The 62121-nt window shown below is 38.9% G+C and overlaps 3 protein-coding genes across 3 annotated transcripts in view; 2 read left to right on the plus strand and 1 right to left on the minus strand.

Annotated features, from left to right (window-relative positions):
* LOC111230847 (neuropeptide FF receptor 1-like) overlaps positions 1 to 9853 on the plus strand; it is a 12063-nt gene extending 2210 nt beyond the window's left edge. Inside the window, exons 2-3 of the mRNA XM_022757710.1 lie at positions 8669 to 8768; positions 8848 to 9853. Of these exons, the coding sequence (XP_022613431.1) occupies positions 8669 to 8768; positions 8848 to 9853 (1106 nt within the window). The remainder of the gene's footprint in view (positions 1 to 8668; positions 8769 to 8847) is intronic.
* Positions 9854 to 23563: 13710 nt separating this feature from the next.
* LOC111226447 (hexokinase-2-like) lies at positions 23564 to 47681 on the minus strand. Its single transcript, XM_022751611.1, has 18 exons — positions 47405 to 47681; positions 43928 to 44090; positions 41886 to 42034; positions 41587 to 41706; positions 40782 to 40877; positions 40459 to 40558; positions 39383 to 39566; positions 35424 to 35585; positions 35016 to 35249; positions 33805 to 34109; positions 33552 to 33700; positions 32910 to 33029; positions 31003 to 31098; positions 30207 to 30306; positions 29907 to 30090; positions 26318 to 26473; positions 24967 to 25203; positions 23564 to 24167 (listed from the first exon to the last, which is right to left on the minus strand). Exons 1-18 carry the CDS (start codon positions 47465 to 47467, stop codon positions 24023 to 24025), a joined length of 2763 nt encoding a protein of 920 aa, XP_022607332.1. The 5' UTR covers positions 47468 to 47681; the 3' UTR covers positions 23564 to 24022.
* A 6618-nt stretch (positions 47682 to 54299) lies between these two features.
* Positions 54300 to 58516, plus strand: figla (folliculogenesis specific bHLH transcription factor). The gene is made up of 5 exons (XM_022758209.1): positions 54300 to 54488; positions 55344 to 55490; positions 55594 to 55683; positions 57248 to 57400; positions 58496 to 58516. The coding sequence occupies exons 1-5, from the start codon at positions 54303 to 54305 to the stop codon at positions 58514 to 58516; spliced, it is 597 nt and encodes a 198-aa protein (XP_022613930.1). The 5' UTR covers positions 54300 to 54302.
* Positions 58517 to 62121: the final 3605 nt, after the last annotated feature.

Below are 62121 nucleotides of genomic sequence, written 5' to 3' on the forward strand. Positions count from 1 at the left end.
ATGATATAATGTCAAGTAATAATTTTCTAATCTTCCCAGGACTTTAGGCCACACTGGAAACACAGACAACAATGGGCCACAGGAACCTTATAGTTCCTGAAGGAAAGTACCCTAAAGAACTTTTAGTTTCAGGTACTTTTTGGTCAAAACACAGCTTTAGGCAGAACTCCTAACCTGCTCCGGCGCAGCTTAACTTCTGAGTCATCATTCCTACAGGATCCCGACAGGAACAAAAGGGTTCACAATTACATGATAAATAACAACAAGCAGTAGACGTATATAAATCAGTGGAATCATTTTGCTGTTCCAGACCAGAATGTGTCCACTAACATTTTCAAACAGAGCTTCTAACAAACAGAGGAGAGTTTACCATAGCTTTATTTTAATTCCTAATTTTTCTGTTGCTTGATAATGGTCTGACAAACCGTAGTTCACTTACCAACGTTCTAAAATAACTCTTAAGTCTTGCTCAGGAGTAATTAATTAAGTCACCTGGAAAACTGGGGTTAACAACGTTAACACTCATGCTTCGAAATGCGTATACTTATCACATCAAATACAATCCACGCAATCCAGGGACACAAGGCACCTGCACATAAGTGACGGATTGATCACAGTGGAGTTTTTAATACTTATGGTCTCGAATGAGGCAAGTAAGGCAAAGAGGAAGAAGCTTGTTCACCTGGATGCTTTTATAGGTGGCAAGCCAAGCCTCTTAAGGTCAGTCACATGACTTTGTTGACATAAGGTCTTGAGGATAGGTAGTAGGATGGCATCATTCAAGGTAAAAGACCATGGTGACGGTCTGATTGAGGTCGTTTGTTCATCATCAGACTGAAGAGTGAAAATACACAGTGAGAAACTTAATTATAATTCATATATCCATAGCCTGACTTTAATATTAACTATATTTAGAAATATATTTTTTTTTATTCCAGTCATGTGATCACTGACGAGTGCTTTTAAATTGAACAAGTAATGTCGCTTGTAGTGAACTGACTTCTGTCACTTGCAAGTTGCATGTCGCAACATAGTCACCACTTTGATCCTGTCAGCGTGTTGAAAATTGGGGGGGTGTTGATCTAGCACTTAAACACATGATTAGTCATTCCTCAACGACTGTCATGTTACCATTTAAAAAGGTAAAAGGCTTAAAAGGTTGTGAATTGATGTGACTGCCAGAGGTTTAGCGTAAGTGATAATAGATTATACTTTGTCATTATGGAGGTGTCATGCATGCAGTTGACCATAGACTATACATACCTGTAATAGGCCCCTGGAAAGGTGCTGCTATTTCAGCACCATGGATAGCATCACAACAGATATACATTCAGTAATCGCCTTGCAACAAATTATCACTTGTGTGTATGTCCAAAACATGTCAAAACAACATATAGGGCCAAGCAGTTAAGTCAGAAGGAGGCAGATGTCATTGGGAATGGCTTTATTGCTCACATTGGGCTGTTTATAAAGCCACTGAATAAACCCTGATCAATATTCATATTTTCTTATTGCTTTATTGCTGTGTATCTGTTTGTTCTATCTATATGTTTAATATTTAGACACATTGTGTAGTCTCACAATTAGGCTTCATTTGCATATTTTTCATAAAATACAAACATATCAGTTTAATATTAACCAATGGAAACAGTGAAGCATGTTAATAATGTCAGTGAGGTTTTTATGAGGTCTAGATGAGCCCTCATGCTCTCTGCTCCTATCATGCCTTGCACTTAAACAATGAGCCAATTCATAAGTCCAGAGCTTCTTCTAGTCTGTGTCTTATGAAAGGCTCCATTGGTATTGCAAAAGTCCTCATGAAATCATTTTTGAACAAATGACCACATCAGATTTACTATTAGTAACAGCTATCAGATTCTATATCTGGACAAAGGAGGCACAGTTTAGTTGCATTAGTCCCTCAATTAAAAGACATGACAAGTCATTGCCTTCAGTATCGTCATTCTTTGCTTCAAGTTCAGAAACTTGGGTTAAGAGATAATTAAGCCTCTTTCCCGCTACATTTTTTCCTGTTTTTGAACCCATGTAGGTTTTATTAATTAAGCCAGCTTTATAGAACTGTTTCACTCTTAATTGTTCTCATTAATCAGTTAATTAGTGCAGAGTGCAAGGTGTGGGGCTATATTTGCATTTATTTATGTGCTGTAACATTCAGCCTTCAACCCTTGAACTGTATTTAATGATGTGTAGCACTGTGGTCATTTTTACTACTGCTAAACTATGTAAAAACCGATGTACAAAAGTTTTGACAAAACCCCTGCTGAGCAGGATGAAAGATCACAGTATAGACAATATCTGTTCTGTGCAGGGATAATACTCCAAGGTGTTACTGTAATGTGGTTGTTGATGATTGATGAGGCCAGATGCAGAAGTAAAGGCAGGTGCTGGTCCATCACTGGGGAGGACTGGACTGGAATTCCGGTCCTGATACAGAAAAACATGTGAGAGGACAATTAGTTTAGATCATACAAGTTCTTTATATTCAAACATGTTAGGTCTGTTGTGTGTGTATAATAAATAGTAAGAATATGCTAAACTAAATACAGTATTAGGCAGTGGATCCTGAACCCGCTGGTTCTGGATCAAACAGTCTCTTTGTCATACTTGTAAAAAAAGTTACTGACGCATCTAGCTGGACAACAGCTGCAGGAACAGGCGAAATTCTACTAAATCACTTAAACATCTGTCAACATCAAAAATCATACATTTATGCCACTTGAAGTGTTTGTCAGTACAGGTTGTCATTTGCACTTATGATACTTTTTGCTACAGACCAATATTAGATATTGCTCACCAGTCTAACAGAGAAGTTGCAGCTCTGCATCAAAGCGTGTCTCTTTACTCGCCCTGAGCTGTCTCCAGCGGTGGAAAACCACACCAGGATTTATGTGGAGTTTTCATGTTTTCTTCTTTTCTTTGCCGTTGAACATAATTTCTTGTCAGAGCAGTCCTTAGGGATGGGGATAAAGATTGCTTTCTAGGTGCTTCAGCCATCTCTGTGTTTCTGTGATACAAGTCAGGGGCTTTTTTTTTTTTTTTTTTTTTTTTAATAAGTTGGAGCTGTAGTGTAACTTCAAGCTCTGGAGGAAGCTGTTCTTCTTTGTGGGATGGAGGGCAGACTAGATCCTACACTCACACAGCATCTAGTGTCATAAAGTGGTATTACAACACGGCCCGGGACGCAGCTGGTTGGTTAGCATGCTCACTTGGTCATGACATCATCACTGTGGCTCCCTCACATACTATTGACAGTGTTGATTAATTTTTTGAACATTTTAAACAAAAATTCTGGCCAGGTCTGGCAGGCTGCAGTCTCAGAAACCGCCATCACTCTTCCATGGCTGGCATCAACTAATGCTGGACCTGGAGACAAACCCAGTGACTGAGGGGAGAGCCTGGTAGCTGTGGACAATGGCCTACAGGATGAATGCAATCCTGAGGCCCTGGTGCCTAACCTCACCTCTGCAATGGGAGCTGTGGATCTGTGTGTTGTCACTCCAGTCCTGGCCCAGCCGGATGCAGAGTGGGCCAAATCACCAATCGTTACCTCCACACCAAACCAGCCCAGCCTTCAGATGAAACTATCCTGGTTAGTAGTCCGTGGCCGCCGTAACCATCCCGGTGCAGAAACGTCCCGACCTTGTGTTGAACTCTCAAACAACTACGCGGCTGTCTCTGACGAGGCCCCATCCCACTTGTCTGACGGCGCTTTGATCCCCCTCTCACCAGACTTGGCAGCACCTCCACCACCTGCAGACATCACTCAGGTGATCACCCAGCCAACTACAAGGAAATGGAGCAAGCGGTCCCTGACAAAGTCCTCTTCCTCATCTCGTCGCAGGCTGTTGGAGGGGCTGTGATCCGGAGAAGCTCTGGGAGTCTTTTTCCATCCGGAGACACCAGGGAATCCCACTGCAAAGATGGATCCCGCTCCTTCGATACTACAGTCGCCACCTGCACCTATTTTCAATAGATATACACATTCATAATTATAATAATTTTTACCACCTCTGGTCTTTTCATTAGAACCTTTACATGTAATGTCTTAACCTTTGTGTTTTTTTTTATCATGTTCAGGATCTGATATACAGTAGAACACAACCTGACTATTCATATTCCTGTATGAGTGAAAAACGTCGCCTCCACATTAAACGGCCTTTTTTTGTTCTGAGCTGTAGGCATTATCAGTGTAACACTTTTACTTGTGGCTGTCCTGGCCAGGTGTTATAACCATGTATTCATTTTAATTCTATTTTTTCCTTCATTGTACAACTTACAGTAGCCACTGTAGGCCTGCCTTAAATTTAGTAAAGTGGTTTAAATATGCTTTACAGCTGGACATCACAGACAGCAAGACAATATAACTTGCTTGTTTCGTGGAATATATTTCTGGAGTGTCGTGTAGTAGTTTTTATAATATCCATACAGACAGGATGTCAGAGTGAATCTGGTGATGGTTGATTAACCTCAGTCGCAAGCACAGGAGCTGTAGATAACAGGTTCCTCACTAGGTCAGATAACTGTTGACAATTTGGAGACGGTAATAAGCAGTCAAAGCAGGAAATGCTACAACTGCCACAGGGAATAGGGAATGTTCGTATTACCAGAATGGAAAAAACTTCCCCTTGCCCCACACAGCCTTACCCAAATAGGTTACTGTAGCTTTTGCAACCTCACATGTGGACAGGTTGATAGTCAAGCGGGTCCAAACCAGTCTGTCAAATAGAGCCTGTTAAGGTGTTATTCCCATGTGTCATTACAAATCTCCACACCATCCAAATAAACAGCACAACCCTCCAACCCACACACAACTTTTCTCATTAACCTCTGAAATGTGGCTGGGGCATTTCACAGCCCAGATGGCATTACTGTGTAAGATTACAGGCCTGATGATATCTCTGGCTCTTTTATAAAGGGGAACCTGCCAGTAATCCTTAAGAAGATCAAACTTGCTGTCATATTTGGCTGCCCCCACCTGATCAACATAATCTTCCACCCTTGGCAGAGGAAAGGACTCTGGCTTTGTCACTGGATTAACCCTTTGGATATCAGTGCAGGGCCTATGTGTGGAGTCAGCTTTACTAACCAAGAGACAGGGAGAGGCCCAACTAGATAAAGAAGGTCCAGCAAAACCATTTTGTAACATGCATGAAGCTTCTGAGTCTAGTATTGTTCACGTTTCTGGAGAAATCCGGTTGAACCACTGAGTGATGGGCTTAGTATCTCCCACATCAACATCATTTTCTATTACATTATTGCAAGTATAAAGTCTGAGAACAGACGTGATTGCACTTTGCTAGAGTTTCTGAATTCTTCAGCCATGGTTGCAACCCCCCTTCAGACCTTTCCTCCTCTTCCTCAAGTGCTGGATGACATACAATTATTTGTTATCAGAGCTGGACAATTTTCTGGGATTTGTCCCAAAGATAGACTTATTCCACGGACAGCACTGCAGCCTCACAAGGACATGTGACTTTGTGTTGATTGATATAAAGTCACACCAACTCCTAATGAAGCACTCCCCATCCCAACAACCTGGAAATTGGTCTTGAGGCTGAGAGACCATCAGCCCTTTACAGGTGTATTTCACCTACTAATATCACTGAAACATACACGAAACAACAACTGTTCTCCTTTCTTTCACTGCTGCTCATTGTCAAATGTAACTGAAACTGATCAATGATTTTTATATATTTTGTGGCTCCGTGGCTCACAACAACGTACCTTCAGTTACACCCTTTTAAAAGTAGATCGGGTCAAGATAGAATAATATTAATTCCTGATTTTGCATCATTTTTCATCTTGATGATTATCAGATATTGCATTTAACCTGTATTAGTTAGTAGTTGATAAATCTCTGTATTTAGACTCAGTCGTTGTCCTGTTGTGTTCCTTTGAAGTAGAAATTTGAGATCCACTGAATCAAGAAATCATCCATCCATCCATTATCTATACCGCTTATCCTTATAGGGTCACAGGGGGGCTGGAGTCAATCCCAGCTGACATTGCACAGGGGCGGTTTACAACTTGGACAGGTCGCCAGTCTATCACAGGGCTGACATATAGAGACAAACATGCACACATTCACACCTATGGGCACTTAGACGCATAGGGCTTTTTAGACTCACCAATTAACCTATTGTGTAATTCTTTGGACTGTCAAGTCAAGTCCGTTTTTATTTGTATAGCGACAATTCACAACATAAGTTATCTCAAGGCACTTTCCACATAGAGCAGGTCTAGACCTTCTCTCTTAAATGTTATTTAAAGAGACTCAACAGTTCACACCAAGAGCAGCACCAGGTGACAGTAAGAGGAAGAGCGGCTTATTAATTCATGTTAGTCAATATTTAGTGTTTCTGCCCACCACATCCAATATTCACTCTCTTTTTAGCTAGTTTAACACTGTTCTGCCACTGATACTGAACCACTGATAACACAAATACATTGATCAGAGTAGCTTTAATTTAAATTTTAGTGCCATCTTCATTAATGATTTAAGTTTACTCATTTGTTGTGTTTTGTTTCATTTATGAATGATTTTTTTTTTTAAACAAGATCATTCTGTTTATATTTTTATTTTTTGTAATAAAAATCTAATTAAAATAATCTATTATACAATTATTACTGATTCCATAATGATTTGAGGCATTTTTGTATTTTTTTTTGTATTAATTTCTTTATTGCCTTTGCAAACTCAATTGCCCACCTATGGGTACCATATTATAGTTACACAATACACAATACATCAATTTAAACATGAAAGCAAATTATAGTGTGGAAGAAATGACTGAGTCAATCGTGGGTTGTTTTTTTCTTTTCTTATTTGGGAAGGTAATTTCTGGGGAATTTTTTCTTATTTTGCTTATTTAATGGTCTGCCTCCTTGAGAAATTGATCTTGGTGATGATTACACTGTAAAAGAAACTTGCACTTGTTGGGCTGTATTATGCAGTAGTGATGTACGGGGTCAACCCATAGCCCATGGATTGGGCGGGTACAGGTAAGCTTACTACAAAATACCATGTGTTCAGGCAGGTTGTGTCAAAAAGTGACAAAGAAGCGTTCCAAGTTATAAACAATTTAGAGAAACATTGTGTGCAATAGGCTGCACTCGACCCACTCATCACACACACACCTGTGCAAATATATTGGCAGTCGCCAGTTGTTGGTCTGACGGTGGCTGATTGGAAAATTAACATGTTGCCCAATCCTATCACTATGGCATTATAGAAATGTTAAGTGAAGTAAGTCTGCTTCATACTTAGTGACCTCATTTGGTTTTAAGAACAAAAATGTAAATGTGGAACTATACCATTAAAGATTACGTTAGCTTTTACAGGGAGAAAGGGTGGTCAGTGTGGTTTAATTTCCTGTCTTTTCAATGTATCGTTTGGGAGAATAAGCTTCACCCACAATTGAACCTCCAAGTGAATTTTTTAAACGTGTAATATTCTGGTAGCATCTGCCCAAAGGTGCTGCAGCCTGCTGATTACCACCAGTCATATGACTGATGGGTGTTGCTGTAGGCTGAGCAGATATTCATTCAATGAATCTTTTGGTTTCTATAGAAACAGATGTCACAGAGAGACACATTGGGATGGAGCCACCTACAGCAGGTGTGCAGTGGGATGAGTGATTTCTGACTTACTCAAAGCAACTACCATCTCTGTGGTGAACTAAATACAGTGACAAGAGAAAGTATGTGAACCCTTTGAATGACCTGGTTTTCTGAATTAATTATTCATATAATGTAAACCAATCTTCATCTAAGTCACAAGTATAGACAGAGACAATGTGCCTAAACTAATAACACACTAACAATTATAATCCTCTGTGTCTTTATTGAGCTCATCCATTAAACATTCACAGTGCTGGTGAAAAAAGTTTGACCCAGAAATGTACCAAACAGAACCAGACCACTCTATTACTTGAAAGCTGGGACTCCAACCCATGCCAACAGAGAAATGCCAGACGCCAAGCCAAACCAGATTCATCTATTATTTGAAAGGTGGTTCCGGACCCATACAGAAACGATAAATGTCATTATCCCAACCCGAACACTATATATTCTTCCCAAACAATTCAACCTGAGTTTCAGCAGTCCATAAAACATTTTTCCAGCAGCAACGAGTGTCAAAGTGCTCTTTGCTCTGTTCCAGCACTTTTATGCCAAATGTAGAAAATAAATGGGTAGGTTAATGATCCTGTGTGTTAGAAGCTTCATTTTCTGCAGTGACAGGGAGCATCAAACAATAATCATGTGGAAAGGAAGGAAGAAAAGTGTGAGGGGACAATGTCCTAATGGTCACACCTCGCTTATATGAGAGGGTAATGTGTGTAGACAAAACCTAGATTCATTAAACTTAACAAATCCAGCTCTGAAACCTACATCAATCTGCATTTCACCCAAATCTGTCTACATCCATTTCAAAACTAAAAGCCCAAGTATACGAATATCTGTGGACGGCCTAAAGCTTCTTCCTGCTTCATTGTAATCACTCTGTAATAAGTAATGAATGAGTCAACTTTGAATTACTCTTAGGGATTTATAAAAATCCTCAGAGAGGGACATTAATTTCACTGCATTAGCACTGAGCTTATGGCTTGAGTACTACTGGACTGAGTGTTTGTCATTTCTTCAACAGGTTGGCCCTTTTCCAATACTGTGTGCAAGATGAGCGGCTTTGTGCAGGGCGTGTCAGTGTCTGCATCAGTCTTCACCCTGGTGGCCATTTCTGTGGAAAGGTTAGTAAATGCTGTGATACTTAATATCAGTTAGAACTGGTGCTGTGGTTAGTGGCAATGCTCTTCTTATTTACCACAGGTTTCGCTGTATAGTGTACCCTCTACAGCCCAAGCCAACTGTACTCGTTGCCAAGGCAGCCATCGTCTTTATCTGGGTGCTAGCAGTGGTGATCATGTGTCCTGCTGCAGTGGCACTGACTGTGGAGCAATTTCCTTCCCACTACATGGTATACAATGATGACTTCAACCACACAGTCCCCCTGTACACCTGCTACGAAAACTTTGACAACCCTCAGATGAGAAAGGTCTACACAACAGTTCTGTTTGCTCACATCTACCTGGTGCCCCTTACTGTCATCACCATCATGTACGGAAGCATCGGAGTCAAACTTTGTTCCTATGTGGTTGCAAACAGAGAGCCACAGCTGGCGAATGCAGTCCAGCTGGGAGGTAGAAGGGGGGGTCTGCCAATGATATCACAGAAAAAGATCAAGGTGATAAAGATGCTCATCGTGGTGGCTTTGCTTTTCATGCTGTCTTGGTTGCCACTCTGGACCCTAATGATGATGACGGATTATGCAGGCTTGGACAGCGACCAGCTGGACCTTCTGACCAGCTACATCTTCCCCTTTGCTCACTGGCTGGCTTTCTCCAACTCCAGTGTCAACCCCATCATTTATGGCTACTACAATGAAAACTTTAAGAGGGGCTTCCAGGCGGTTTGCAAATCCAGGCCCCTCTGTTGCCTCATGCAGTGTAAGCTGTTGAGAAGGATTTCCAGGTGGGGCAGGAAAGGACGGTCTGTGCAAGAGCCTTGTGGGGGTACTGACTTTAGAGATGCCACTAGCCATCACAACCGCCTTGTCTTGGGGCTCAGAAATCGGGTCCATAACGACAACAAGCTGGCTGACACAGTGGAGGTGAACAGGAATGCGAGGGTGGGGTGTGCGATGGTCCCCTCGGAGAGAAGTCTTTTAGATAGAGGGTTGGAAATGGCAGCTGTACCTAAGAAAGGCAGTAATGGTGAAGAGTCAGAAAGGGCTAGTTCATTGGCAGTTTCAGTGTATCAGGCATGGGATAACTAAGTCATATTGCTACCCAGAAATGAACCAAGCAAAGCCATAATATGTTGCATTGTGGTCCCAATGAAGAGACAACTATCAATGATCTGATGTTATAAGTGTAACGTGGTCACTGTTTGGAATGACGGTTACACATTGCAACCTTAGTTCCAGGCAGTGTCTCAACTTTATGGCAAACAATTAAAATTGCTATTGCCCATGCTCAGCAAATCAGGGAGAGCAAGCTGGCTCCACTGGAGCTGCAACCTTGAGCTTATGGTAGTCCAGGCCATTGTTCCCATAGGCTATCATAACATTGTACCTGCTGTTACCACTGTAGACACAGCAGAAAATAAGCGCTCCATTGGGATTCACATTCAAAGAGAGCAAGGAAACAAATTCAAATGAACAATTACCTGTATTTTTTTACACTTTAGTTTAATCAGCAGATCAGTTTTACATATTAATTGAATCAATCAAGATTTGATTGGTTACTGGGAAAAAAAATTAAACCCCACAGGAACTGGCTACACTCAGTCACTCAGTCAGTCAGAGTCAAACACAGCTGGTCCCTGCAGTTATTGCATAGTAATGTAACTGAGTGTCTTGGGTTCGCCTAACTGGGCACATTTGGTAATAAAATAGTAAACCTGACATGGAGACGAAGTACGATGAACAGCAGCAACAATTTCTTTATTTTTCCCAACATGTCACAAGCAGAGTCCAACAACAACTCCTGGGTCACAGCAGTCTTTTGGCAACTCGTACTTACTCTTACTTTACCTCAAACATCGAAACACATAATAACGCAGCACATTCTGGTCGGAAGTACATAACTGTATGTCAGGCAAGACAGCCAAAGTGCAGGATGACTGTGAGAGGCAAGAAGGTGAGATGCAAACTCTGCAGGCAAACTTTCACCCATTTGTCAATCCCAAACATATCCGCTTCTCATTTGAAACATTTAAGTAGCCAAACTTTAGCTACTTAGCATGGCTGCTCGCTCTAATGTTCTCCTTGTTGGTTGTTGCAACATATTCACAATCATCACTGCTTTTACTGGTGTCTTTAACAAGCAGCTGGTGTCATTCGTGCGCTTGTAAAATTCATATTTTAAAAGCTTATTATTACAGTTCTGTATGTAGCACAATGTAAACAATCTCATTTATGAGCAGGAGGAAAGTGTTGCACACTCTGGCTCAATATGTATTCTGTTATTCAAATGGATGATGTTTCAGCCCTTGGGCCTGAGGCCTGTTGTGCCAGTATGAATAAAAGAAAAAATACATATGGAGCCAGAGTGTGTGATGCTTTCTTCCTGCTCTGAAGTATATATCAAGTGATCAGCACCTCAACACAACCTTTGGTGTGCATTACTTTTCCATTATGAAGAGTGTTACTTATAAAACTTTTTCTCAGCCCTGGACTCAAAAACATATATTTTAATAATGAAATTAATATTATAAATCTACAACAACTAGTTGACTGGCTTGAACTAGTGACTACCAGTCGACTACATATTAGTGTGTTTAAGTCAAGAGCTTCAGGGAGCAATTTCAGATTGAGAGAACCACAAACCTTCAACATAGCAGCAAACATCTCATCTCACTGTGCTGCAGAACAGAGAGGTTCAGGAGATCCTTTGTTCCCACTGCCATCAGGCTGTACAACAACTCAGCCAAAGGAAGTGGATCAATCCAGTTATTATTGTTTATATATTATCAACTGTTATAATTATTATAATTATTATTATTATTATTATTATTATTATTATTATTATTATTATTATTATTATTATTATCAACAATGAGCTAATGGACACATGAATAAAGTATCTATCTATCTATAATAAGATCCTGATATCTCAGGCAGTATTTAATGGAAGCTTGATGAGCCAAGGAGAAACAGATGAGATTTGGACAGTTCCCTCTAAGTTATGCTTTTCCCTGCATCTAATCTATAAGACCTTGTTTTCCCTAGCTATGGAGGTTAGTAATGGCTCCATAAGGACACTGTTAGGGATTATAGAAGCTAAACCATTGTGGTCTTTATGACCTGTCCCTCTTTGTCCAAAATAACAAAAGACAATTTTTGTCTTGGCAGAAAATGAACTCATTACAATTTTGACAGTCAGTTATCAAGTGAAAATGCACATACATGGAGTTTTTTTAAGCTTGATAATTTTGTGATAATTTTATGATTTACTTTATTTTGATCATCATTATATTAAAAAAAACTATCTTATTACATATAATCAAGTAAAGCAGTAATGTTTGCAATTGCCAGAAATCACATGAACACAATAAACACAATAGAACCATTCTCTAATAAACATGCATAAAAAACCTCATCATTAATCCCATGAAATGGGCCATTGAGCTTTGTGGAAAACTTGTATAATCAGGATTTATCATCTCATGCTGCATTAATGATTGCAACCGTGTCAATGATTGACAGTATCAGGTATTCTGCCTCTCTCTCCATTGACCTCTGAAGTAGCCTAATACCATTTCATTGATATGTTAATTGTGGTAACTGCTTTTGTAAAGCAACAACAGTTATAGTGCTTCTATAGCAAAACCATATGATGGATACTGTAATATAAGACATCCAGCAGTCACTGACAAACTGTGCCTTCAAACATTAACAAAAAATCTACCTCCACCACATCGCAAACGGACAAACGTCAGTGTAAACACTCCTTACTAAACACATCATGACATAATCCACACAAAAGCTACAGGACGACTACCTCAATCTCCAGCAGTCTACACAAAATAAATAAATAACCTTCACCTGGATAAATGTTGCTAATACTACCATAAAAGCTTTAAACATTCAAGTTGTACAAAATGCAAAGTAAAAATTTCATTTAACAATCCCATACCAATGTGCTACAATCCCAGAAAGTTTCTTCTCCTCGTATTAAAACATTTACAAATAATGTAATCAGTAATATGTTACTGTCTCTGAGGCCAGCTATTAGGGATTAAGGAATTAATAACCCTTTAACTCTGACAAACCTGAATTCAATTAAGTGCACAGTGTTATCTTCAGAAGTAAGCTAATTAGTTGGGTGTTTGTATGGTCTTCTATTCTATTAGAAAATGACAAATAATCAGATAATAAATAAAGCAACAAAAAAAAAAAAAAGTTAAGCATAGGTTTATGGAGAATCCACATTTGATAACAGTATATTAATACAGAATTTAGCACTTTTATTAATATTCTTACTAAAACAGGCATTTCAAGATTATTACACTCCAGAAACCGACTGGTTGTGGTAGACACTAGGCTGAAACACTGACATACTGTATAACAGGCTGGGTCAGCCTGAAAAGGAGCAGCCATGACGAGTCGGCTGATAGAGAAGGGGGTGATGCGACATTTGGGGACAAGGGCACACATTTTCAGACACTGTCTCCAGACATTTATTGTGTTGCACTCAGCTGTTCACATGAAAAGTGAAGATGTAGCTGTGTAAAGCACAAAGAAGAGAGTTTGGGAGAGATTTATAATCCTGGATAACTGGTATCACAGTTGCTCTGGCAACCCAACCCATCCAAGCGTGTGTTCACACAACAGAAATAGATTACCAATGTAATGAATCTGTAGGAAAGAGGTGAGGAATTTACCATTTAGAGAGTTGGACGGATACAATAAAATCACTAAGCTAGAACAGAATAAATAGAATTAGAAATGATACAATTATTATAATATCCAAAAGTAAGACAAGCAACTTGAAAGACATCTCATCTCATGATGACCAAAGGAGCAATACTGTTCAATGATGGATTATAAGTATAGAAAGTATAAATGCTATCTACACTGTAACGTCAATATTAAAGGGTCTGCGCAATTAATGCAAAATTAGTGCATTGTAATTTCCCAGCCTCCAGTAAACCACCCATTATGTTCTATGCACCTGTTTTTGTTTCCCTAAAACCTGGACATCAGTACATTTGAAAGGTGCAGGCAGCTTGAAATTCATTAAAAATGATTGAGTTGGAATCACAGGTAAACAACCTCCTGTATGTAACCTGACGTAGCTAACCCTGCAGCAGCACATCAGCTCATCACATACATCCAGTCAGGTATGCAGTGGTACTCTCTTTGTGCCTTGTCTTAGAACAATGAAGTTTGTCTGTTTAGACAGGAGTAAAGATCATAAAAGAAACTATACATGTGAGGCATGCTAACCTCAGTTTTTACTGCTAACTCCACGGTAGAGTGATTTATCATTGTTGATTGCAGTTGAAGGTTTTCCCAAAATTTTAACATTATTATTTTCCAGAATTATAATAGCACTGTTTTCATGGGAAAACCTGGGATTTCTCAACGTTAAGGAAATTTCTTTTCAAAGGGAGATTATATTGATTTTACACATGAAGTCAAGTTTATGCAAGAGTCGCACCACTTTGAAAAAATGACATCATCATTACCTCGAAGACATCATCGTCATTACTGTCGTGCTATACTAAAATCACTGGTGCACCCCTTAATACATACAACTGTGCATAAACAAAAACTTATTTTTTCTTTTTCAGTTTTCTTCAGATTTTATTTGTTGTTGTCTTGAGATATTGTGTTATTTTATAGATTAGATATTTGTTTATGACAGTGATACTCAAGATACTCACAGAGCTGATAAGAGTGTAATTAGGACAAAGCTATTTTATAAGTAAATAATGTGCAATGTTTGCATTCCTATCATACCTCCACTACTACATAAAAGATAATATGATTTATACATCCACACATATGTGAGTTTTGTACAGATTTATCTACAGGAGCCACAGCTAAAGATAAACTGGATATAACAAAAGAAGGGTTTATTTTACATATATGATACAGCAGTGGTGATTCTTTTTATTGCCAAGCAGTTACTGGTGTGGTGTGACTTGAATGTGTTCCCAAGTTGTGCCGTTGTCACAGTGCAGCACTGTTATTGTATTTTAAATTTGGGCTTTGAAGAGGCCTGGAACATCACTAGTTTGTATTTATTGTACTGTTCAGAAAGTCAGCTTATTGTTTATAGCGCAGTGGTAACAGACAGCTAACTGCTTTCTTGTGCTCTTTCCATGTATGTTCATTTGAATTGGAAATGTGAAGCATGCCAGCTGAGGTGTCATGACAATGGACATCTGTAGTGGTTCGTAATTTCGTTGTAACAGCTGCTGAAATCGTTTTGGGGGGGGGGGACAGGCAATGTGTTGTCTGATGACGCCTCAGAAGTACCGAAGCCGATGTTGGTGGCAACTGTATGACTGTGGCTTGCATTGCAAAATTGACTAACTGTATATTGTTGCTATTTATGCTTTCCTCATGCTGTGTAACTGACTGTGATACTTGTTCTATTTATGTACCAGAGTTTGACTGATATGTTCTTTTCAAAGCCAGTTCTGTTATTGATATTTTTGTATTGAAGCTCATTTTTTTGTTCAAATATTTATCTTTGATTTTGATGACTTTGTGATACGATGAGAAATTGATCGTGAGAAAGAAAACTGTTCTTTGTTCAGCTGCAACCTCAAACAAACCAGCAGCATTCAGTTTCCCTGTTAAAACTTCAAAGTAATTAACGATGATGAGTCGTCTTGTCTTTTGACAAATGTCTTCCCAGTATTTTTATACTGTGACTGCTACAGTTCCTGAGTGCTCCCAGAGTTAACGTCAATCAGCTTGTAGCAGCAGCTAATGAGAATCCCTGCAGAGGAAGATGTTTGTGAAAAGTGCTGCCTGGATGATCTACAACATAAAATAGTAACTCTAACAATCAGCACATAGAAATCTATGCTGTGGTGTGCTGGAGGGAGGACAGTGTAATGCTTTACACCATCATGTTACATTTCATTACATTTATACATTTGGCAGACGCTTTGGTATAACTTTACAGTAAGACTACCCTTATAAAGGATTTAAAAATGGTTTATGATTAGGTTATTAATTCAGTTCTTAACACTTTATAAATCATTAATAAACAGTTATAAACAAGTTAGAACAGTTTTCATACATTGATTCAGGCTCACTATTTGGCAAGATCAAATGAATGCTTACTACTCATTAGTGTGAGGGGCAACACTTATTGTATTTCCTATTGTATTTCATTGAAATTACACTCCATCATTGTAAAGGCACGCAGGTTATAACTCTGTGACTCTCCAGTCTTGCCAGGAAAAAACAGGGGGTCATTGGGTTCATGTTCAGCCATGTCAGCGCCAATGGTAGAACTAGCAGCACCACCACCTAATGAAAAGTCAGTCATTTTGAAGCAGGTGGATCATTCTTTCTGTGATGGTCTTCATCCTCTGCGGACAAATGATGAATGGTTGTGCATCAGGTGTGAAAGACAGGTGCGGGTGATGCTGCCACATTTGGTGTGACACAAATAGCAGCTAACCACTAGCAGCTAAACTGACAGGTATAAACTGTGTGCTATCTTGTCAGTTCTGTATTTTGGATTTTTCATATTAATGCATGAATAATTCACGTTTTAGTCTGTGTGCAGCAACTGTATGTGTGGCTCATGTTTAATGTGCCCATTATCTGTATTGTTTTGTTTGCCTGTTCTCCCTGTCTTGTGAGATGGTTATTAAACAAATGATTCACTCAAAGGCCTTTCTGTTCATGTGTACTACTTTCATACTGAGGCAGTTCAGATAACTGAAAGTTATTTCTGCCAAACTCCTACATTTTGTTTCTCCCAAAGATTCATCAAAAGTTCACTCTGAAATGTACTCTGGACATGTTTTCAGTTAATATACAGCTGGAAACAGAGGCTTCGGAAGCTTTCTGATGGTACAAATATTGGCTTTGTAGCACCTCACTGTGAGCTGGGTTGAGAGACTTGGACTGCGCTCCACACCAGGTTGACATGCTTTACATTTCTGAGCTTTAAAAGTATAGTTAAGCCTGTGTCTAAAATGTCCCAAAATCGGAGATTCTCATGACTTTGCTAAGTACACAACTGAAACACATCAAACGCAGTTACAATATAACGTCGGTTCTCTGGGTGAAGAAACCAACTCTCACTGCATCAGTAATTACAGATGCATCAGATTATGAGAATATAATTAAGACATCTGGTAACCTTGCTGCAGTAAAACACATGCACCAATTAATACTGATCTGTGTGTGTCTCAGAGTACCACCAAGATCAAACATTAAATCATTATCAGACTATCACAGCAGGGCTATTGCTACACTGGTCCAAAAACAAATGGCCACGCCTCATACAGATGTCTTTCGAAGATTTTTTTTCCTCTCTCCTGTTGGAGGACAACATCAGAAGACATTGTTAAAACTACAAGAAAATTAAAACTTAAATCTCTCCGTCATTTTAAAGTCTCTTAAGTGTCCGTTAATAAGCAGGCCTAGACATCCAGCACAACAGAAATCAAAATCTGTGATTTAATGATACAATGGCAGCAGTCGCAGCTGAAGCAGACTCACCTAAGATCTAACCAACCATGCAGATAACTATTAACTACTGGCAGTAGTTAGAGCAGTGCAGAAACAACTGATGGCATCAGTGGATTGTAACAACAACTTTCTGGAGAGCAGGTAAAAGGAGGACGAACTGGAGCATCAGTGAGATAGAGGAGGAGCAGACTGGGAACTATTAAGGGAAGTGATATCTTCATGGTGAACAAGAAACCAAGGCAAGACCGGACCCATTCAAGTCAGAGTAGGAGGAAAAACAGGGAACTTGATGAGGAATAAAATAATGCTGAGATATTATGATTCTCACAAGAAGATCTTCAACAGTGAGGACCTCACAAATCAGAGATAAAAACTTTTACTTTTAAAGTTTGTCAAGGAGAAAGGTCAACACAACTTCATGAGAGATGGTAAAGTTGTCTGCAAAAAGAACGGCCGGAGTAATTAAGTTTAATTCAGTACATCACTCCCTCTCGTGTGATATTGCTTAATTTAAAGATATTTTGTATTTACATTTAAGTAAAAAAATTTGTTACATAAATTTAATGTTACTTTTTACCTGTGCTGATCAACATTCAACAATAAAAGGCTCATTCATTTTGTGATTTAGTTTTATGTAAAAATAAATAAATCTATGGATTATTCAATTAAAACTTTTTTGAAATACTATAATATTCAGCAAATCTTTGTTTTCAATCTATTAAATACTGTAAAAATCTATGTTTTGTAATATATATATATATATATATATATATATATACACATATACATATACATATATTTTTACCTCCAGTGTGAATTTAACATTGAAGTTCACCTGCACTTTTTCAACCAACAGCAGCATCTGAGAGTTCTGACGCAAAACAACTTAATAGTTAAGGTGTAGACCACATGTATTTCCCTAATAACTTATTTGACTTTTGCTCCCTGTTGGCTGATTCCTCAGTGTGCTTGGCTACATGCAAGTCCATCATTGGAAATACACCTTGATTAGCAGTATAAAGAATGCCAAGTGTGGGGACATTGAATAACATGCTACATTCATTTAGTGCTAGAGAAGCATCTCACAAATTTATAAGACCTCAGCTTAATTAATTTTCTTTGTGTGGCATGTGCTGAGAACTGAAGGCTCATTAGGTAGTTAGGTGTAAGGTATAGCCAAGTGAAGTACCCCTAATTAGGCTGCATATTCAAACTTTAAACTTAATCTAAATGCAGTCTAATTTCACAAGAAGCAATCTGCTGTTACCTGGAGGGAAATATTCAGCTCTTGGCTGAACCAAATAAATCCGATTCATATGTTTCCTCTGCTTTATCAAGCAGGTGAAACATTATATTATCATTAGTGGGGAGATTACACCATTGGATACAAAAGCAATATCTATGCTTTTTGATGTAATGACTATACAAGCAGATGTTGTTAACAACTGTAACAAAACAACACATTCTCAAAACTTACCCTTCAGTTCAGCAATTAGTGAAAGTTTCCTCTTAACGGAGCTACACGCAAGTTTTGCTACTAACACGTTAGCATCAGCAGCTGTTTACTTACCAATTAAGAAGAAATTATGTGAGTTCAGCATCAAACTTCATTCCTTTACTCACCAAGAGCTGTCTGCAGCGGTAGAAAGCAACGCCAATGATCACTTGTTTTTCTATTATTTCCATCACTGTTTTTCTTCTACTGACGTTAGCATGCTAACCAGTTAGCCCTTGTCTGGCCTAAGGTGACCAGATTTCTGAAATGAAAAACGAAGGATATTTCCAGTCAACATATCATTAAAAGAGCCAATGTTTTTATCTACGAAATAAAAAAGGGGGTCAGTCCTGGTTTCATGTATTTTGACCATGGTAACTGTTGGATGACCGATAAAATGACAACTCCTAACCTTTGAAGCAGTCATAAGGTCCGATTGTCTATATATTCCTCAGTTATATATATTCCTTTAGTCTGTAAGGATCCACAGATCAAAAGAATCAAAAGCATTTTTCATAGAAGTATTCCAGGTTGTGAATATTGTCATGTGAAGTCCATTACAGTCTGTCTTCACTTCTCCATCCATCCATCCATTATCTATACCGCTTATCTGTGCAGGGTCACGGGCTTGAGCCAATCCCATCTGACATTGGGCAATGGCAGGGTACACCCTGGACAGGTTGCCAGTCCATCACAGGGCTGACATATAGAGACCACTTGCGCACACATTCACACATATGGACACTTAAGAGTCACCAATTAACCTAATGTGCATGTATTTGGACTGTGGGAGGAAGCTGGAGTACTCAGAGAGAACCAACGCGAGCACAGGGAGAACAAAGTGATGAAAGTGATTGAAATTAAGTTACAGACCTTATCAGACCTTTGCAGATCCACATTCCTTAGCACAATACAAATTATAATGAATAAAAATAGGAAAAAAATATAAATTAACAAACAAGACTAGAACTAATCCTGGTTTTCTGGTATGCACTCCCTTAAATCACCCAGCCGCAGGAAAACCACTAATCCTTGCTTATCGCTTTTTGACTATTGTGGTTTAATTAACTTCCTCCTCCAGACAAGCAATTGAGACTCATTGTGTATTCTCTAGCTCGTCAAATCCACCCCCATTGAATTCAATGTTTAATGTTGGCACAGTTTTTTTTTTATTGACTCAGAATAGCGTAGTTGCAGGTATAAAATCATATAAGAGACTAAGGTTTTAGATCTGTGCTGACACTAAATAATCAAATCAAATTTATTTATAAAGCACATTTAAAACAACCAGAGTTAACCAATGTGCTGTACAATAAAACATAAATAAAATAGCATAACATGGTAGCAGCTAAAAGGAAACAAAAGCAAGGAGATAAGATTTGAGATGACTTAACAAACCATCCTATAGGCAGAGACAGACAGCGAAACAGTTTAAAATATAAAAGACAGAAGCTAAAAGTGAAAAAATAAAACCTTAAGGACACTCAAAAGCCTGAGGAAGCTGGGTTTTTAATTTAGCCTTAAAAATGTCCACAGACAGGGAACATTTAATCAAAAGAGGTAAATTGTTCCAAAGCCTTGGGGCGGTTACAGCAAACAGCACAATCACCCTTTTCCCTCAGGCTCAACCAAGAGACAGGCAGGTCTGAGGATCTTAGAGATCTGGGGATGGAAATGGAGCAGAGGAGCTCAGAGACTGACTTGGGTGTCAGACCATGTAAAGCCTTAAAAACAAATAAAGGAACCTTAAACTCAATTCGATACTTGACTGGTAGAACAGATGTGATGCTGTCTCTCTTCTTGGTTCCAGTTAACAGTCGGCATTCTGCACCATCTGTAGACGAGACAGGAGGACTGACTAATGCCTAAATAAAGAGCATTGCAATAATCCAGTTTAGAGGAAATAAAGGCGTTTATAACAACCTTCAGATCATTAAAGGTGAGGAATGGATTGAGTTTGGCGATGTTTCTTAGCTGGAAATAGAAACCTTTCACAACAGTGTTAATTTGTCAAATGTTAAGATTTTGGGCCTGAGCATGGAGGTATCTTCATTGAAGACAGACAAGGAGACAGCTAACTGAGTTATTAACATCATCATTGCCAGCGGAGCAATGATAGGAGATATTAATGAAGTGACAGCTACTGCGCCCGTATAAATCCCAACATTTTGCCATAGTAGTAGAAATCAGGGATCACTAAGCAACATTTAACCCTAACAAAAGCTACTTCACCCCTTCAGGAAACCAAGGTCGCTCCCCAGGTTGCTCTGAACATTGTTAGAATATGTCTCTTAAATGAAGAGTTTGTATAAATCCGCCTGTTACTTCAGCACCGTGGTTTTATCAATACACAGAAGACAGTAGGTTAACAAGTTTCTGCTGACATGCCTATATATAAAGTGGAAAAAAATCTGTCAAATTATCATGTATCTTTAACAAATATACTCATAATCCATTAAACTACTAATGGTATAATTGAATATAAACAAAATGACTGTCAAATATGACAAAAACATAATTACCTGCAAACTCTTTCACGTATCAAAGGGTATGGAAAACTAGTCTTTCTCTTGTAGTAGACAGTTGGGCTGCAACAGTAGGAAGTTTCGACATAGAATATAAGACATCGCATCATGCTGTAGCCGTCCCTTCGACTGTTGCTACTTAAAGTCCCTTTTATATTTTTTGAAGACGGAACCTAAAGGAAGCAAGTGCAAGGCAAATGAAATGGGCCCTAAAATGGAGCTTTAATGTACTCCACAGGTGTTGGTGTCAGATGAGAAGGTTTCCAGATGTGACTGAAAAAGATCTATCTGTTAGATATGAGGCAAAGCACTGCAGAGCTCTACCCTGGATACCAACCTGGTACTCCAGAAGGTTCAGGATGATAGTATGGTCCACTGTATGAAGGTGGAGTTAAGATCTAGTAGGATTAGTATGGCAAGTTTTCCAGACTTAGGAGACAGCAGTAGGTCATTGGAAACTTTAAGTAACATTGACTCCGTGCTGTGACATGCCCTAAAACCTGACTCAAATTTCTCCATAAGATTGTTATTTTCTGAGAGTTGAAATACCATTCTCTGAACCAAAGCGTCAGTTATTGAATCAATCACTTTTTTGGTAAAACCATGAGCATTTTTTACCAGTTAGACACAAGTTGCAGATCTCATTTCACCTTTTTGCAAAACTCTAAACACACTTTCAGTCACAGAAACACACTGTGCACTGTGATGCATAATGGTAACCACACATGACAAAAGGTAAACACAATTAAAGCACAGGTGTCATAGCTTACATACAACAACTCAAAACTGTTCATACGTTCTGCTAATGATGTGATGAAACCAGTATAAAGTTTGAAATTAACAAAGGAGGAAGATAATCTGAAAGGTAAAAGGAGGAAGAGTGTGTGTTAGAGGAGAAAGAGTACTACATTCATGGCATGACAGTGAGGTTAGCAGTAATCAGGAGGTTCAGAGAACAGGCATATATATACACACATATATATATACACATACATACACATACATATGTATCCTTTTTGCTTTTGAAGTTTTAGTGCCGATCCAGAAAGTCAATACTTTATTGCTTACAGTACTTACAGTGGGCAGTACTTTAACTGTTACTGGGTTATGAATATTTTTTTTAGAAAACATAAAAAGCCTTTACTCGATTACAAAGAGTAAACATTTATGGAGCTACATGCTCTGAGTGTGTAACAAACACTCAGTGGTGTTTTTATTTTGATTGGCTTGTGTATGATGTGAAAACAGTGTTTGACTTTGAGCACAGATAAAACTGTTCATAGTTTAGGTACAGAGGTGGACTGCTCAGATCAAATCACAGCCCATCCCAGCCATTTCCATGAGGCAGCTTTTATACGGCCGAGTATGGGACCAGGCAGGCTTGTGATAGGCGGCTTGGCCCAACGCCGCAGGAGGGGAGGGACCAGCCGAAAATGAAGACCACCCAGGCACAGGCAGAGAGAAGCGATGCAGAGGCGTGGACAATGAGGAAATCCACTTCCGGAGCAGCAGATGATAGGTTGCCCGATAAGCCTTAATTCAAACGGGGAAGACTGCACCATACAATGTAACACACAACAACAACAAGAGCTGTACCCAGAGCCTATAACATGGTGATTATGTCAATGAAGTATTTTCCCTTGCTGCTTTAACAGGCTGCTGATAATTAGCAAGACAGCTTCTCAGTATGTCGAATGACACTTGAAGCCTGTCTTTTTTTCCATTTTCTCTCTGCTTTCCTACATAGTTGCCTGAGGGCATGTGTGTCATTGATGAGGCTTGAGTTTTGGTTTTCTAATTTTGAGCAGAGTCCAAGATGGCTACACAAGTTCAGTTGAACTGGGTGATTAACTCTCTCTGTGTTCGCGGCAGAGAGATGGGCCTTAGTAAGCATCCATCAAATTGATAGTTGTAGAAGCATTTATTGTGCAGGCGTAGGAAGCAGGTGATTGTGGTATAGGAGCAGGATGAAACCTGGTGGAAAACCTGACGTACACACAGTCAGAAATCCTCATCCGCTTCAAAGGCAGAGAGGGAACAGTCAGACCGAATATAAAACCTAAATCTTATGTGTGGCCATGGTGATGAGCTGGAACAGAAACAACCTGTACAAAGTTAAAAGAGTCCATAATAGTAAGGAATTGAGCAGCTATGACACTTCTTGTGAATCATGACAAGATCTCAATCTAAACCTGTCATCAAGTGAGGAGCCTTGGTTCCAGTTACGTCAGTCTAGTTGTTTTTTTTTTTCTTTCTGATGACAGATGCTCTGCTCCCAATGAAAAGACAATGTAACACAAAATTAATTTTATTCTGGTTTACTTACAGGTGGAACACAATCATGATAGAACAAAGTATTCTGATTGCAAAAGTCATGCAGATGTGCTCAGGTCATTTCTAAATTAAGTTAGGATTTTTCTTTAGCACAAGGTGCTTCCTAGTTGTTGTACAAATTGGAAAGATGGCAGAAAAAAGAGCAGTGAAAAAAGTCACACAGCTGGTAACAGTCATATTGCACAGAAGGTACAACTTCTCTAACAAACAGCTGAACTTTAATTAGCTCATCTATGCTCATCTATTCCGAACCAAAAATACATTCGCACATGTGCATGTGAACCACACACACAAGATAACACAATTTAAATGTTTCAGTACTACAAAAAAACTCAGTCTGAGTGTATGTAACTATGGTTACCCAGTACAGAACATCAGTTGCAGTAGCTCTGGTTACACCAGAATCACCTTGGGTATTCAGTGCTGCCCTCCGCTCTTGATCCTACAGGCCACAGCTGTGATCAGCGCTGCTCCCTTCCCACTTCCATCCTCTGACTTGTGAAACGTCACCGGACACTGCGGTGCCAAATCCTGCAGTGTTTCTTGCATGATGCTGGAGAAACTTTAGGAGGAAAGAGAATAAAAAAAAAAAAGGTCCAGTGATGATCAAGTTACATGAAAATCTCACCTTCTACTCTGATGTCAGAGTACATATAGGATGTAGCTGTGGTAAGTCCACATTTAACCCTCTGAAGTCCTTCTGTGACCACTGTTTAATTTACAGTTACATAACTTTATATATCATGTTGAGACCTTCAAAGATAATTCAACACAAAAGTCTGAATTGTTAATATTTTTCATGATTTACATGAATTTTAAATTTTAACTAAAAAGTCACAAATATTAGTTGAAATAAAATCCCTTTACATGTAAATAGACTGAATTATAGTTTAATTTCTTGCGTATTTCTGCTAAATTGGTGTCTACAAATAGTAATACAATAGTTTTTACAACTTTGAGCTTTTCTATAATAATATTTCGATTGATTATGACTAAAGACATGAGCGTTTTCACAGGTGCCTGTGTTATATTTCATATATCTTGGGTTCCTAGCAGTTTATAATTTCTCAGACTTACAGCAGAGTTTGTGCTGAAAAAAGATACAACGCATGTGGGCTAGGGACTGTTTAAAATGTGCCACACAAAGACAGAAATTAATGCATAAAAAAATCATCATAATGGATGCCAGAGGGTTAAGAAAACATTGGCTTTCTTTATTGTCCTGCAAGTGATCCAGTCATTATTGTGATGACATGCAACTGAAGCCATTTCCCACAAGGCAGGTATTGTACACTTTAGCAATGCCACATCAATGGATGACAGGTGAGCAAATACAGCAAAAGATCATAATTGCTACTTACTGAGGGTGTGTCTTATACAAGGTGCCATCCACTCCCACGGTGATGGAGAGCTGATTCAAGTTGCGGTTCTGTCGGATCTTGTCGACTACAGCGGCTAAACCGGCACCACAGAGCTGAGCTGCACGGCGGGCGACAACACTACACACCTCCTTCACCAGCACGCTGTCATCGCACGTGGAGCTGGTGAGGCCCAGGTGCTGTAGAATTGAGCGGATCTGTCGCATGGCCAGACGATCTCTGTGGGGTCAGGGAGAATTGTCCATTTCACTTTTGCTATTTTAATGGCGGAAAAAACAGTCGCATGGTACTATGTACTCTTAACTAATCAGGGGAATGTTTTCGGCGTAACATACAATGAACCAATCAGAGTGACATCTCCTACTTCTTTTAAAAGCCAGATGTGCTTTGTTTTGTTCCAAGTTCATTACATATTGTGACTGACCAGTGAGCCCAGGCCCAGCACACACACACAGCAGCTCTATGTGTCCTGAGGGGCAAGGAAGCAAATCAACATGCTGCTAGACATCTGTTTTTGTTACATGATGAGACATATGAACAAATCTTTGGTTCATTATGAAACTGTGGTGACAAATTTAGGTGATGAATGGGAAACATTGGTGGATTTACCAAGTAGTAATAAAGAACGCATCTCTGCAGAGTCTCATGCATCCATGACACATGGCAATGTTGTGCAACACACAACATGTCACAAAGAAGCTCCGACCCTCTGTGGACTGGACTATTCCACTGACTTATACAAACATCTGAAGCACATTTTCAGCTCACTCTGCTTGTGTGTAACAGGCAAGTTGTGCACCCGCCTGTGTTGTGCATATTACTCTTTTGACAATGCACCTTAAAAAAACAGTGAAATACTGTGCTACTGACTTAAAACCAGTTTTTTGTTGGTCAGTCACTTTCTGCTGCCTCAAGATAGAAAAGCACCAATAATGTGCCCGACTACACCATTTTGTAAGACCAACACGCCCAAGGCCACTCAGATAAGTGCAAGTGTATTTGCTATTTAAACAACGTGGGCATTGGATGGGAAAATGACGACTGCATCGGTCTGAAACTAGCAAAGACACTTGTGTTGTGCTTTGCTCTGGGTGTAATGTAGGGCCAAAGTGGCTGATATTTACATGTAACAGCCTGTCACTGTGTAGACGTGACAAATGTGATCTCATCTGGTAGCTCTGACACATCACTGACGTCCTGCTGTGTTTTTGTGGCCTTGTGAATGAACTATCATTATGTCTCATGTTTGTTTCTTTTCTTACTGCACAGTTAATGGTGAACGGGGGTGGGCTGAGGAGAGACACTGAAGCTAAAAACAGTCTGTATCACTCACTTCTCAATCTGTGACAGGAACTTTGTTTCGAAGATGCCGTGGGTCTTGAGTCGCTCTGACAGTTTCCCTCTGAACAGCAGGCCCTTAGAAGTAAAATCCATCAACACATTCCTTACTATCTCCCCCAGGTACATGCCGCTGATCATCTTCTCATACCTGCCAGAAAAATAAAATTGTCATTAGAAATCTAATTAATCAGACGGATAATGCTCATAATGTTCTTGAATGAAAGCCAAAAAGCAAAACAAAGGTTTAATAGTAGAGCAGTTGTTACAGGGAAAGGTTTAACTGAGCCTTTCTCAAAGTGTGGTCCGCCAGTGGTCCACAAGTGACCCCTACTGGTCTGTGAGTGAATTAGCTAAAATATCATGTTTTAAATTTAGTGTTTCTCAAACTTAAATTTAGTGTTTCTCAAACTCTCTAGTAGGCTCTGTGAGTGACCACAGAGCCTACTAGAGAGTACTGTATATGTGTCAGCTCATATGTAAATTCCAGTTCAAACATTATTAGGCCTTTACGAATCGGCTGTTTTACAGTGTAGCTGGACTTCACTGTAACAACTGTTTTGCGAGTTTCGCAAGTTGCCAGTCAGTCGTAAAGTGGACAAGATCAACGACCGGAGGATTAAGACCCTGTCAATTATCAGAAAATCAAATGAAACCTCTGACACAACGGACACAACAGTCAAGTGTTTAAGTGCTGAGTTTCAGTAGTAATTTAGTCACCACTGTCTGAGACTGAGACTCGTGGTGCGTTTGATGACATCCGGCCATTGTTCATATACGTGTGTCCATATATATATATAATGCTCAATGGTATATGCTCCTCTCATCAACGTACTCATTCCAGACAATATGGTTCTTAATTTCATCAGTCAAGGCACAGGCAGCAAACGAAAGACAAGATAAACTATCTCCACAGCTGCTAATGCATACACACAAGTATCAGTGGCACTGATACTGTCACATTATTCCACTGATCAATAGACGGTGGTAAGAAACGCAGCAAAGGATTCAAACTTGTAAGAAAAGTCAGCTTATAAATGTTTTGTGAGGAAGAGAGTGCATTCATGACATTTGTTACACCTTAAAGATACAATCAATGGATTTTTGTGAATAACACAGAATATAAATATAACTTTGTTTGTTTAGAAGAAAAGTTCACAGGGTACATTTAAGTAGATACTTCAGTCACTGTGTAAAATGCTTCCAGTCCTCCCACCATCACATTTGATAGAGGTGACTACTCAGTCCTGTCGCTAGTGTGCTGCCTTTGACTTTATTGATCATTCCCCACTCCTGCACTGTCTAGAAACCTGGGTTGGTCGTCAGGGAACTGCTCTAAATCTACTACATTCATACTTATCCAATATATCTTTCTCTGTTGCCCATTTTAACTGTGGAGTTCCTTAATGTTCTGTCCGTGGCCCTCTGTGGTTTTCACTATACATGCTTCCTCTCAGCCAGATGATTCAGAACCATGGTATCTTCCACCACTCTTACGCAGATGATACAGTTATATGCCCCGTTACAAACCAACAACCCCAGCAGCCTTGATAATCTGTTTGCCTGCCTTTCATTCTGTTATGGATTTTATGCATGTTTGACATGTTGTGTTTTACTTTCCCACTATACAAACAATTTATATTTTCATGTAAACTTACTTTAGGTTTAGGATGTTTTTGTTTTTAGTTGCCATTTTAATTCCCCTTTTTCTTTGTAATAAGCACTTTTTAACTTTGTCAAGAAAAGTGATACATACATTAAGTTTATTATTATTATTTAATCAAAAGTATTTACATTTTACATTTTAATATCAGTCTTGTTACACAGTGGTCTGTGGATGTTGCAGATGATTTACAGTTTTTGTTTAGGAAGATATTTGAGGCCTAATGATCCTGTTTCTCCTCCAGTAATTATCCTCAAATCAAACATTCTGCAAGAACATGTCTCCTGTGGTGAATAACCTTCTACGGTCTGTTTTCATGATCTTTAACTTATTGTTTTTATTCCTTTTTTTTCCAATTTTAATGACTTCTTATCATTTTATTTTAATGTTTTTAATTATCCTATGCCTCTGTAAGCCTGATTGGTGTTGTATAAACAAACTAAAGCAAAGCTGACATTTTAAAACAGTCTGAATGCCATTCCTGTTGCTGTGCACTGGTGCATTTTTTGCCTTTGTAGCTACTTGGTGATTTCCTGGCTCCACGTGAACCTGCTTGAACCACCATCACTAATGTAGAGCACTTGATGTAATGATGAAACTGAGCACAGTACTGATATAACATTACTCATATTAAGAAGTAAGTGGGCACAACAAAAGTGATAAAAACACATCAGGTGCCTGGTCTTCAACACTGAAATTGGGGGCTTGAGGACATCCACATTATTAGTAGAGCTGGATATTGCCCCTGATTTCCTGAATTGATTCAATTCTGATTCACAAGGTGGTGATTTGATGTGATTCCTGATTCAACTGAATTTGATTCAGTTAAAAAATATTTCTGTTAATGTACCAAATTCGCCAGGATATAAATGAGATGCTCAGAATTTGGACACATCTCAAGATGTAATAGGTAGGTAAGTAATGCACCAGTGACAGTGTGTATCAACAGGTACACATGGCTTGCACATCTTACATATGGACTTGCTTTTGTCCATCTCTTCACTCTCTTCATAGTTATTTAATCTGAAATGCAGCCACACATCTGCCTTTAGACCTGTGTCTTCAGTGGAGCTGCGTCTGCCATGTTTTTGACTCTCACATGACAAGATCTTGTTGCGTTTGAAGGCTGGTCACGCAAGACTAACGGGGTTACAGCTTCACACACCCATGGGGGACTGTAAAAGGCTTATATTAAAATATCAATCTCGGGATTTTAGGAATTAATATCAGAATATTCAATTGAAAATTTGAATCGGAGAATTGATTTTTTTCAGCCCACTTTGAAAATGCAGTAGAGCCTGCGCCATGCCCCTGCCCTGCTGCTTTCAAATATTTCCAGGAATTTAATCTGAGTCACTGACTGAGCATGATACTGGTAAAATTGACCTAATAATCTCACTCGGCACAGACTTTGTATTACTGCCATTGTTGGCTTAATCACATTAAGTTTTTTTACATCTTAAATATATTCACTATCTCACTGAGGGCTTATGCTGTGCTTTGACGGTGCAAGGTTGAGATATGAGGAAAGGTAAAAGAAGGAAGAGCAAAAAAAAAAGAAAAAAATTGTAAGACTAAGACTAAGTCTGTATTGTCAACATTTGATGAGCTTTAAAATTTGAAAATGGTCACTGAGCAGTATAACTTTAAAGAGGAACTCCATACCAATTATTTTTTAGCACTGTACATCACAGATTCTTGTTGGGATATGATGTTTATGCAGGTGAATTTCCCACAAAACTTTAAGGTAAACACAAGAAACTTGTGCTACTAGTTTCTTGTGTTTACCTATGTGTCTGTTTGGGTTTGAAAGTTGAGCATCAGCTGAACGCTGTGGTTCCTCCCTAACTGTGACAAAATATGTTTCAGGGCTATGGCAATCTACTGACAGAATCTATTTACTGAATTGCACGTCCATTACCTCTGTTTCCCGGGGTTGTTAGAACAATCATCGACAGTGCGATCAAACTGGGTGCAGAAGTCATCAAGTTCACCATTGTCACCAAATGCTCCCCACTCCATGTTGACACACATACAACCGTCATTACCCTCCACCAGCTCGATGTTGTGCATTTCCTCCATGTAGCAGGCATTGGTCCCTGTGCCTGTAAAGACGAATGGACAGGTATCACAACTACTGTCATGAAAGGAAACCAGTCAATTTTTAAGAGCTTGATGTGAAAACACACCACAGAGGAAGGTGGGGGGTAGAAAGACTTACCTACGATGAGTCCCACCTCACAATTGGGGTCCTCATAGCCGCAGGTCATCATGGTTCCCACTGTGTCATTAACCACAGCCACAAAGTTCAAGTCAAATTCCTGGAGGCAGCGACAATAAACTCATTTAAATCTCTGAATTCCATTAAAAAAACACATTAATCAATATTAAGGTTGTGACAAGTGAGAGTGAAGACGAACTGAATAAAAAAAAATCAAAATGATGATGATATGATCATATGATGGTTGGGGCTTGTAACAAACAAACATGTTCTTTAATGTCTGGAAAATATGATTTGTAGCATGGGGTGTCTCTGTAGCACCACAATGCTTATAGTGCTAACAATAACAACAATGTGACACATGTGACACATCCTGCATGTGCACTTGTGTGTGTACACACACACACACACACACACACACACACACACACACACACACACACACACACACACACACACACACACACACACACACACACACACACACACACACACCAGTGAACAGAAACAACAGCTATATTTAGAAATACATAATCAATATACTAATTCTATAAGGAAACAGACAAGATCAGTGTGACCATTTCAATTTTCTCTCATACACTTATCACATAAAATAATGTGGCTATTTCCACACATTCAATACGCTGCTCTTCTGAGCTATTACACGTGAAATAGGAAGCTTTTTGTACAGTATCAGTGTAATTGTTCTTTTTATTATATTCTTCAATTGTCAACATTCACAGGCCACATTTCTCAACATAATTTCAGAGAATGTTTTTATGATGTGTGTACTGACCTGTCTGCGGCGGACAGCATCTTTAAGTAATGTAACAACATCTTGTCCTTCACAGCCGCTGGCTTTGAAGCCCTTTGTCCACTTCAGCAGAATACCCTGAACAAATGACAGCAGCATGTTTTCAGATCCTTTACAATTACTCAGTACTTAAAAAATGGGAAGATAACTTTGATTGCCCTGTACCATGGGAGCAAGTTTTAATTTAATTTATAAAACAACATTTGACAAATTTACAAGATATCTATTAGGTAAAATTTAAAAACTTGGGGTATTGTCGAGTCAGTTAAGTGTCATTTTTGTTTTATGGAATCTGAGTCAACTGCATATCTGTTTTGGTACTGTCATGTTGTTTCAAATTTTTGGAGGGAAGTTCAGAAAATGTGTAATGCAATGAATGGATGAATGCAATGTGCTTCCAAGTAAGACTTTTTCTCTGTGATATTAGGTGATATTTAAGAGACAAAGGTTTACATTATTAATTTGATCATTCTATTAAGGAAACGATTATTTTTTTAAGCTACTAATGAGGGTTCCTTGAACATCAACCACTTTAGAATGTTTATTAAACGTCATTTTTACTTTGTAAGGATATATTGCAAAAAGAAATGATGACCTTAAAAAGTACAGGGAGAGATGGGAATGGTTTATTGAAGTTGAAGGTTGGTGAGAATTAAAAAGAACCTCAAGGGTAAAATTCAAGATGTAGGCTTGTATTTTATTTATTTATTCTTCTTCTTTTCTTCTACATAATAATGAAATCTAAATATTTAGGCCTCTTGGACATCTGGACGTGATGACATATGTCGGCTGTTTGTGCTTATTAAGATGTTCAATTTTGAATGTGTATCTTGTTTTGTTTTTATGTGATTGTGATGTTGTGTTGTTTTGTTTTGTTTTGTTTGTCTCCTTTTTCCTGTTGGTTATGCTATGTTTTTGTTATTTAAAAAAAAAAAACACTACACTGAAGATACGAGGAGGTTACTGCAGCAGCTGCTGTGAGGTTGTTTTTTATTGTTCAGTTTACCACACTGAAAAATACGGGTTGATTACAGTATGGAGCTGGGAAATTAAAACTTTTAGAGAGGATGATTTATTTAAGTTCAAATTCATATTGCTTCTCTTTGACGTTAACAGCTAAACGATACCCCCCATAGTTCACTGATTGTTCCAACTTCCAGCTGCTAGGAATTGTTTTTCAAGTTAATATGTCATTGTTAAAAGGTAAAACTGAGCTTGCAGGATTTAGGCTGCATTTATGTGCTTCCCATCACAATGTTCTGATGGCAGAGTTCAGTCCAGACTGGCTTCTCTGCCTGAATCACTATTGCTCTTGTAGAAGGCTAAGAGTCTTATCATGTGAACACATGGACAAAAACAAATATTAAACACATGAATATGCAAATTATAGTGTCCAACAAAGTAGATAATTGTTTTAGGTCAAATTCTCACTTCAAAGACACCTCCCCGCATTACTAAATGTACAGTTAAAATTTAGCAATTCAGAAACTTCACTTATTTTGCTACAAACAGTGTCTTAATGAAGTGAAAACAAAAATCACATTCAATCAAAAATAGCTAGAAAATATATTAACGCTATTACCATCACTGTGAGAAAAGAAATAGCATGGTTAAGCTGGTTCTTAAAGTCATCCTTTCTTAACTCATGCTGATGAAAACACAGGCTTTACTTTACTGCAAATGAAATACATTAACAACTTTAAGAAAATCCACCAGAGAGGAGGAGAGGGAATTAATGCAGGTGTTGAAGGGAACAAACAGAGTTTCTGCCAACTTAATGTCATTCACACAAACTTCATCAACATGCAAAAATAAGGTTAGATTCAATGTGACATCATACTTATGATAAGCAGTCTTACACTTATAATGAATATTGAATCAAACACTACCTGATCCAGTTTGCTTTGATGGCAAGGGAAGGAGAATGTAAATCCCAGAGGTAAGGATGTTCCTCTCATGCCCATGTACTCCAGAAAGTCAGCAATGCAGTCCACAATGTGGTTGAAAAGCTGAACAAATATAAAAAAACATTAGAAGGTTACAATTTACCTTCCCCAACAGATATGGTGCCATTGGTGCATGTTTCTACACAGCAAATGACTACTGACTGTGATGTCATACTATAGAAACTATACAACATACTGCAGGACATGGTAACTGCTGTGCATGTCCCCATAATCAACAACATTTATATTACAATTTTATATTTTTTGACGTACTCTAGTTACATATCTTTATCCAGAAAATGCATGTAAAATCGAATACAAAACAATCAAACTGGCATTTAATACAATGAATTATGCACTGCATCAGACAAAACTCGACATGTTAAGTTAAAACTTTACTCAATAAATGTGTTTTTAATTACAATTAACATAACTTTTTTTTCTCAGGAGAGCAGTGTCAAACATCTGGAAGAGATGAGACAACCTCAAAAAACATGACAGGGCTCGCTCAGTTTCATCTTTTCAGTTGCTGTAATCTCTCATTGTGTGAAATACTAAAGCGCTTTAACCCCTGTGATGTTTTACCTCTTCCCCTGTGCCTTGCATGATCTCCTGTGGGATACTGTAAATCTTGTGGTGCATGTCCACATTGTGTCTCTTTCCACTTCGCACTCGCACCAGCAACACCCGAAAACTGGAGCCTCCGAGGTCCAACGCCAAGAAATCACCATGCTCTGATGAGGACAATAAAGACAAAGTGTTATAGAAAAGAGAAGAGAAGAGAGAAGAGATCTTAACTGAATAATAAGTGGAGGGTCTGATTTTCTCCTAAAGCTACCTGTTCCATCTGGGGTTGATCTGACGTAGGTGGGAAGCATCTTGACGCTTGCCTGCTCGTGGGCTTGCTTTGACAGGCCTCGCCCCATCTCCTCACTCATTCGGTTTTTCACCTCCAGCAACTGCTCACGGCTCAAACGCAAGGTGTCGAGGACGCGTTGACGCTCTGCATGTTGAGCAGCTAGACGGTAAGCGACTGCTGTTACCATGGCTGAACCCTTACTGCTGCCATCCTGCGACAGCAAAAAGCGCACATCACAGTCTGGCACAAGTCGCCGCACCATCTTGTGGAGCCTCCGGGAAAACCTGAGAAAAGAGAGATATGTTTTGTTAAAATTTGTGTTGTTTAATCACTTCTGTTTTCCCTTTTCTCTTTGCAAAAATGCTGATTTAAGCCATATCATTTGAAATTTACTCCTCCAAATGTATTGATATAGTTCATTACAAATGTAGAAAGTTTATTATTTAGGAATGTAGAAAACTGACCTCAACTACTTAGTGTGTGTGAGTAGGCATTATTAAACTCTTCCTTGCTTCCTTTTGATTAATTCTTTTTGAGGCTGCATTTTAAATTTGAAAAACTTTATAAAAACTATTCAATTTTAAAATTGTCTTTGCAAAACAATGACAATTTTTTTCCATTTTGGGATTAAGACTGTCATCATTTTTGAATTTCTCCAGCAGCCATCGTGACAGCAGGGTTTCCACCAGTGTATTCAAAGCCCAGTTGCCCACCAGGCCTAAAGTGACGTCCCAACAGCAGACTTTGGGGCAGCTCAGTTAGAATCATAGATTTAATGGTTGGAAAGTTTTAGGAAAACAGCAGGTTGACAAAGATGTCGTAGATGTTGGGAGCAACGGGAGAAATCCTGCCACATCATTCAACTGCGGTGGAATGTCAAAAGACTCCAAAAAGTTTTCACTCTTCGGCCCTGTCTGTGTGCCTGTCATTCAGGGTGAACATGAGAGCACATGAGAGCGTGCTGTGTGCTTGTTCAGGCTTACTCCATCAAGATGACAAAATGCTTAATTAAAAAACATTAACATCCATACCAACTTATTTTTGTAACAAATCAGGCATAAGTAAAGTGTGTCTGTTTCTGTAACAAGTAACAGAACCCAAATGCATCCTGGGACAGAGCTAACAAAATAACTCAAGTATGTATGTGTATGTGAGACACACCAGGCGTGGTGGCGGTCAGGACCACTTACTCTGGATGATTCTTGTAAACAGAGCCATCCACTCCAATAGTAGTACGCAGCCTCTCAGCTGCTTTGTTATCCCGGATCTGCCGCAACACTGCCACTAGAGTGGCAGCACACAAATGAGCGGCCCGTGTTGATACTATCTGACACACCCTCTGAGTGGATATGCAGTCCTCAACCGATGGTTCCAGACCCAGGTCCCGAAGCACCTTCTCAGCACTTGTCAGACCTTCCTCACCTCTGCAGGAGAAAACAACAACATTGGACTTTTCTGTGACCTTGAGGACATTTCACTGTTTTTCAGTTCTATATACAGTTTATGGTTAAATGGACAATCAATTTATCTACTGCTTACGACATCACTATAAAATAGTTTCCTCTGAATTTCTCAATCAAACACACATAAAAACTAACTTGTCATTTTCAATGGCATAGATGTAGCTGGTGCTGAAGCTTCCAGTGGTGAGGAGCTGTGCTGTTGTCTTGCCCTGGAACAGCAGCTGCTCTTTGGTCATCCTCACCAGGATGAGACGGACCAGTTCCCCCATGTACAAGCCACTGATCATCTTCTCAAACCTGCAAGCCAACACAAAAAAGAGAAACAAAACAATGTCACATTCACATTTACTAGGTTAGTTTAATTCATACCTAAGCTGACCTGCCAAACCACGAACTATACGTCCACATACAAACACAAATGCAGGTGACAGAAAGCCTGGTGGATGGTGAACTCTCAGGGACAAGTAACCAAGGATACCTCCTGATACACATCTGTATAGTGGAGATAAGCTCTTTCACTTCTTTCACTTAGCACAGACTGTCTGAAAATACTTTTACATTGGGTACCACCTGTGACAATGACAATGTGACCTTGTCCATTTTCTTTTTTACAGCTGCTTATCTGTTTCTTGTGTTTTTTGACCTAAAGACAAATTCAGGTAAAATGAAAAATTATAATAAAATAATAATGATATCGAAAAAATAAAATAATAATAATAAAAGATAAGTTTAAAGCTTTCTTTTAGAAATACTTAGTGCGCTGTAGCTCTAGCTTTGGGTCGTAACTGACAAAGGCTGCATCCCCAATTTTCCTACGTCTATTCTGGGAACCTTCAATAAACCAGCAGTAGATGATCTCAATGTGTGGCTGGAGGGGTATCATTGCTATCATTGCATGTTCTTGTTCTTTTCCTCTGCACTCTCTCTCTCTCCAATTCTCTATCTCTTCCAACCCAACCAGTCGAGGCAGATGGCCGTCCACCCTGAGTCTGGTTTTGCTTGAGATTTCTGCCTCTTAAAAGGACGTTTTTCCTTGCCACTGTCGCCTGGCGCTGCTCTTGGTGGGAATTGTTGGGTCTCTGTAAATAATTTTATAAAGAGAAGGTCTAGACCTGTTCTATTTGGAAAGTGCCTTGAGATAACGTATGTTGTGAATTGGTGCTATACAAATAAAAATTGACCTGACTTGTCTATGTAAAAGGTAACGTTAGAGTAGCATAGCTTTACCCTATGCCTTTAGGGCATAGGGCAGTGGTAACAAGCGAGTGACAGAAAAGTGACAGTGAAGCAGTGAAGCAGTGAATGCAAGTGGAGCCAAGGAAAAGGTTAACAGTAAGTTGTCAATATGGCAGTAAGTGTACAGTATTGGCTGATGTGTGTCAATTAATAAATGCTGCAGCTTCAAGACCAAGAAAAGTCGTATGTTGTTTCCCCAGCTGCTGGAAAAGTGAAAGGGGTTGGCCCAAGCAAATATCTCCCCAAGAAAGGCTAATGTTAACAATGCGCTTTCTGGCTGCTATGTAACGTTACCTACATTCATAGGAAGTCACATTAATTGGCTGCTGGTCAATGCTACATGTGTGCCCAGTGTTAAGATCCTCTGTTAGTAATTACAGCAGAGCTAGTGGCTCCACACTATAAGGCAAGCTACTTGACTTAGCTGCAATAACATTACTACCTCACTTATATGCCCAGTAAGTGAATGTCAGGTACAAGCTTAGACTAATGTCAAATTTGTCCTGTACACATACATCTTGATAGTTAAATTATATCACAACTTTCAGTTTGAGTCTGTTAAACTGGCTGGTGAGGAAGAAAAAAAGTAGAAAAAGTATGTTGACCATGGAGGAGCTGAGGTTAGTAAAACTAATTTGGGATACAAACTAGTCACCTTTTAATGAGAACCCTAACCCTTTCTTTTGGATTTTAATGTACAAATGCCTATACAGAATGGAGTAAATAAAAATGCTGGTTACATGTTGCTAAAGTATGTTACAGAAAAAAGACCGGTAGTGCATGTGGTAAACAGGCATTTCCTTTCTTTTTTAATTTCTATAGATAAATGTCAAAAGCTGTAAATTACAACACAAAGGACAAACATGAATAATCTGAGAATTCTGACTCGCATGAATGCGGTCTGGCACCACATCCTCATGACACACACCTCACAACAGCACTGCTGCTGAAAAAAAAATTCTAGGGGAAACACTGAACTGTGCTACAGAATGCCACAGAAAATCTTTGCCACGTGAAAATTGCTTTAACATTGAAGGTCAAAATTACAGGTCAATATTACCTGTTAATACCACCATAAAAAATCAATTCAGCTAATTTAAGCAACTCAGTATCACTGAGACTAGAAACTATTATCAACTACCCAAAATATCCTGACTAAACCAGATTCATTATAACCTCAACCTCTAATCCTCAGAGAATTCAAACTAAAAAAACAAATATACAAATCAATCACAGTATCCACAGATAGACAATTTGAAGTGGATCATTCTTGAAAGGTGGTGTCGTCAAGTGTTAGCTAACATTATGGTAATGACACGGATTACATCCTTTGAGTTACTGGAAGGCTTTGTAATGTGAAATATCAGTGCAAATATTGCCATTTCATTGCCAGCAGTTTAACACGGTGAGAAAGAACATAATGTTTGAGTATTTGAGTGTTGTTAAAAGGAAATGAAAATATTCCTCAAATGGAATGAGCTCCTTGATCCACTGAAACAGCTCTATTATCTGTGACAGAAGTCCTAAGGGCAGCTAGAGCTGCAGCTCAGTCCTGGGTTCTTATCTTTCCGGATCTATAACTAGTCTTTGATACAGTGACCCACGGCATAATGCAGTCCGTACTCTCGGACATGAGCATCTCAGGCAAAGTACTTTCTTGGTTTGAATCCTATCTGACTGGGCGCTCCTTCAGTGTGTCATGGCAAGTAAAAATGTCTTCATCCCATCCCCTCCCCACAGGGGTTCCCCAAGGATCAGTACTGTGTACCTCTTCATCTCTCACCCCAAATAAGGTCTAGAAAAACTTGGGTGTCATGTTTGATGATTAGCTCTCCTTCTCTGACCATGTTGCACACATCTCTCGGCTGTGCTGCTTTGCTCCATCCATCAGAAAAATCAGACCTTACCTGACTCAGTGTGCCACCCAGCTCTTGCTCCAGGTCATGGTTATCTCTCGGTTCGACTACTGCAATGACAATCTGGCAGGGCTCCTTCATGCACAGTGAAACCTTTACAGATGGTCAAGAGAGCGGCAGCCCATCTGGTCTTTGATCAGTGTGAAGGACGCATGTCACTCCGCTACTCATTGACCTACACTGGCTACCCATGGCCAACCTAATCAAATCAAGGCACTAATCCTGCCTTCAGAGTAACTTCTGGGTTGAAGTGATCTACTTGAACTGGATCATACAGCCTTATGCTCCTACTCAGCCACTGTGTTCCTCCAAGGAAAGTCGTCTGGCATTACCATCGCTGAACACAAGACAATTTCAGTTCAGACTGCTCTCGTCTGTAGTTCCCCGATGGTGGAACACGCTACCGAAATCTATCAGAGCAGGAGGTTCCCTATCTATCTTCAGTCTGTTCAGACTCCTCTCTTCTGAGAGCACCTCCTCTTCTAACACCTCTAACACCCTAACATCCCTAACTATCACTAACTATGAAATTTTGGTGCACTTCTTTACTGGATCTTCTTCACTTACTGAATAAATGTAGGACTTTGAACTTATACCAACATCTCCTACTGCTCTGAAGCTTTAGTGATGACTCTCATTTGTAAGTCAGTTTGGATAAAAGCGTCTGCCAAATGAGTAAACGTAAATGTGAAAATAATGCTGTGGACATTGTGCTAAATTTATCATGACAAAAGGTTTTATTGACAGGAAACAGCAGCTATAATACAATTTGAAACTGGAGCAGATCAGACAACAGGGAGGCTTCTTTTAAAATGTTAAATATACTGATACGACTTATCATAAATAACGGCCTATATAACACAAGCCTGTCTGCAGTTGAGTTAACTGAAGCCACTACTACAGAGAGATGTTTTATGTTGTACCAAGCTCAAAGATACTCACAGCTGCTTGCCAGGGTTCAGAGAGCCCGCATCTAATTCCTGGTCAATGTCAGTGCGCAGATCCTCCAGGGCACCATCGTCTCCAAAAGCGCCCCACTCCGTATTAACACACATTCGCCCCTCGTCACCATCCAGCAGCTCAAGGTTCCTCATCTGCTCCATGTAGCAGGCATTGGTTCCCGTTCCTAGAGGGATGGGATGTGAGCATATAAATTACAAAGCAGTTCTCATCCAAACACAAGACCCAGAATGAGAAAACACGGTACTGCAGTGTCCCTCAGTCATTTCTGAATCCAATGAATCATGCTGTCACCTACTCCAATGAAGGCACTTAAAACTAACAATCACTCTTCATTCATTAACCACAATCTCCACTTGTGTCTACACACTAAGCAGACAACTTATGAGTCTGCCTATGCAACTCCTTTGTTTAAATGTAATAATTTGTTTGGCTGTATGGCTGACCTTATGTTAATTTAGTCTATGCTACATGCCATACTGAAATCTATTTTGACCCATCATGTGTTATGTTTCATGGTTTTATTATTCACTAATTTGTACTTAAAGGTTGTATACAACTCTTTGTTGAATCTTTACATGTTATCTAAATAGACACATTAACAACTGAAAAAAGTATCCGGAGGAATGCAAAATAACAAGCTTTGAGCAGGTAAATGAGATATAAATTCCATTTAGCTGTGTCAGTTTAAAGATCCTGGTATTGTGCTTGCTGCCTCACTGTTGTTACTCTTTTTATTAACACCTATGCCAGGTCAAAATGTACTAATGAAAATGATAAACAGGGGACTTGTCCCGCCTTAACAGGGCAACTGGAAAATAAGACAGACATCAGTCAAGCAGTTTGTATCCACACAGTCTTGAGGGGAGGTCTAACAAGGCAAAATATGTGAAACCACCTGTGTGTGTGGATACACAGGGAAAATCCAAAGACCATGCATTTTTTAACTGAAGTGCTGCTCATTAATATTAACCCTAACAATAAAACGTACTGTAACACTTACTGACCATCACCAACTCTTATCATTTGATTTACGGTCACAGTTAGATTGAACTCACCTACAATGAGGCCAATTTCACAGTGCTGATCATCAAAGCCACAGGTCATCATGGTTCCCACTGTGTCATTGACCACTGCCACAATGTCAATGTCAAAGTCCTGCAATGAGATTTAATTTAACTGTCTTCATTAAAACCAGCACACCAAAACCAAAACCTTTGAAATAAAAATATAATTTTGCATCTTGCACCATGTGTACGTTAGCTATAAGCTAGCTCTGTCTGTAGTGTTTCTGTGTGTTTGTTTCCAGCTCTGCCCTGTGATAACCTCAAATTTTTCATGTATGAAAATTGTACCATGAGACTATCATTTGTACATTTACCCCTCGTTTTTTGATGGATTTCCTGAGAAGGCTGACCACATCTTTTCCCTCTACTCCACTTGACTTGAAGCCTTTGGTCCAAGACACCAGAACACTCTGCAAACAGGAAAATAAGGACATAGGACAGAATCACGCTTATTCTGTTTCATTCTAGCCGGATTCAGATTATATTTTCAGACTGTTCAGATTGGTTATGCAGACCTCAACAATTTACAATCTGATTGTAAATCAGATGAGATTGTACAAATGAGACACTGACAATGAGACCATGGAATGCAATCTCAAGTGATGATGCACATCATGCACATCACATCATCAACTTTTGACATAAACTGACAAAAGCTGAACGTATTAAAAGGCACATTGGTACAAAGACATCTAAAGCTACTGAGCAGCAGAGGGCAGGCACAGGGATTGCACCAATTGCCAAAATCAGTTTATTTAATTATCATTATAATGTTTATATAGTGGCTGACCACCACAAATAAATTAATATATGGGAAATAATGCGTTGATTTAAAATATTGATGTCAATACCGAATTATGGACCTGCAAGCACCCATTAACAAGCCTGTGGAGCTGGCAACCTCTAGGCTAAATTGTGAATTGACAAGTTGACAGGACTTACTGACCAACATGTAAAAACTTATAAAACAAAACTGCACTAAAACTCACAATACGTTGGAGTACGTATTGATTTCACCAGTGTTTTCACTGATATGTAGTTTACAAGATAATGAGAATCAAGTGTAACTTATGAATAAAATATTTCTATACTAAAGAAAAGAGCTTCTACATATCTCACCTCATCCAACTTGGTCTGCTGGCAAGGAAAAGAAAAGGTGAAGCCCAAAGGAAGTTTTTTGTCCTTTATGCCCATCTTCTCCAGGAAACTGGACAAACAATCTGCTATGTGGTCAAATAACTACAGAGGAGAGAAAAGGTCAGTTTTCTTATTAGCCAAGAGTTGAACAGAAGTTTCCATTGTGTCCATGTTTGGCATTGTGAGAGAGAGAGAGAGAGAGAGAGAGAGAGAGAGAGAGAGAGAGAGAGAGAGAGAGAGAGATACTTTATTATCAGACAGAGGGCAGACATGCCGCTTACCTCAGACCCGCTGCCTCTCATGAGGTGTTCAGGAATGGCATAAATTTGATTTTCCATCTCCACCTTTTGCTCGCCATCAGCCATGACTTTGACCAGGAGCACTCGGAAGTTGGATCCACCAAGATCAAGGGCCAGGAATTCACCTTGTTCTTTGAACAAAAAACAAACCAACAAACAAAAACAATCACAATCACATACAGCTTTGCACACACTCAGACACACAGAGGTTCAAGAGATTTCCTTCCTCAAACATTGGGAAAAGTATAATTTACATCCATGTTTACATTAGCTAGCACACTGCTTCTCCCCCTTTTGCGGGCACATTGCTTTGTTTTGCCACCTCTTGCTGTCAGTCAGTGGAATTTGTGTATTGCATCAGAAGGAGGGCTGCAACTAACAATTATTTTCATAATTAATAAATCTATGAATTTTTTTCTCAACGAATTAAATTCTTTTGCCTGAAAAATTATCAGGGTCCAAGTAGCTCACAAGCATTTGGATACCATATGCATGAGTTGCAACATTGGTGAAACTAAAATTTTGGTCATCTGGGGTTTCAAACCAGACATTTGTATCCCCAGAGAAGGTAACTTACTGACTGCACCACTGGGGAAAAATGAGCTGCACACACCCTCCTACAAGTTGAGGAAATGACATCACATGTGCAAAACTGAGGTTAGAAACCACAAGATAGTGTGAACCGAATTTTGTATGAATCCATGCAACCAATTACAAGGTATAAACTTTTCACTTTCTAAGCGCCCCCGAGTGCAGAATATCCCAAGACTTGGTATCAAAACTCAAACATATTTATGTCAAAATGAACAATAAGGGTTGGATGGTAAAAATGTAGAATTTCAAAACAGATTGATGTATTAAAACTTAAGATCAGGTAAGTCTGAAGATGATTATGAAGTTTGGCCCAGTGGTTACGAGATGTCAAAAATAGTAATTTATTTGCACACCATCTCATACAAAAGCAGTTCAAATAGCTTTACATTAAAAAAAAAAAAAAATGCAAATATGTACTTATACACAAAAAAATCATGTAAAACATGTAAATATGCACATATATACATACATACATACATATATACATATTGTACAAATACAGTGTGTTCATTTTAAATTAAATTAGACAGACAAAGACTGTGCTGTGATTACGGCTATATTTACTTGTACAGTGAACAGAGAGAAAGTTAGAGGCTGCTATGCAGTCAGCATAGAGAGGTGTGCCTGCGGAGGGAAAGCCTGACCTCTCACTTGTGGGGCAGTACTGCTGACTCTCTCCTATGGAAAGTAGCTATGGTTTGTCTAAAAAGTCAGTAGATTTGTTGCTAAGTGCCGTTTTTTAAAAAAAAAAAAAAAAAAAAAAAATCACTAAAAAGGAGCGTGAAAATCTGGTGACAAAAGCACTAAGTTCACAACACTGCTTGATCGCTACAAATCATTTTGAAGGAGCAACAACCAATGATGAAACTCTAACAGTCCATCCACTCTGGCCGACCAGTGGTGTAACTTTATCACTCAGTCAGACAGCATTCAGATGTGTAACTTCATTTGTCAGTCAGTCAGTCATGGACATTTGCATTTATAGGTCTGGACCTGATGTTGCAGTCTAGCCTAAAAAAGGACTGAAGCAGTTGGTTTGACAAAAGTTGTCATTAGTAGATTGAATCAGCACAAACCATTATTTTGTAACACAGAACTACTGCTACACTGCTCTGTGCGAGGCTGAAACTTTTTCAAGCATGTTGCACAGGCAAAACCTTAACTGACTTTTTTCATCTTCATCTCTAAATCCGATCATCAGACTATCTACATAGATAGACACCACTGGAGGTAATATGCTGACTCAACTTGGCACTGTACACATGTATTATAATGTTGTGGTTTTGCTGTAATGTGTATGGAACTACAGATATAAACTTGAATCTCTGTGAATGAAAGTGCAATCTCATATAAATGGGTCTAATGTGGGTTGACTGTGTGTTCACTGTACCCACTTTATATGCAGATTTCCTACTTGAAAGGGGTATTACCTGTTCCATCAGGAGTGGAGCGCACAAATGTGGGCAACATCTTGACAGCAGCTGTGGGGTTGGTGTCTCTGCACAAGCCTTTGTCCATTTCTCGTCGAAATCTTATTGACAGATCCATTAAAGTCTCATCTGACAGCTGAAGACGGTGTAGGTATTTGTCCACCTAAACCATTTGAGAGGAAAACCATTACATTTAAGATACTACAGCGACTACAGCAGTGAGTAAAAAATTAAATAAAACTGTAACAAATTGGACAACCCTGCATTGAGAACATCTAACCTACATCACAACTTTCTTTAAAGAAGTTCCTATATTTTAGTGAGTGCAGTATAAGTGTAGAGTGCAGAGCATAAACAAAATCTAGAATTCAAAAACAACAGAAGTTCTACCTGTACTGCTGGCTGACAGGCGCTGCATTATGGACACTGTTAATTTAAACTGCTGGCAGCTGTATTTAGTGCTGCTCCATTGTTCATTCACTCAAAAAGAAATCAGTGTTCCCTTAACATATGGGCAAAAAGATGTGTTCCCCTCTTTTATTCCTGTTCTTAATTTCAAAAAGCACCTCACTTTTTTCTGACTCAGTCTAATTTTCAGTGCTGTCACAGCTGGACTCCACTGTTAATGTAATCTCTCTTTCTTTTTGCTTCCTAGTGTCATTTGCAAACTGATGAAAGGCTGTTATTATAAAATACTTTAAAAAAGTGCAACACAAAATGGGGCACTTTTCGCCAGTGGATCAGTCTGAAATTCACCAGGGAGGAAAGGTAAAAGATACAGCCATGGTGAACTAGTTAGATGAGAGGCTACAGACAACAGGCTCTTATTGCAATTTGGGCAAACCTCCAACACATCATCAAGGTAAACAACAGAAAATACCATGGAAAAAAGTGACAGTCTGTCTTTCTGTCCATAGTAGATGCTGAGACAACGTCTGTGTTTCATCCAGACTGAATTATTCTAACATTTAAAAATTTTACCACATTATACCAATTTTACCTTCCCTTCATCAGCTATTTGTCCATGTCAGATCAGACTTAAAGATGCTTCATACAAAATAATAAATGGGTATGCCCTCTTCATACCCATCTGGGAGTCAGAGTTAAACAGACATCAGCAGGCTGCAAGGCCTTTTCCTATCTTGCCACCTTCCTCTGAAGCAACCTCCCTGTTGACATCAGACTGTCTGATTGGCATTCAGGTAACATGAAAACGCTAAAGGCTAGTATTTGGTTTATTCATTCTGGGCTACTGTAGAAACATGGTAGTGCATCATGGAGGACAATACGTAGATATAATGGAATCATTCTAAGCTAACAACAAGACTAGGTCAAAACCTATTGGCTCAACTGCCTATTGCCAAATCCTGATTTTATAATTGCAACACTGTCTGACAAAATCACCAAACACAAAAATCAAAGACAAAGACTATGCTGTGATTTTGGCTATATTTACTTACAAAGTGATAGCTCAGAGAGAAAGTTGCTGCTGTTTCTGTTGTTTGCATGCTATTCAGATCTGCTCAGTGCATCTTATGTTTACTTATTCCTCTGCCTACTTTAGTAATAATGGTACATGTAATGAAAGTAGTTTATTTGCCATAATGGAGGCGAGGCTCAGTGTATTGGGAGCACTCCTGCAGTTCCCTGCAGTTCCCGCACAGGTGGGAAACCAGAGCAGCTCACTAGACTGCCTGTAACAAAAGGTGTAGCCCTAAACCCCTGGTTGGCATCCATACACCATCCAGTCATGTACCAGATTTATAGTCAGTCTGTTTGAAAAAAAAAAAGTCTCTAAGTCTAGAGACAACGCAGGATCACTGCAGGCTGTAAACACCCCTAATAGAAACTGTTTGCCCAGAAACTCTCTGTCAGTGACAAGGCACTCATCTGACCAGTGGTGGAAATATGATCAGTCAGTCAGTCACATTCCCGATTATAGGCCTGGCCCCATTGTTGCAGTCCAGCCAAAAACACAATGATTCTTAGTATCAGGTTGTGAAGGAATTTTCTTAGTTTAGTCTACTTTCCTTATTTTGTAGGCACACCGGTCAGCAAAACAAAACCATATGACAGCCGTGTGGAACTTTTACAAAGTGTGTGAGACTGATAACTAACGTATGCCATCTGCAATGCAGGTCTCCAGAATAACTTTTTACTGGTTGCAGCTATGATTTGGCCGCCTTTTTTTTTTCTTTTTTTTTCTTTTTTTTTATAAATATAGCCTATTTCTTCATGAAGGAGGCTCTAAGGCTTCCTCTTCTTTAATTATGTTAAACAAAACTGTAAAATTATATCACTAGATTTCAGTAATGAGGTACAATAACATTCATGATTTTTGTAAAAGTATACTAACCTAAAAACCTGTCACTGAATCATGACCAGAGCGACGGAGACACAGAGCATAACCATAGTAACTCACTCAAATACCTGCCTGCATGCACACGGCCCAAGAGGAGCAGCAGAATGAAAATAAATGACAATAACTGATTTATTTAAGCAGACTTAATTTAATCAAAGCATCCAAAAACACTGAATGAGCTAGCATGAGGTTTACGTACACAGCAAACTCGTGTCATACATGAACAAAACAGAAGCAACACATAACCTAAACATTGCTCATGAGTTGAGGTGCAAAAAGAAACAGGAGCTCACTAACAGGCATCAACTCCTATCAAGGTGTGCTGCTGCTATCTTAAGGAAGACAATGTATGGTCTGATGACACTGCTTCTCTCATATCCAAGCAACACAGCATGGTCTTAAAAGAATATTTAACAATTTCGACTGTTATAAGATGTTGGTTGTGTGAGGTCATGCTCAATACCAGGACCTTGAAACTGAAGCAACTGAATCGAATAAAGGCATTTGATTAGTGAAAAGGCCTTATTGTTATCATAGATAGAAAGCTAGGAATCTATACACATAAATGGGATGTGGCACTTATACGCTGCTTTTATGGTTTCTCGAAGTGCTTTTCACTACAAGCCATATTCAAACATTCACCAACACATTCATACAGCCCCTTTTCTTTACATTCACAGTCACACAAAGACTTGACTTGGGGGTCAGTATTAGGGGACGACACGCTTTACCTCCAGACCGCTTTACCTCCACAGCCGCCCCTACGTGTACTGGACACACATACAGATACACTGACTTTATTGAACGACATATGCAGTGAAGAGTGTACATACTGCATGGAATGAACCCGACTGTTTTGTAACTTCACAGGGTGCTGTCCCATTCCTTATGGTATTAAGGCCTTGCACTTAGACATCCTAAAGCCGGATATTTGGACTGAGCGACAGTTGACGTGGAAACATCACTGTCTTCCTTCATACATGTATGCTAGTGGCCGGGCTGTCACCTTGACCTCCTTTTTCACTTTGTTACCGTCAACACTTTCAAATGTTCCGTATTGATACACAAAATGTCCCTGAAACAAACCCAAACGAGTGTTTTACACCAGTACTCACTTTATTCGCTTGGTCATCATGGAGTTCGGTGCAGTAATTAGCCAGAAGACTTGAGGCTAACATCGTTAGTTACTGATGTGTGACGACTTTACGCCCTGCCCGTCTTCCTGCTTTAGACTCGCAAAAATGTACAAAGGTTTCTTAAAATAATAAATACAAAAACAATAGTATTTTCACCCGCCGCTCGGCGTCTTGTCTAAACTCCTAAGAAACTACTGTCGTTAAAAACAGCTACGTACTGTTTAGAAACTTCCAGCTTCCTTAAGTTAGTAGTTCGGTGACGTCATCCCGAGTACATGGCGCTGATTGGTTACAGAGAACGCGCGGCGTGGTGTTCTTTTTCCAGTGAATGTGCAGGAGACTGGATCATATACACTTACATCAAAAGCCATGCAACAAACTCCTCTTCTGTGCACCCTTTCATGTCAGTCATGAAAGTATTAATTTAACTTATATATATTCCAGTGCTGTACTTAAGTAGAGCATTGAAGCACTGATACTGTATTTGAGTGCTGCAATTTTATGCTGATTTCCACTCATATTCAATTCACTATCGTGCTTTTCATTCCACTACTTTTATTTGATTTAGTCACACAAAATATGATGCCTTTCACTGTTGTTTTAAGAGTGCTGGGGAAGCTACTTTGCAAGCTACCAATTACTTTGCACCGGAAGAAGTTGAACAGCAAAGTTACTGTAGGGAGAAAACTAGTCTGATTAACTAAACTTACTCAGAAAAGTAGTTCAAACTACTTTGTATCAAAACATGTAGGCTGCATGATGTGAAATTATAACAAAATATAATACAAAAAAGTCACATGCCAGCAAAAAAAAGCCCCTCAGTTGAGTTTATTGTAGAAAGTGCTGACTTGTTCACAGGTCATAAAGAAACCAAAAATATAAAGACCCCACTATTTACGGGAAAGTGCTGGGATGCCAGCTTTGGTTTTGCAAATAATAACTGCTTATGTATGGTCATGATGATTCTTCAGGAGGTTTATCCATGAGGATGTGTGTTGTCAGTATGTGAGCACTGAGTAATGCCTCTCTCGACTTTTGCACATGCACGACACAAAGGTGAAGTATGTGTGGTGGTGACTGCCTGATCATTGCATTGCAGGGACAAGCCTTTACAGTGGTCAGGATGAAAGAAAAAAACTCTGACTGTACAGTAGAGAAGCAATGGTAAAATAAAAATGAAAAATAATTCCTTTACTTTTATGGCCTAAAATTTTGTGTAGTGGTTAACTACACAAAAAAATGGGGAAAAAAGAAGCTTGCTGACCTACCAGCAAGTTACTGCAAAATGTGGTTAAACTAGTTTAATTACATGTAGTTCACTTATCCCCAACACTGTGGATACATTAAATAAAATAAATTATCCAAGAGTATATAAACACCTGAAAAAGAAGCATAAACTAAAATCAAACCTGACAATGAATTATGACTAAGAACACATACACACATTTCTCTGTAAACACAGTGCTTTCAGTGTCATATATGTCAATCTCACAACCGCAGGCCACACATTCTCCTTCATATAGGTAAATTATATTCCACAATCTTGCTAAAGGCACCTGAGGCAGCATGTGACCAAAGCCTTATCATTTCTTACTAAAAAGGAACAAGTCAAGCAGAAACTGTTTGTTAACACAGCATTTGTGTATCTGAGCACACTTGAAAGCAACCCCCATGATCATCGGTATCATATGAATAACTATTTTTAACCCAAGCTTCAAAGTTATGTGTGGTCACAGGGGGTGGCAGTGGTCTAAAAGAAATAAATAGCTGATAGGTAACCAGAGAGTTCGTGATTGAAATGCATGGATCGAACTGCACATCATTCAGTTACTTTCACATTCGTCTCTTGTGCAAATGCTAACATAAAAGCCTATTATGTGAACACTCCTTTTTTGTGATCAGTTGTATAGTGTAGTTTCTGTCTTTAAACACATTTACCAACAACAGCAATAACCTTTGACTGTCAGTCTGACAAAAACAATGCCACACGTGTCTTCAAATAGCAGTCATTGTGCACAGGCTTTTCCAGTGATGCATCTGATGAGAAGAGCTACCTGTGGCCCTGGTGAAATAGTGGGAGGGAATCTTCCACAGAACAATCACCATATAAATTTGACTCACAGATTACCATGGTTATCAGGGGACGGCAAACGGCATAAAATGCAAGAAATAATAAGATGGATCAGATCTGATCCAACATTATTTTTTTGTTTACAAACAGGAAGCAAAAGACGGGAATACAAATATACAATCAAAAGTCCCAAGCCCACAATTGAATGTAAATGTTTTGGTTTCATCAAGGTAATGTGATATAAGTGCTCTCCATTTCCTCTTTAAACCAATTTGAGCCCTGGCAGCCTCTCGCACTCAATCACTCACCAGGTGAAGTCAATTAAGTCTGTGCGGGTTCAGGGCTTAGGGTTTAGGGTTTAGGGGGGGGCATTAGGATTTGGCCAAACCACACTCCCAGACAAGTGCAGCATTGCTTTGAGTCTGGAATGGATGAAATGCTATATACCTACAAATGACTTCTGTGTGTTTATTTCCAAAGGACAAATCATAAATCACATCAAACAGACATTTGACTCTTTTCATGCACACATGACGAAATTAGAAGTTATATTGTATTTTGGAATGAGGGCGTCCCAAGGCTTGCCATTGTATTTATACTCTCCACTTTAATGAAGAGACCCTCCACAGCTGTGAGTGTGACTCCACATGGAGTTGCACTCGGTCTCTGAGTTGGAGTGTGTAGGGACCGGATTGGAATTGGGCCTGATTGTGGGCCAATGGTTGGAAACAGTTTGGACAGAGGGAAATGCAAAGGGAACAATACCGTGTATAAGTTTCCATAATGCATATAAATGGTTAAAGTCTATGCAAAGAGTCCATGCACAAAGTTTGACACTGCAAGCTCAAACATCACACCGTAAAAAACATAATAGCAGCATTATGGAGACCATTTCACGGCCCTTGTCACCCCATGACAGCCTCATAGTTTTGTTTTCCATTCATGCACAAGGTTAGTTTAACAATTAATGCACAGGTGCAGTCTGAAGTAACTTGGTATACATAGGAGCAAACAACCATTCAAGATGACTAGAAAATTAAATTCAAAATATTTAATACATTATTTAATAAAATGCTATCATATCCCTCTGGATGATAATGTGGTACAACACAAAATGTTACATTTGGTTTTGCAAGCAGTAAGGAGCAATATAATATTGAATGTCACTTAGCTAACAAAAGGGGCTTTATTGTAGTGAGAATTTAATCTCTTTGATATTAAAATGTACATCAATTCAAGATTAACCAAAACCAGAAATCCCATCTGATAAGGGAGTTCAGACTTGAGATGTAGAACAACTTAGAACAAATGGTTTGATTAACAAATAGATTAATGCCGAAAACTATGTGAAATTCAGTTTGTGCAAGAGGAAAAGGCGTCTGGAAACAGGATGGGCATAGGAAATGATTCTTTGAGTCTGAGTTACACCCTATGATGAACTTACATCATAAGTGGTGTAACCTACTAACCTAGGATCATTGGATGTTTCACGTCTTTCAACAATAGACACTCTCACTCAGGTAACCCAGCCAGGGTGGATGAGACCCCCAGACTCATGTCCCAGCAACAGCTCACAGTGTTTCCCATACACTGAATTTTATTTGTGGTAGCCCGCCACAATACCACCATTGACATCAACACATACTGATTTTTTTTTTTTTTACTATTTCAAATGTGTAAAATTTTATTTCATATAGACACATAGAAATGTGCACAATTATTCACTCAGCCCCTCTCTGCCCTGCTCTCTCTCTCTCTCACACACACACAAACACATTGACAATGGACCTGTTTGTCATAGATGCACTGGCTAAAAATAATTCATTTGGGCTTTGTAAACAGAAATGATGTAGGTGTTTAATTGCATAAAGAACAAAGAGGTGAGATGAGATCACAAGTTTCTCGAGACTTCATTTTAATGTCAGGTGTGAGCTGACGCACTAAGAGATGTCCACTTGTGATTGGATGACCGAGGATGCATATTAATGTCACGTCTGAACAGGGCCTCTGCTATGGTCTTGATAGGTCTCCTCTCTGCCACCCTGTGATGGTTAAAGTATGAATGGTCTGCAGAGAGTGGCCTGCAAAGCTCTGAGATCCCACTTCTATGAAAAGAGCTCTCTATTCCCACCATTGCTCTACCAGCTTGTGATGTTTGGGCTTCTTTCTATTTACCTTTTCAGTCTGATCTACTCAGGCAGCTCAAAGAAGCACATTTGCTTTGAGGTCTCTGACAGTAGGGCCACAGTGGTCCCAGGTACAGTAACAGCGACCAGTGAGTCACTGTAGTGATGAGTGAGGACACCCTGGACTGTGATTGGGGCTGCTCTGCTGCTCTTGCAAGAGCAATGTGCTTCCATGGTGAGCTGTTGATTAGCTGATGTGATGAGCTGATGATGTTGCTACTGATGTCATGTCCTTCTGCTTTTGTCACCTGGTTGTGGAAGAAAAAAAAACAGGGTGGGCCTTTGTGCAGCTGCTCAGGATGCTCAAGGTTGCACATCTAGTTTATGTGAAACAGTCCAGTGACAGTAGCTCAGTTTATTTTATATTGTTGATGCTCTCAAGGGGACTGGAGGACTCTGGTCTAGCCTTAGTAAAAATAATATGATTATTAGGGCTGTCAAGCGATTAGAAAAAGTAAGGTAATTAATTCCATGCTTTGTCATTATTTAATCCAAATGAATCCAATATATCAATATTTGCCATGAGAAGCAAGTTAATTAGTGCACCACCCCACCCAGAGCAGTACATTACAACACAGCATATGGCGTTACTTTCTTTGGATTGTCTCAGCCATGTAAACTGTGTGAGCCTTTCCCATCAGAAAGAGTAGATCTTTGACATTTTCAACACAAGACCACCTACTGATTCCTTGTCTGAATTGGCCTCATTAGAAATTTGGAGTGGCACAGGAGGGTCTGAATGATCTTTTGTTGAATCAATTGTTCCTTTAATTGCCATTAATGTACCAGATTCATTTACATAATTTGTTTGTTTTGCTTCCTGCCCAAGTGTGTTTCCTGCCTTTGTGATTACCTGCTCCCCTTGTGTATAGCTCTGTCCTCCCCTCAGTCTGTCGGTTTGTTTGTTCAGTTTGTTGAAGGGCTGTGGTGCTGTTGAACCGTTGTAATTGGTATGTGTGCGTGTGGTAGAAAAGCATTATATGTGTAGAAAAAAACTGTACAAATGGCTGAATGCAGCTTGTAGTGTAAAGCACTAAATAAGGATAAGACTTGACAAGCCTTATGTAAGTACAATCTATTTACCTTTTAAATCTTTGAACTATAGGCTACCACCCAGCCTTTCTGCATTTGGGTCTTGAAATCCTTTAAACTACACTACACTAACACTAATCTTCCAACATCGATAGGGCGCATACCTCTTCTACAAAAGCCTTTCTCTTAGAAAGTCAGTAATAGTCTGAAAGACTGCGAGTATAAACACAACAAGGCTATATAGGCGGCACCCTGGATGACAGGCACACAGAGGGCCGGTAAAGAGACTGACAGGGCTGGTAAAAAACTTTTATGGCTTTATAAAACATTATGGCTAATTTGATGGTCCACTGGCTGACCGATGTGGCACCCCACTAGACGGCAGCCTACTGCTGCGGCAGCCAACGAGGATTTGTCCAAATAGTTGGATGGCCAGTCCAAATAAGTCCAACTTGACAGGTGGGTAACATTAGCTTTGTTATAGAGCCAATAGGTCACTATTGTTGTTGTCCTGTTTGCTAATGTTTATAATAGCTAACTAAATGGTTAGTTAGCAGGCAGGTACTGGTATCACATTTGTGTGTCTGGTAATGTTAAATTAGCCTACTTGTAGCAGTGTGCTTCTCAATGTGATGAATTTGGCTGAACTACTTCAAAGAGAAGACAGTCAATATCAGGTCTAGTAGCCTATCAGTCAGCTCAACCATGCCAATACAGTTGAAGAAACTCCTCACATAGAGTGTAAAGCCCCACTGGACAGATTTAGCCTGGCTGACTCTCAGGTAAGTGGTAAACTCTCTACATTCACCCTCCAACCTACTTTTTTGAAGACGTTTTTCATTTGGTGGATGAAGACATCCTTATTCACAATAAACAAACACCAATCAAAAATTATCCATTTGATAAAGACTTGAGATAAAGACCTCAGATCACAACTGTTGGGCCTTGAACTGAACAAAAGAACTTATACTCAGGTTTTTACATTTTTTCTAATTAAAGGAATCAAATCTTTGAGGTATAGCCAATTTTGTTATTTCATAAAATCTCTGAGGAATAATTGTGTTGAAATTTAAGGCACTGCCATGGGTAATGCACGTAAATATTAATTACTTAACTTTTTTTATAAATTATATAAAGCTTTTTTTCTTTTCTCTCCCTATCTCCTGTCTTAGTTATTTATTTGGTGAGAAGAATCAAAACTGTGTTGATAAGTTAATTAAGGCCTGGCCTCTCTAAAATGCTACTTTTTGCACATTGGATCTGCTTGCGGCATCTATTTTTGGACATGTGACCCAAGCAACACAGGGAATATATTGCTTATATTATAAGATGTTTGAATGACAGAAGTGCAGCAGCATCTGAAATATGAACAGATAACTTAAGAAGATAATAAGAATTCAGCTCAGCTCACCTTTTGACGGACAGACTCAGCCTTCTGCAGACAGGGTCCTGATTGCACACGTCGCACAGGTGTGATCTTTCCCCCTCCCGGGACCCTCCTATCGTTGCCATTTTCCAGGAGAACATGGCATAGTACAGGGGAAAAATTGTGACAGGTTGTCAGGGTTAATAGATGTTACTCGTAAAAATGAAGGTGCCTGCGGAGGAATTAATGGGCGATATTTTGAAGCGTTTAACAGGCGAGTCTGTGCTGCCTGTGTACCGCAACATTGAGAAGTTTAAACGAGCGAAGGAGGGTTTATATTTCGTCGCCGAAGACTTCACCGAAACTGTGAAAAAAAGAGAAATGGTCAACGCTAAGGAACGACTGAGAGTGAGTGTTCATTGGAAATTACGTTGAAGATGGCAAGAACAAACGTTTGATAGTTTAGTTATGTTGAATGTAACGTTAGCTAGCATCTTGCTAGCTTCGCTATTCTATCAAACTGAAAAGTAGCTGCCTGTAAACGCTTTAACGCTTTAAAGTTTACAAAAACCTTTCAGGAGTCTGTGAGTTATTATCTTTTACTCACACCACCGAGCACACCAACTTTCATACCAACACCAGGAATACATTTCGGCCTTGATTTATTTTCTTTCCAAACTCCAAACTGTCTAGCTAGTTTCTTTGAGGCTTAATAGACCACCAACAACCGTCAGTTTTATTTTAATGTTTTCAATCAACATTGTCGCCACATGATTAAATATACCTGTGGCCATATATGTGAGGTAAAAACACAGACCTGATCTTGTTTTTAAATGTTCTATATTTGCTTGTAAGCCTGCACTTAATCTTCTCCTCTCTCTCTCTCTCTCTCCTCTCTCTCATCTCTCTCTCTCTCTCTCTCTCTTTCTCTCTCTCTCTCTCTTTATATACAGTATATTTATATGTGTATATATACAGTATATTTATATGTGTACATATTATATATATATATGTATATATATATATATATGAAATATATATATATATATATGTATATATATATATGAAATGCAACTCTAACCTACTCTACTGTATTATCACATAAGAGCAAAAAAGGACCCTTTTCCCTTTGCATGATGTGCTGGGTTTTGCTTCAAGATTTTTGTTTAAGTTAAGTTATGGTTATATAAAATTTGAAATATATTCTCATCAACCCAATTTTCCACACAGTGGATCTGAAACTTAAGCCTCTTTTCTGTGCAGATCAGGAATTTGAACACTATGTTCTCCCGCTTGAAGCGTATGGTGCCACTTATGAGACCGGACCGGAAGCCCAGTAAAGTGGACACGCTCAAAGCTGCAACGGAATACATTCGATTGCTTGTTGCAGTTTTGCAGGACAGTGACAGTGTAAGTACTTTACTCATCATGACAAGTGCCCTTTGTTGTTTTTCCAAGGACAGCACTGTCACTTATTTTTAAATGTTGATTGGTGTTATTTTCTGTTTCTCAGCATGATGGCAGCAGGACTGATTTCTTAAAGAATGCAATCACTTATGGTCAGACTCAAGGCTTTGGCAGTGACCTATGGAGGGTGGATGATGTAAGTGTTGTTTGTCTTTTCTATTGTGCAGTTATGTAGTAATTGACTCAGTTAAGTTCGTGTAGACTAGAGTTGTGCCAGTAAGGCAGCCATACTTTAGTTGGAGCTAATACACATGTAATGCAAACAATGTAGGAGGAAATGTAATTATTGCATAGGCAGCACATAATCCACATATGATACTATTCTCAGGATCCCAGTGGATTTAGTGGCTTTGTGGAGAGGCACCTAATAATGTACTAGGGATATTAAATGCTGAGCGGCAGCTCTGTGTAAAAACACACACTAAAGGCCACAAATATTATGAGAATGAAATGGCTCTGGTAATAATCAGTTGTACAGTCCTGGTCCAAAATATTGGTACCCCTGAATTTCAAGTACATAATTCAGAATATCTTCAGAAAATAAATGCAAATAAACCAAATTTGTATAACCAGAATATTTTAATAAAATGTCCATTGTTACTGAACAAAAGAAAAGAAACTTACATAGTAGTGAAATAATACAAGCATAAAATGTACCCCAGACCTAATTATTGGCACCCTTTTTGATGAGTAAAAAACAAGAGACTCACCAGAGTTTAATTTTTAGTGTTCACATGACCTGACTTTAGCAATGAATGATGGTTTTACTGCATAAAAAAAGGGCTGATGGCTTCCAGTTTCTTTTTCACAATTGCAAAGGAGAGATGAAAAAACATAACAATTCCAAAGGCTACAAGGCAATCGCCAAAGATCTTAAAATCACTGTTTCAACAGTTCCTAATGTTATCAACAAGTGTCAGTCATAAATCTCTCAAGGTGCTTCCAGGACGTGGCACTAAGAAGAAACTCAACAGGCATTTTAGAGCAAAATATGACCCAGTGTCAGAAAATACCGTTTGAGGCAAAGTCAAAGCTCACATCCAGCAGCACAAAAGAATGGTTGAAAAGTAAAGATGGACTATTTAAAACTGGCCTAAATCTCCCTAAAAACCTTTGATAGCGCTGATATCTGCTCTAACAAAAAAAACTCCTGCAACCTTAAAGCGGTCAAAACTTTGTTTTCAACACCTGACTGGGACATTGAGCTCCTCATTTTACTGCTCTGGTTATACTGGACCTGGTCTATTGTATTTGAACCTGTCACCTGTAACTAAACATAAATGATTTACTAGTTGTCCCCAAAAATATAATGAAGAATCGTGCAGTGACATTTTTGGAAGAGTGTTTTAATTTGTATTTGTTGGATAAGAGATGTAAAGTTATTCATTCTACAGCCTTAAAATTAAATTATTTTCACTTGGACAGATAATTGATTTTCCACATTTTTTGTGTGGAGACAGGCGTGAAACTTAACTATACAACTTCGATTTTGTTACAGCTGTCCCACTGAATATGAAATTAGATATGGATGGATATGGAGTTTTTTATTCTGCAAAACTGTGTTAGCATTGAACAGCAGTATTTTTTTCTGCTTTTATTTATCATAATTGTCATGGCCTTTTCAAGTTTGAAGCTGGTCAGTATTTGACAGTAGAAGGTTATGTTTTGACACATTTTAACTTACATGTTTCTTCTGACAGCTGCTCAACATGTCAGATGAGCGCATGGAAGACGGATTCACTATGCCACCAGAACCCGTAACAGAGGATGGAGATATAACCAATCTGGTGTTGCAACATTGTGTAATGCCTGCATACCAGTTCATCATCCAAGTAGCACCTGATCAGACTTCGGTAACTCATTTAACTTGTCTAACATTATGCCTGATTTTATACTCTGTGTTTGTCATCTACATCCCAGCTGCATTTCTGAAGCTGTGCAGCAATTATGAAAACAGATGGCTGATGTTGGTTATAAATCAGTGTTTTACTCTCCTAGTCAGTCTGTCAGTCAAAGAGAAAAACGTCATGACTTAGAAAGTAGTAGTAGTAGAAGAATTTTCACCTTCATAAAATGTTTAACTACAACATGTTAACCTTTGAGCTTAACAAATTAGCCGTTTAAGTCAATGTCACATGAAGTCTTGTAGCTATCGGAGAAAGCATTTTGAACTTGAATTAGTGTCTTGTAGCTGTTGCTTTTTGGCTCTGAATATTTGCCCCAAGGTTTTTATGAAAATTTTGATTTGTGAAAGAAAATCAGTTGTCTATTATGTATGCTTTGTTAATCAGGAGCTCACTTAATTACATAATACAGTTATTAGACTAAGTGGATGCATCAGCTGAGATAAATGGTGTAACCTTTCCAACACAAGACAGGCATCCTTCATAATTAGAGAAACCAGACCCCTCAAACAATCAGACAATCAGACAGGTGAATAATGCCAGAAATATGCCCCGTTCCAACCAGCAATCAACAGAAAAGCATTTGATTGTCTTCAGTCCTCAGTGTGGACCTACCATTTGAGACATTCATATCATCCTGGCAAGTACCTTGTCATCTGATTGGGCAGTTTAAGGTGGAGGGGGTTTAGGACTGACAAGTTTTTTTTTTGTTTGTTTTTTTTAAATAGTTCCCATACTCATGCCATTGTTTCATTCTCAGATTTTCCATGAACTGCTGTTGAGGTTTTAAAGGTATTGTGACTTTCACAAAAACTGTTGGTCTTGGTAAACAACCTTTTTTTTCTTTCTGTGGATGTGTGCTTTTGTTTGATGACAGTACAAACAATGAAAAGAAGATTAGTTTCACATGAGGAAAATTGAAGCTTTGGCACAAAATATATCTCCGTAAACATCAGTTCTTTATACTTTTTATTCCATAACGTCTGAGTGGGAAAAAATATAAACTCTGTAAGGACTCACGCTGTCACTTTCTTTTTCATTCAGCAGCTGTCTCAACCCTGCTGAGTGGTGTTTGGAGCAGATGGCTTGAACAAATATTGGAGACATGCCAGGTTCGATTTATTTTAAATACATGAATATCTAATCAGTGAAAAGAAGTACATTTTCAGGTAAAATCCAAGCATGGCAAACGTTTTAAAAAGCTCCACACTGAAGGGTGTAAATGACTGACAGAACAGGCAGGTATATCAGGGCTATAATTATGTGAATGTTATAAATATTGTTCCTTGTAACTGTTATTGTAATGAATTGTATGCAAAAAGGGTATTAATCGTAATAGTGGTACCAGACCCAAATATGATCATTAGTCCAAGATTATACTAGTGTAGCCCCCAAGTGGACTGAAAGATCATTGTCATTTGTAAGAAATTTTCAATTGACAATTTGTACAAAAATAACTTCCAAAAAACAAGCACAGATGTCATTCTGACAAGCCACAACAGGAAAAGCAGGTGTAAATGATAACATTAATGTAGTAGATTTCCATGTTACTGCTTCAGTTCCAGGGTCCTGGTATTGTACATGTTGTCTCACTGTCATAGTCATAGCTTACAGGGGACACATAAACAGACCAGGTTGTTAATGTTATTAGTAAGACCTGTGCTTTTCCTACTATAAGTCAAAATGTCTGGGGGAAAGGTCTGTTGCTTAATGTATGGGCTGTTTTAATTCCATTTCATTTTCAAACCAGATGAAACTAATGTTAGTTTGTTAATTGATCTATTTGTAATTTAATTGTATTTAGTAAAAATTTGGTTTAGTGTTAAATCCTGGTATCTCCCTGCTCTACACGTCACTACACTGGCGCTGTACTACCCGTCCCAGCAGAACACGCTGACACAGGTGTTTCCAGTTATTCTGGCTGATCAGATTTAAGTTCAAATTAGTTGTGACTTGGAAGCTTTATTGTTGAGTAATATGGAGCAGAGTGGAAAAGACCTTGTCAGAGTAATTTCTCCCACTGTTTTGAAATGCATTGTTACACTGCCCTCCACTGGTTGAATGTGTCAGATCAGTCACCATTGGCTGTGATCAGTAGTGTACCCTGTTGTACCTACAACCAGAACTTACAGACGTCAGGGCACTCATCACACCACTGTTAACTGCGGGTACTGTTAGCAGTATGCAGACGTTTGTGCACACCCAGGCATATTTAGTTGATCTTTGAAGTGAAAAGAAGTAAATAAAACTCCTGCAGCAAATGTATTTGAAAGAAATCTGACTTTTTTTTAATTGTTCATGCAATGTAAGTTTTTTTTATTTCATGAACTTAAAAAATGGGATTGAAACAGTAATGTGGTACTGTTTTGGGGTTTTTTTTGCTGTTTTTTTTTAAAAGAGAGAGATGTGTTTGTCATCTACATCCAGCTGCATTTCTGAAGCTGTGGCAGCAATTATGAAAACAGATGGCTGATGTTGGTTATAAATCAGTGTTTTACTCTCCTAGTCAGTCTGTCAGTCAAAGTAGAAAACGTCAATGACTTAGAAAGTAGTAGTAGTAGAAGAATTTTCACCTTCATAAAAATGTTTAACACAACATGTTAACCTTTGAGCTTAACAAATTAGCGTTTAAGTCAATGTCACATGAAGTCTTGTAGCTATCGGAGAAAGCATTTTGAACTTGAATTAGTGTCTTGTAGCTGTTGCTTTTTGGCTCTGAATATTTGCCCCAAGGTTTTTATGAAAATTTTGATTTGTGAAAGAAAAATCAGTTGTCTATTATGTATGCTTTGTTAATCAGGAGCTCACTTAATTTACATAATACAGATTATCTGTAGATGGATGCATCAGCTGAGTAAATGGTGTAACCTTTCCAACACAAGACAGGCATCCTTCATAATTAGAAGAACCAGACCCCTAACAAATCAGACAATCAGACAGGTGAATAATGCCAGAAATATGCCCCGTTCCAACCAGCAATCAACAGAAAAGCATTTGATTGTCATTGTCCTCAGTGTGGACCTACCATTTGAGACATTCATATCATCCTGGCAAGTACTTGTCATCTGATTGGGCAGTTTTAAGGTGGAGGGGGTTTAGGACTGACAAGTTTTTTTTGTTTGTTTTTTTAAATAGTTCCCATACTCATGCCATTGTTGTTCATTCTCAGATTTTCCATGAACTGCTGTTGAGGTTTTAAAGGTATTGTGACTTTCACAAAAACTGTTGGTCTTGGTAAACAACCTTTTTTTCTTTCTGTGGATGTGTGCTTTTGTTTGATGACAGTACAAACAATGAAAAGAAGATTAGTTTCCAATGAGGAAAATTGAAGCTTTGGCACAAAATATATTCTCCGTAAACATCAGTTCTTTTATACTTTTTATTCCATAACGTCTGAGTGGGAAAAAATATAAACTCTGTAAGGACTCACGTCTGTCACTTTCTTTTTCATTCAGCAGCTGTCTCAACCCTGCTGAGTGGTGTTTGGAGCAGATGGCTTGAACAAATATTGAGACATGCCAGGTTCGATTTATTTTAAAATACATGAATATCTAATCAGTGAAAAGAAGTACATTTTCAGGTAAAATCCAAGCATGGCAAACGTTTTAAAAAAGCTCCACACTGAAGGGTGTAAATGACTGGCAGAACAGGCAGGTATATCAGGGCTATAATTATGTGAATGTTATAAATATTGTTCCTTGTAACTGTTATTGTAATGAATTGTATGCAAAAAGGGTATTAATCGTAATAGTGGTACCAGAACCAAATATGATCATTAGTCAAGATTATACTAGTGTAGCCCCAAGTGGACTGAAAGATCATTGTCATTTGTAAGAAATTTTCAATTGACAATTTGTACAAAATAAATTCCAAAAAAACAAGCACAGATGTCATTCTGACAAGCCACACAGGAAAAGCAGGTGTAAATGAATAACATTAATGTAGTAGATTTCCAATGTTACTGCTTCAGTTCCAGGGTCCTGGTATTGTACATGTTGTCTCACTGTCATAGTCATAGCTTACAGGGGACACAATAAACAGACCAGGTTGTTAATGTTATTAGTAAGACCTGTGCTTTTCCTACTATAAGTCAAAATGTCTGGGGGAAAAGGTCTGTTGCTTAATGTATGGGCTGTTTTAATTCCATTTCATTTTCAAACCAGATGAAACTAATGTTAGTTTGTTAATTGATCTATTTGTAATTTAATTGTATTTAGTAAAAATTTGGTTTAGTGTTAAATCCTGGTATCTCCCTGCTCTACACGTCACTACACTGGCGCTGTACTACCCGTCCGCAGCAAGAACACGCTGACACAGGTGTTTCCAGTTATTCTGGCTGATCAGATTTAAGTTCAAATTAGTTGTGACTTGGAAGCTTTATTGTTGAGTAATATGGAGCAGAGTGGAAAAGACCTTGTCAGAGTAATTTCTCCCACTGTTTTGAAATGCATTGTTACAACTGCCCTCCACTGGTTGAAATGTGTCAGATCAGTCACCATTGGCTGTGATCAGTAGTGTACCCTGTTGTACCTACAACCAGAAACTTACAGACGTCAGGGCACTCATCACACACTGTTAACTGCAGGTACTGTTAGCAGTATGCAGACGTTTGTGCACACCCAGCCATATTTAGTTGATCTTTGAAGTGAAAAGAATAATTAAAACTCCTA

Source organism: Seriola dumerili, unplaced genomic scaffold, assembly GCF_002260705.1.
Source record: "Seriola dumerili isolate Sdu_G_001 unplaced genomic scaffold, Sdu_1.0 BDQW01000017.1, whole genome shotgun sequence".
Taxonomy (NCBI): Eukaryota; Metazoa; Chordata; class Actinopteri; order Carangiformes; family Carangidae; genus Seriola; species Seriola dumerili.

Coding starts and splice junctions, on each gene's coding strand:
- LOC111226447 (XM_022751611.1), bottom strand. CDS start 47,467: ATGTTAGCCTCAAGTCTTCTGGCTAATTACTGCACCGAACTCCATGAT. Junction 40,559..40,781: donor AATCCATCAAAAAACGAGGG/GTAAATGTACAA, acceptor ATCTCATTGCAG/GACTTTGACATTGACATTGT. Junction 25,204..26,317: donor TTCCTGTCACAGATTGAGAA/GTGAGTGATACA, acceptor CTGACCCCACAG/AGATCGTCTGGCCATGCGAC.
- figla (XM_022758209.1), top strand. CDS start 54,303: ATGAAGGTGCCTGCGGAGGAATTAATGGGCGATATTTTGAAGCGTTTA. Junction 54,489..55,343: donor ACGCTAAGGAACGACTGAGA/GTGAGTGTTCAT, acceptor TTTTCTGTGCAG/ATCAGGAATTTGAACACTAT. Junction 55,491..55,593: donor TTTTGCAGGACAGTGACAGT/GTAAGTACTTTA, acceptor TCTGTTTCTCAG/CATGATGGCAGCAGGACTGA.